The 70084-nt window shown below is 47.3% G+C and overlaps 6 protein-coding genes and 1 long non-coding RNA gene across 7 annotated transcripts; 2 read left to right on the forward strand and 5 right to left on the reverse strand.

Moving 5' to 3' along the window:
- Positions 1-8459: 8459 nt before the first annotated feature.
- On the reverse strand, positions 8460-15817 carry TRIM11 (tripartite motif containing 11). Its single transcript, XM_039880320.1, is given in 7 exon segments — positions 8460-9428; positions 9431-9676; positions 9985-10085; positions 10167-10189; positions 12505-12735; positions 12980-13075; positions 15181-15817. Coding segments are annotated over 7 exon segments (1404 nt in total). The 5' UTR covers positions 15589-15817; the 3' UTR covers positions 8460-9129.
- Positions 15818-15858: 41 nt separating this feature from the next.
- Positions 15859-20224, forward strand: LOC120616657 (uncharacterized). Its single transcript, XR_005656650.1, has 3 exons — positions 15859-16100; positions 16455-19076; positions 19694-20224. It is a non-coding gene; the product is annotated as an uncharacterized LOC120616657 (long non-coding RNA).
- On the reverse strand, positions 16815-21429 carry TRIM17 (tripartite motif containing 17). The gene is made up of 6 exons (XM_039880321.1): positions 21001-21429; positions 19707-19802; positions 19090-19320; positions 17829-17851; positions 17639-17739; positions 16815-17370 (listed from the first exon to the last, which is right to left on the reverse strand). Exons 1-6 carry the CDS (start codon positions 21427-21429, stop codon positions 16823-16825), a joined length of 1428 nt encoding a protein of 475 aa, XP_039736255.1. The 3' UTR covers positions 16815-16822.
- An 8324-nt stretch (positions 21430-29753) lies between these two features.
- Positions 29754-30339, reverse strand: H3-4 (H3.4 histone, cluster member). The gene has a single exon (XM_039880322.1). It carries the CDS (start codon positions 30237-30239, stop codon positions 29829-29831), a length of 411 nt encoding a protein of 136 aa, XP_039736256.1. The 5' UTR covers positions 30240-30339; the 3' UTR covers positions 29754-29828.
- An 11762-nt stretch (positions 30340-42101) lies between these two features.
- On the reverse strand, positions 42102-45338 carry H2AC25 (H2A clustered histone 25). The gene is given in 4 exon segments (XM_039880335.1): positions 42102-42220; positions 42223-42311; positions 42313-42544; positions 45245-45338. Coding segments are annotated over 4 exon segments (534 nt in total).
- Positions 45339-45498: 160 nt separating this feature from the next.
- H2BC26 (H2B clustered histone 26) lies at positions 45499-51576 on the reverse strand. Its single transcript, XM_039880336.1, is given in 4 exon segments — positions 45499-45518; positions 45629-45930; positions 45932-45972; positions 51454-51576. Coding segments are annotated over 4 exon segments (486 nt in total).
- A 12768-nt stretch (positions 51577-64344) lies between these two features.
- RNF187 (ring finger protein 187) lies at positions 64345-67647 on the forward strand. The gene is made up of 5 exons (XM_039880337.1): positions 64345-64461; positions 64523-65014; positions 66265-66357; positions 66520-66741; positions 67344-67647. Exons 1-5 carry the CDS (start codon positions 64345-64347, stop codon positions 67344-67346), a joined length of 927 nt encoding a protein of 308 aa, XP_039736271.1. The 3' UTR covers positions 67347-67647.
- Positions 67648-70084: the final 2437 nt, after the last annotated feature.

The following is a 70084-nucleotide window of genomic DNA, read 5'->3' on the forward strand; positions in this document are numbered from 1 at the left end:
CTGTGGATGTCCATTTGCCCCAGGACCATTTATTAATAGGCTCCTTCCTCCACTGAATTGCTTTTTTTTTAAAAAGAATTAATTATGTGAAGTGATAGCTGTATTAATTATCTTGATCTTGGTAATTATTCCAGAAAGTATATGTTTATCAAATCATTACATTGTACACTATAATATATACAATTATATTTGTCAATTATTCCTTGATAAAGTTGGAAAAAATAAATTAAAAACATCATTTGGGCATATTTGTGTGGTCTGTTTCCGAGTTCTTTGTTCTATTCCATTCATCTATGTGTCTATCCCTCCACTAGTACTGCACAGTCCTGATTTCTATAGCTATATGGTAAGTTGTGAATTTGGGTAGACTAATTCTGCTCACTCTATTCTCTTTCAAAAATTTTCTAGATATTCTAGTTTATTTGCTTTTCCATATAAATTTTAGAATGATTTTGTTTATAAGTGTAAACAAATTTTGCTGGGATTTTGATAGAAATTGCATTAAAACTGTATATCCATTCATGAACACAGTATGTGTCTCAATTTATTTAAATCTCTGAATTCTTTCATCAGTGTTATGTAGTCTGCGACATACAAGTTCTGTATGTTTTATTAGATTTACACCCAAGTGTTTTTCTTTTGGGGGGTAGCTTTGTATTTTTAACTTTAGTGTCCTTTTTTTTTTTTTTTTTTTTACTGCAAGCATATAGGTACATTAGATTTTTATGTTTATCTTGTATTTTTCAGCTTTGCTGAATTCACTTATTCTGGGAGTTTTCTCCAGAGAAAATTAAGTAATCCGCAAATAGGCAGAGTTGAATTTCTTCCTTTCTGATCCTATGCCTTTCCATTTCTTTTCCTGCCTTTTTCCCTGGGTAGACCTTTGAGCATTATATTGAGCAGGACTGGTGAGCATGGACATCCTTGCTTTGTTCCTGATCTTAGGAAAGCTTTCAGCCTTTCATCATTGAGCACAGTGTTAGCTATACGTGATGTTCGTGCTCTTTACTAAGTTGAGGAAGTTCCCCTTCGATTCTTATTTTCCAGAGAATTTTTATTATAAAAAGATGTTGAATTTTGTCAAATGCTATTTCTTCATTATTTATACAGTCCTGTGATTATTTTTCTTTAACTTATTCATTGATTTTTGAATACTGAAATACAGGAAGTCTTCCTTGTCTACAAAAGACCCCATTTGGTCACAATGTATAATTTTTTATATATCATTGGATTCTATTGGATAATAGTTTAAGGAATTTTTGAGTCTACATTCATGAGAGATATTTGTCTATAATTTTCTTTATTTGTACTGATTTTGTCTGCTTTTGGTATTAGGATAATACAGTCATCCGTTCTTAAACACGATTTTGCTTTCCAGTTTCAGTTACCTGCTGTCAACCCCAGCTTGAAAATATTAAATGGAAAGTTTGAGTAATAAACAGTTCAGTAAACAATTTGTAAGTTTTAAATTGCATGCTATTGTGAGTGGCATGTGAAATCTCACGTTGTCCCTCTCTGTCCCACCCTGGACATAAATTATCCCTTAATTATTCCTTTCTCCACATTATAGCTGCTTCATACCTACTAGTCACTTAGTAATTGTCTCAGTGATCAGATTGACTTTTGAGGCATTGTAGTGCTTGTGTTCAAGTCACCCTTAATAATGGCCTCAAAGCCCAAGAATAGTGATGTTGGCAATTGGATATGCCAGAGAAGCTGGAAAGTGCTTCCTTTAAGTGAAAAGTTCTTGACTTAGAGATTATATGCTGAGGTTGCTAAGATCTGTAACAAGAATAAACTTTCTACTCATGATATTGTGAAGGAAAAAGAAATTTGTGCTAGTTTTGCTGTCACACTTCAGACAGCCACAGTGCACGGTAAGTGCTTAGTTAGATGGAAAAGGCATTAAATTTGTGGGTGGAAGACATAATCAAAAAACATGTTCTGATTGACAGCATCATGTTCGCTAGAAAGCATTAAGCCTATATAAGGACTTCAGCAAGAGATCTCCGGAAATGAATGACCACATTCATATCTTTATCACAGTATATTGTTATAATTATTGTTTTATTGTTAGTGCTGTTGACCTCTTATTGTGCCTAATTTATAACTTAAACTTTATCATAGGTGTGCATGTATAGGTAAAAACAGTATATATGGGGTTCAGCACCATCTGTGGTTTCAAGCATCCACTAGGGGTCTTGAAACGTATCCCTTGCAGATAAGGTGGGGACAACTATATTAGCTTCATACAATGAATTAGGAAGTGCCCTCCCCACTCCCAGTTTATGGAAGAGATCATATAAAAGTCATATTAATTTATCTTCACATGTTTTGTAAATTCTCTATTGGATCCATCTGGGCCTAGAAATTGCTTTTACAAGAGCTTTTAAATTATGAATTAAATTTATTTAATTGTTATAGGGCTGTTCATATTATCAATTTCATTTTCATTGGTTTTGGTAGCTTTTTGTTTTGTTTTTTAGCAATTGGTCCGTTTTCCCAAGGTATCAAGTTTATAAGTATAAAATTGTATTTACTTATTAGCCTTTAACTGCCTTCTGGATTTGTAATGATATTCCCCATTTCATTCCTGACATTAGCAACTTGTGTTTTTTCTCTTTTTATTTTCATCAGTCTTGCTAGGGGTTTATCAATGTTACTGATATTTTTAAAGAACTAGGCTTTTGTTTCATTGATTTTTTTTTGCCTTTGCTTTCCTACTTTCAATTTCATTGTATTATTTCCTTACTTCTGCTTGCTCTGGGTTTATTCTGCTCTTCCCTTTTTATCGTCTTGATTGATACTTAAATTATTGATTTAAAATCTTTTCTCTTGTCTAATCTGAGTATTCACTGCAACAAAGTTCAATCTCAGCACTGCGTTAGCTGCACCCTGCACGTTTATATGTTGTATTTTTATTTTCATTTGGTTACATGTATATTTTATTTCCTTTGAGACTTTCTTTGACCTGTGCATTATTCAAAAGTATGTTGTTTAATTTCCAATTGTTTACAGATGTTTTTCTTCTCTTTCTGTTATTGATCCCTAGCTTGATATCATTATGGTCAGAGAACATACTATACAATTTCAATTTTTAAAAATTTATTGGGGTTTGATATAACGTGTCTTGGTAAATGATTCATGAACTGATGGTATTGTGTGGAGAGTTCTATTCATGTCATTTTCTCTTGTTGGTAGAATGTGCTGTTCAGATCACATAAGAACTCAAATAGCCACAGCAGTCCTGAGAAAGAACACCACAGCAGAATGCATCACACTTCCGGATGCCAAGCTATATTATAAAGCTATAGTAATCAAAACAGCATGGTACTGGCATGAAAACAGATACTTAGACAAATGGAACAGTATTAACAATCAACTAATATGTGACAAGGGAGCCAAGAATACTCAGTAGAGAAAAGACAGTCCTTTCAATAAATGACTCTGGGAAAATTGGATATTCGCATATAAAAGAATGAAACTAAACTCCTGTTTTATACTACTCATAAAAATTAACTCAAAATGGATTAAACTTAAATGTAAGACCTGAAACCATCAAACTAGAAAAAAACAGAGAAAAGGCTCCTTGACATGAGTTTGGTAATGTTTTTTTGGATATGACACCTAAAGCACAAAAAACAAAATTTAAAATGTCATATCCAGTTTTTGACGTGACACCTAAAGCACAAGAAACAAAATAAAAAATAAACAAATGAGACTACAACAAACTATAAAGCTTCTGTACAGCAAAAGAAATGATCAATAAAATGAAAAGTCAACCTATGAAATGGTAGAAAATATTTGTAAATCATATATCTGATGAGGGATTAATATCCAAAATATATAAATAACTCAAACAACTCAATAGCAACAGCAGCAATAATAATACGATTATTTACAATAGCTATGAAGTGGAAAAAAACTAAATGTCAATTGACATGTGAATGGATAAAAAAATGCAATATATACATACACACACAATACAATATTAAGCCTTTAAAAAGAAGGAAATTTTGTTATATGCTATAACATGGAAGAACCATGAGAGCATAATATTAAGTGAAACAATCTAGTCACAAAAAGGTAAATACTGCATGAATCCACTTCTATGAAGTATTTAAAATAGTAAGACTCAGAATTGGAAAATAGAATGGTGGTTGCTAGTGGTGGGAGGGGAAAAAGGAGAGTTGTTCGATGTGTATAGAACTTCGACTTTGGCAGATGAAAAAGTTCTAGGTGCTGTTGAAAAACAGTATGCATATAGTTAATACTACTGTGCTGTACACTTAAAAAGGTTAAGATGGTATGTTTTATGTTCTATCACTTACTCCTATTTTTAAAACAATTAATAGGCACTTCTATACAAAAAATAAAGAATTTAAAGAAAGTATGATGGCAATAATCTATCAAATAGAGAATATTAGGAAGAAGATAGAAATTATAAACAAGAAACAAATGAAAATTCTTGAGTTGAAAAGTACAAAAACTGAAGTGAATAAATATAAAGAGGGCTCAACAGCAGACTTGAGCTGGCAAAAGATAGAATTAGTGAATTTGGATGTATCAATACAGATGACCCAATATGAAGAAGAAAAAGAAAAAAGAATGAACTCTGAACAGAACTTCGAAGAACTGTGAGACACCAACAAACATACCAACATATGTGTAAATAGGAATTCCAGAAAGTGATAGAAAGAGGTTGAAAAAATAGTGGCCAAAATTTCTCCAGACTTGGTGAAAGACATTAACACATACATCCAATAAACTCAATGAACTCCAAAAAAACAAAAAAATTAATACAAAGAGATTCACAACTAGACAATCCAAAGAAAGTCAAAAACAAAGAAAAAATAATGAAAGTTGCAAGAGAAAAACAACATCACATACAAGGAAACCTCAAAAAAGACTAACAGTTGACTTCTCATCAAAAAAAATGGAGGGCAGAAGATATTGGGACATTTAAAGAGCTAAAAGAAACAAAAACTGGCTGACCAAGAATTCTATAACTAGCAAACCTACCATTCAATAATGAAGACGAAATAATGATATTCCCAGATATAAAGAAACTGAGAGAATTTTTTGCTAGCAAGCTTTACTAACAAGAAATACTAAAGGACATAGTTCAGACTGAAAGAAATGGAAACCAGATGAAAACTCAAAATTACATGAAGAAATAAAGAGCATAATAAAGATAATTACATAGGCAGATATAAAAAAAGTCTCAATAAAATTCTCTCAACTGATTTAAAAGACAACCATATAAAACAATAGTTACAAAATTGTATTGTGATTTTAACACATAAAGACTTAACATACATAACAATAGTAGCACAGAGAAGAGAAGGAAGGATGGAGCTATTTTGGAGAAAGGAATTGATGCCAGGCATTAATGTAAATCCACAGGAATTCTTCCTTTTCCTGAGAAATATAAGTAACAAATATTTTTTTCAATAGTCACCTCCATAAATTAAAATTTCATGGGTATAATCATTGATACAATAAACACTGAACTGAACAGCAGTAGAATACACATTCTTTTCAAGTACACATGGACCATTCTCCAGGACTGGCAATACGCCAGGCTAGAAAACAACTAACATCATACTAAGCATGTGTTCTGACCACAATAGAGTGGAACCAGAAGTCAACAATAGAAAGAAATTTGGGAAAGCCGCAAGTATTTGGAAATTGAACATCATACTTCTAAATAACCCATGTGTCAAAAAAGAAATCACAAAGACAACTTGAAAATGTTTTGAGCTAGATGTAAATGAAAACAGAATATCAAAAGTAATAGGATGAAGCTAGAGCAGTGTGTAAAGGAATTTTATAGCTGCAAAGGCCTGTATTAGAATAGAAGATTGAAATCAACAACCTAAGTTTCAACACTAAGAAAAATAGAAAAGGAAGAGCAACCTGAACCCTAAACAGGCAAAAAGAAGGAAATAAGTAAAGATGAAGGTGGAAATCACTGAAATAAAAATAAGGAAAAATAGAGAATGTTGAATGAAATTAAAAAGTTATTCTTCGAATGGATCAAAATAATTTTGACAAAATGTTAGTTTTACTGACCAAGAAAAAAACAGGTACAAATTAATCAAGATCAGAAATGAAAGAGAAGACATCAATATCATTAATAATTAAAAGGATATGAAATACTTTGAACAACTTTATGCCAGAAAATTAGACAATTTAGATGAAATAGGCAAATTCCAAGAGAGACAAAAATTACTTAAGAAATGGAAAATCTAAACAGACCCATAACAATTTTAAAGAAGTTGAAATAGTATTTTATAATTTTCCCATAAAGAAAAGCATAGAATCAGTGTCTTTGCTGGAGAATTCAGCAAGTCTTCACAAACATGTTCAGAACACAGTGGAGTAGGGAACAAAGACCCTAAACCGCAAATTGACAACCTAGGTATGGATATAAAAATTCTGAACAAAATCTGAGCCAACGGAATCCAGTTAACATCTTGAAAGGACCAGATGGGATTTATTACAGGAATGTCAGATTGGTTTAACATCTGAAAATCAGTAAGCAAGACACATTTGTGGAACAGGATCTTCCTGAGGTGATGGAAATGTTCTAAGCTTGGATTGCAGTGATGGCGGATTTAGTAAAAGTCATTGAATTGTCCATTTGAAACAGCTGTTATTTTACGGTGTGAAAATTATATCACAATAAAATTGTTACAAAAAATGAGTGACCAGGAGAGGAGGGGCTGGGCAGGGCGTATCCAGGGCAGGTTGGGGGCGAAGGGTTCAGGCAGGCTCTCAGGTGGGTCTTTGAGTGAGCATGAGAGCAAGGCAGGCCGCGGGAGGCAGGGAGGTGGGCTTGGGCGAGGAGGTGAGTGTGAGGGCTGGCCTCAGAGGGACGCTGGATGTGGGGGACAGGAGCCGGGAAGCATCAAGTGTCTAGGGTGAGCAGGATGCGTGGAGGGAATGCAGAAGGTGGGGCCGCGGGGAGGATGTGGGGATTGCGTGAGGTGTGAAGGCGGGGCGTGGAGGTCGTTGGGCCTGCACGTGGAGGGGCACAGGTTTCCAAAGAGCATGGGAAGTCTCAGGGGACCGCAGAGCCAGCAAGGGGTGTGTGGGGGCTGCGATCCCCAGGGATGCGCAGGAGGTAGCAGTGATGGAGGATGGTTGCATACAGTGCAGTCCTCCACAAAGACATCGGAGTTCCCGGGTCCTGCCTGGAGTGGGTGTGGAGAACCTCAGCATCCCCAGACAGCCAGCTGGGGCGTAGCCCTCTGGACCTTTGGACACTGGGCTCCCTGCCTACAGGTCTCATCCTAGGCGGCACAGTCTTGTCTGGAATGGAGACAGCCACAATTCCGACGTGCACCTGGAGTGATAGGGCGTTTACTGACATCACTGAATTGTCCGCTTACCAAGTGATGACATGAAAAGCGGAGAGTCAAGTTATTTAAAATCCAGCTCTGTTGGAGTGGCCCTGCCCTTTTCTCCTGCTCACTCAGTGCAGAATGAGTGTTACGTACCACACAGATGCACTGCCAGATTAGCCGAGGAAGACATGTGAAAGGGGGGAAAAACAAAGACCCTCTGTCTCTTACCGCATTTCTGTGTGTACATCACATGCCAGGGAAGGAGCAGGAGGGAAAGGAAAAGGGACATTGAAGACTGACGCGCACCCAGGGCTATTTCACATTTTCCTTATATCACAGGTACCAAGCTATGCAGATTAGACTAGCCACACACATGTCCTCCTTTGGTAGTGCCATCAAACCCAGAATGCTCATTTCCCTTTTCTACTAGCTTTCCTCTATCTCCCTAAGGCAGCTGTGCCGCCTGGGGACAGAGCTTCTGGGCATTTGAATAACCTGGCAGGCTCCTGGAGGGTGACTTTTGGAAACCTGTTTGCCTGACATCTTCACACCTGGCTCTACCTCCATCCAGCTATATTTTCCACAAGACACTCACCTGCCTGAGGGAGCTGCCTGATTACTGTGGGACTCGCTCACTGCTAGTGTAGGAGACAGCCACTACTGTGGGACACACTTGTGTACACTGAGACACCAGCCACCCAGGATCCTGCGTGTTCACTGTGGTCTCTTGTGCCCAGAAAAGTGGGGGATTGCGTGAGGTGTGAAGGCTTCCCCAGCCACAAAAATGCCCAGTCCTGGCTCGACTGAGAAAAACCTCTTGTGCAATTTGAAAGAATTGGTGTTGAAGATACTCAAAGTGGCACATGTCTAAAATAACAACAAAAAGTCTAACAATGGGAGAACAAGTAAATAAATAACCAGGTAAAGCACTTAGCTACTGTCAAACACCGTGGGATCTAGAAGTGTTAGGTTATCTGGGGGTGGGGTTGGGGGGAAGGATCTTGGCAGCTGCATGAGGTGAACACAAGCACAGGGCAGGTGCTATGTCCCCGACTCTGAGGCTGGTCTCCACCCATGGACTCCCCGCCACCCATTCAAGACAGTAGATCAAACAACAGTTAGTTTATTTATTGCAAGGATGGTCCTTACAACAGGTGAAGTCTCAGTGCGCAGAGATGCTGCACCACGCCTTCCTGTGAAGAAGCACCAAAAAACAAATCCTGGATTCTGCAAGTGGGGCCCTCTGTAGCCTCACCCCTCCCTCAGGCAGGGCCAGAGCATCATTCCCAAACCCTTGCTCACCTCTGGGTGGAAAGGAACATTCCTTAGAAGCCCTGAGGGGTCCATGCTGAAGGACCTGAGGACCTTGGCCCCTCACTGGTCACCTTTTGCTCCCAGGGCCCTTCCTGTGGCTTCCCCCACGTCCCCTCCTGAGGACTGCTGTACCCTAATGAGGCAACCACATCCAGCCGATCTTCTATGACCAGATCCCACATCCAGCCCATCTTCTATGACCAGAGACGTGGCTTCACGATCAGGCTCAGACTGCAGCCCCAGAAAGTTAAATAGGCCGTGATGCCTCAACCTAGACCAGCCAGGCTGACTGGGCTCCTAGAAGCGAGCTGCCTCTGAGGACTGTGAGTGATGCACTGACGACAGGGTCTCAACAACCAATGGCTGTGGAGGGTACCCCAAGTGAGGATATTGCTGGCCCAGCACTCACTTTCACATGGCTTCCTGAAGATCCAAAGGCAAGACAAGGGCGTGAGAGGACCACTCACTGGGGAGCTAACCCATTCCCAGGCCCGCCCTTGGGCCGGCAGATGGTCATGGGGGTCAGGCTGCTGGACAGTGGAGAGAAGAGGGCCCGTAGTGTCCCGGAGAAGGGTGTCTCAGGGAAGGCATAAAGAAGCGACCCATCGGTGGCACTGTAGAAGGACAGCTGCCCGGCCTCGTAGTCCAGAAAGATGCCCACACGCCGGGGTGGGTCACGCAGCGGGGCAAAGGCCGGCTCAGAGGAGTTGTAGAAGCCCCCCAGGAATACCAGGATCCAGAAGCCGTTGCCGGCGAAGAGCTGCCTTTCTCCTTGCGGTTGGCATTCTCTCTGCAGACACCCAGGGCCCAGCTGGCCCGCTCACCCACCTCCACTTCCCAGTAGTGGCGGCCGGAGGTCAGGGGCTCCCGGCCCAGCACGCAGGGCCCAGGGTCGAAGCGCTCAGGGCTATCTGGCAGAGCCTGCCGCAGGTCCCCCCGCCGTACACTTCGCCTGTCCTCTGACAGGACTAGCTCAGGGTTGGCAGTATCAGGATCCAGCGTTACATCCCCTGCAGACAGAGCAGCAGTTACCTCAAGTCCCTCCCGCCAGCCCGAGGGGCTTCTACTCCTGACCTGAGCGGCCTCACAGCTGCCTGCAAAGTGACCACTCCCTCTAATGCATCCTCCCCGAAAAGATCGCCTAACCATTTGCAGTTGTGACACAGAATGTTCTGAAAAATAGACCACACTGCTTTGTGATTCATTATCCTTTAAGGGATAGGAGGAATCCAAGTGCTTTCCATGGCCATTTTCCCAGTGCGGGTTTCATGCCAGGATCCCCAGGGCCTGGAGCCCTACCTAGAGCAGTGGCACCTACCTCGGAACCTCTGCAGGACCTCCACCAGACCTGGGACCCTGCACACTGTTCTCATCTCCATAGGCACCACCTTGGGTGGCTGCAGCTTCATGTCCTGGACCCTGGAGAGGCAGCCAGGTGTCACCCCCGAGCAAGCCCACCTACACCCGCCCGCCTTCCCTGGGGAGAGGCTGGGCTCCTACCTGCGCAGGGTGTCCCTGATGTCCTGTGGGAGAGACATGTGGCATCAGTGCCTGTCACCTGGTGCTGGGCAATCCCCACCTGAGGGTCCCCCCAAACCACACACATGCCTCCCCCCCCAACACACATATGCACACATGGTCAGAAACTGCCCCTGGGCCATCCTTAGCATGCTTACAAATGGGTATACTGAGAAGCTTGGGGTGCAGCCAGCCCTGCAGACCCAGCCTCATTCCCTCCATGTGCTTGGAGAGAACAGGTTATCTGGCTGCTGGCTCACTGGCCCACAGCCTTGAATGCCTATGGGTGCTGGGAACAGGCAGGGTGGGGTCCTAGCCTCCAGGGGATAAGGGCTGGCTCCATCCTAGCCGAGAGCCTGGCCAATATCCACCCAATGTTTCCTGCCTTCTGGCTCCCATCCCCAGCTTACCCCACCAGCTGCCCTCCCTCAAATCTTGACTCACAGCTGCCTTCCAGATCTGCTTATCTGTCTGGATGTTCTTTCCTCCCATAACAAAACATAAGAGCATTTTATTCAGTGTTACAGGCTGACCGTGGCCCCCAAATCCACATGTTGGACCCCAATGTCCAAGACCTCAGAAAGGGGCTCTATTTGGAGATGGACTTTTAAAGATTAGGTTAAAATGAGGTCACTAGGGTGGGCTGGTGTCCTTATAAGAGATCAGCACACAGAGAGCTAACCACGTGAGGACACAGGAGGAAGCGGCTATCCATACACTGAGAGGCCTTAGGAAAAACCAGCCCTGCCTACATCTGGATCTCGGATTCCGGCCTCCAGGACCGTGAGACAATAAACGTTGCTTAAGTCACCTGTCTGTGGCATCAGTTACACAGCCTGAGCTGACTGACATACTGTTACTTGAAACACTAGCTCCTAGCAGCAAGCAGTTCGTTTCTTTTGAGAACACTGCCTGGTACACTTTGTCAATCCAACGAACCCCACGGCAGTCATTCTAACCATGCTGAGCACCAGCGACCAGGGCAGACCCTGGGACGCAGACATGATGTGACATCACGTCCAATGAGGGCTTCCTTTGAGGTGGGAACTTTCGCACAATTGGTGATTCTGTCTGGGGGGCACAGGACCCACCAAGCCTCAAAAGAAGAGAGAGACTGGTGGGTTTCTGAAGCCCAAGAATTCATCAGGAGACATGGAGATGGTTCAGGCCTGGAGACGCATGTACAAAGGGCCTGGGCACGAGAAGCTTTGGGTGGGCTGGGTAGAAGCACTTAGAAACTAGATCCTGGGGAATGGGGTAGGGGGTGGGTGGTCTTGGTTGTTCCCTTGCCCAATCAGTAGAGGGACAGAACAAGACACCCTGCGCAAGGGTAGGGTGGGGTGCACCTGGACCCTGAGGGGAGGGAGTTGGCCTTTGTGGAGACCACCTGGCTACTCTGTGTAGTGGGGACTCAAGACATGTGTCCCTTTAGGAAAATGCTCTGTACCCAAAAAGGAGAGCTGGGGGGAAGCTCAGAGGGGCAGCTGGGACGCTGAACTGTAGGTTTCTAAGTTACCCAAATCCTTGCCTCCTGTGTCCTTGGGGCCTTGGGCACCCCCCACACTGGGTGTCAGAACCCCAGCATGGGTAGATCCCTTGTCCAACACTGGGGCCGAGGGTACTAACCCACCTGACCTCTCCACTCACACCAGTAAACATGGTGCTGCCCATGGCTGTTTCCCCGTCCTCCACACAGCAGATTCACCCCCATCCAGCACAGGTCAGGGAAGCTGGGAGAAGCCCTCCCTACAGCCTGGGGCAAGGATACATGAGAAAAGTGGGGGGCAACAGAGAACAGGTGGAGAATAGTGGGGGCAGGTGGGAAGAAGTGAGGAGCAGGGTGGGGGCAGAAAGACACAGGTGGAGAAGCAGGTGGCTACTTAGTGATGTGAAATACAGCCAAGCTGGCTGAGGCCACCCACTCACTAGGACGCCTGAGATGCCAAATTGCGTTTCACACAGACTTGTGGGTCCCATCTAACGTCCTGGGCCGACTCTTCTTCCTAGAACCTCCACCTCCCAGCTGGCCACCCAGCTCCACCTCACTGTTGCTGATGCCCACAGTCCCAGTTTTTCCCATTTCTCAGGCTTAGAATGCTCAATGGCTTAACAAAGCCCAAAAGACCAAGTTCAAACCCCAGGAGAGCAGCCAGGAGCCTCTTCCTGGTCCCCGAAGGTATGCCTAGCTCAAGCTCCACGGAGGTGCAGGAAAGTCCGAAGTCAGAAGACCTGCTCCTCCACCCAGGGCTTCCTCCACTTCCCACTCCCAGGCGGCCCCCATCCCCCTGGCGCCCCACATGCCCACCCCTGGTGCACCCACCTGCAGCAGCCCCAGTGCTGGCAGCTGGCAGCGCCCCTCCAGCTCAGCGACAAGCTCGGCCAGCTGGGCGCTTTGCTGCCCCAGCCGTGCTGCGCTCTCTCGCAGCGGGGGTAGCACCTCCAGCTCCTCCTCCTCCAGCCTCTGCAGCAGGCGCTGCTCCTCTTCTGCCAGCAGGCGGCGCAGCCGCTCAAACTCCGCGTGCACGTTCTGCCGCTGGCTTTCCACCATCTTCTGTGGGGGCGCAGGGGGGCAGTGAGCCAAACTCCCCACACCCAAACCCACTATGTGGGTGCCCCACCATCTCCCCTGACCTCTAGGACCACCAAATCCACCACCAGACTCCCTTACCCAAACGCACCACAGGGGTGCAGGGTCTGGAGTAGGGGTGCTGCCTTATGAGAAGCATGAGTGTGAAGGTGGAGCCTCAGTGCCCCCCTTCTCCCCATCCCCAGGACCTCAGTGCTGGGCCACCTGCCTGCCACAGGGCGCAGGTCTCCTCCGCCTGGGCTTGGAACAGCAGTGCGTCCTCCATTTGCTTCTGCAGGTGCTCCAGGGACTTCTCCAGCTTGCCCTGCAGGGAGGTGAGGCCAGCCAGTGACCCAACTCGGCCCTGTCCCCGCTCCCGCTGCCCGGCCATAGCCGAGCCTACACCTGGTGACAAGCACCAGTTGTGGGAAACCATGTCTGGAACACAACCGACAAAGCAAACTGAATATGCCAGGAAATGCCCTCCATCCCCATGGAGGCTGACCCCTGGCCCCTAGCCAGTTATTTCCTTTCTCCTGCCATCCGCCGCCCCCTTCATCTCCTGCTAACATTCACTTCTGTGCCTGTCCCGGGCTTGCCATTGGTTCCCCAGAAGCCTCCAGAGCTACCAGATGTGTACAACTACATCTGTCTTCAGGCAATGCCCAACTTTACTTCGACTGTTTACCATACCTTGCTGGGGCATCCCCAGCATTAAGACAAAGTGGGCACCAGTACAGTGAAGGGAATCAGAATATGCCACCTCAAGACAGGCCACTTTGGCATCAGGATTTTTTTGAGCTACAGATGATGGAGAAACGGCAGATGCGGGAAGAGATCTCTGCCCTCCTCCTTTTGGCCTAAAGGCAGGGTATGGATTTCCTGTGACAGAGGTGGCCTCCTTGTACCAGGCAGGGGGCACACTACTCACGGGAGATGAGGTGTCATCTTTGAAAGGAGTCTGCCTAGAGACTTTACTAATACAAAGCTGACCTTCCAGTTGTTCCTCCATACATTTCCAGTTTCATTTCCCAGTTATTGGTCCTAGAAGCCCAAACCCCCATTCCTCTGTCTAGTTACTTTTCCATAATTTACCATCCTTGGTTAAAACAGAATATAAGTCCCTGAGTCTAACCACTCCTTTGGGTTTTTTCATTTTTTTCCTGTGAAACTTAGTGCCATGTAAAATTAAAAAGACTAATAAAATTACATCTTTTTATGTTAATCTGTCTTTTTTCAGTTTAATTTGCAAGCCTGAGACACAGAACCAAACAGGATAGAGAAGAAGGTTTTCCTACCCCTACGATAGAAAGGGTTGAGTGCTGCCCCATGAGACTTTATCAGGTCAGTTGGAAGGGACCTCTGGAGGGCAGCTGGAGAACTGTCTGCTCTCATGATCACTTTCTGTACCCTAATTGGGGTGCTTGGTGACAAGAGTACAACCTGCCGGATTGACATGAGGAGTGGACCATCCTGCATGCATGTAATACCTCAAAGTGAGAAAACCACTGGAATCCATGTCAACATCAGCCCACTGATGTGGATGGGGGAACAGGTTTATCCTGGTGTGCCAGAAGCTTGTTCTATGATAGTGACCTACCAGCCAAGTATTGAACCTAATACTGACTAAACTTGGTACTTGGCAGATCACACACATGCACTGGCCATGAAACAAAATGCAAGCCAGTCAAAAAGTTTGAAAGGTGCTGTCTCTGTATCAACACCTGTGTTCCAAAAGCAAACTCTCAGTGGGCAGGAGGCCAGGTGGGCTAGGTGAGCTTTTGCCCTGAGGCTCCCCGCAGGGGCGGGGTGCTGGTGTGGCTTTGGGTTTTAAGGAAATGCATTTACAGAACAGGAAAACAAGGCTTTCAGCCTGGAATCCAAGCACGGCTGAGCCCTGACGTGTCAGATGGCAGCCGTAACCCACTCAGAAAGCCAGGCGGGTCCTAGCATCTGCCTCCCAGGGCAATAGCTGTCAGCCAAGGTTCCCAGCATGGGGCTCTGCAGCCGGTTCCTTTTGGCCTCCTTGAGACCCTTCTTATCAAGACCTTCGCACTTGCTGAGGCCCCACTACGGACCCTGGTCACAACTCGTCCCCCTCCCCCATCAGAAATGACAGTCTTCATCTGTCCACCTCTGAGTGAGAGCCTCATCTGAGGTTCTCCTCCCACTTTCTCTTGCTCTGGGCTCCAACCCGGCCACTGTTCTGTCACACCTGCCCAGTCCCCACCAGAGGGACCTCGGCCTCAGAGAGCACGCCCCCTCCCCCAAGTTCTCAGGTCAGTGCCGCACTGCTGAGTAGCGCCGCGGACGCGCGCAAGCGATTGTCTGGGACAGGGTTAGCCCCCCACCCCAAACCCCAGACCAGGCCGCGCTCCCCAGACCTGAGCCAGGCTGCGCTCGCGCCCGCTCCCCCGCCCTGCGGCGTACCTTGAGGTCCTCGGCCGCGTCCTGCAGCGGGCGCACACGGTGCGTCCAATGCTCCCCGGAGCGCTCGCAGGCCGCGCACAGCAGGCGCAGCTCATCAACGCAGAAAGAGGCCAGCGGCTCGCGGTGCGCGGCGCACACGCCCTGCGGGACAGGCGACGGCGGGTGCAGGCGCCGCGCCATCTCGGCCATCTTGGCGAGCGGGCGGTTGGGCCGCAGGTTCCGCTGCGGGGACAGCTCGCGGCACTCGGGACAGGCGTACGGGCCCTCAGGCTGACCCCAACAGCGACGGATGCACTCACGGCAGAAGTTGTGGCCGCAGTCGGTCATCACCGGGTCCGTGAAGTAGTCGAGGCAGATGGCACAGGTGGCCTCCTCCTGGAGGTTGGTGGACAGGTCAGGGGCGGCCATGGCACGGTGGAACGGAGGAAAACGGCGATCTCTGCCGTTTGGACGCTGGCCTGCAGCCGCCAGGAGTCTGGAGAGCGCGCGGGGGCCGAGGGCTCTGGGTATGCGAGGCTCAAGATTCCAGGGAGCGCGGTGGCTGCGGGGTCGCAAGGCTCAGACTACGCGAGGCGCAGGATTGCAGGGGGCGCGGTGGCTCCCGGACGCGGACAGGAAGAGGAGACGGCGGAAGCAGGAAGCATTCCCCTCCCGCCCCGCTAGAACAACCCGCTTTGGCCCGGGATTGGCTGCGGTGTGTCACGCGGCCCGCCGGCGGGACAGAATTGGAGACGGTTCCCGTGTCGACCTTGTGTCTTCACTGCGGCCGTGGCTCCAATTTATTCTGGATGCGCGGGGCTCGGCCTCTTCCTCCGGCCCGGAGAAGAATGGGGTGCAGGGCCCAGGCCGGCGGGACGCCCCGCACGGTCCCTGGGCTCCCCACGTAGTGCAGCTACCGTTAGGACTTAGGGATCCTCAAGGTAGCCTAAGCCCGTGCATCCCAGACCGGGCGTCCTCGGGCAAGCTCTGAATGAATAGGGCGCGGGGCTCCGTCAGGAACTCTGGTCTTTTGGGGGCAAAAGTACATTGACTGGAATTCTGGGGTGCTAATAGGTGTTACAGGGCTGTTGATGCGCCTGAAACTGCAGGGGTGAGGACCTTAAGGGTGGGGTAGGGAGGGAGTGAGAGAGCCCACCCCCACAATCATCTTTACTCTTCGAATTTCACCCCTACAGGTGCAACTTAATGGGGTGGAAAAGCATGCCGGGTGGGCAGCTCTGAGGCTTTTAGGGATTCAGCTTGAACGGTTGTTCTTTCTTGTTTTCCCTACGAAGGACCCAAAATGTGGAACTGACGATGACATCACAGCCCTGAGATCACAGCTTTACCTGTAATAACCAGAACCTGGCAAGACTCAACAAGTGGCAGGTGGAGGAGGACATGGCTAAAGAAAACTACAGCATGCTGGCCTGGTCCATAGGTGTGTACTTAGAGATGGATACAGGTTCTATGAAGCCTTTGTGAATATAGTCTCAACATTTAACTGCTTTAATCATGATTATACTTTGGCTCTGTGATCCTGCCTGGTACAGTGACAGCTGTCCCTGCTCCACCTGAGAGAAGCAGGCAGGTGGTGCTGAGCAAGACCGCCTCACCTTTTTGAGAAAGCAGGTGCCCATAATACCCCCCCACACCTGTGTACCTATCCTTTCACCCACAGTGTCACTGTGGAGATGACCATCTGGCCGGATTTGGGGGCCCCGAGGCAGAAGAAGGGCTGCAAGGGGCCTGGGAAGGTGGGCTGGGCGTAGGTATGCAGGTGGGACCCACTGTTCACATTATAGAAAGACACCTCGCCTGCCTCAAAGTCCAGGAAGACACCCACATGGCTGGGAGGCTCGGTCAGTGTGATGGGGGTCGGGGTGGACACAGGTGGCATGTACTTCTTTCCCTTGCACAGCTGCACCACCCAGAATCCATTTTCGGGGGACTTGGGGACCCTGTCCTTCCGGCTGACATTGTCCCTACACACACCCAGGGCCCACAGCGCATCACCGGTGAGGTTCATGCCCACCTCCCAGTAGTGTCGCCCCGAGGAGAAGGTTTGACAGCCCACTGCGCACGGGTAGGCCAGGAATCTGTCCTTGCTGCAGGGCACGCCGGCCGGCGGGGTGCTCAGGTAGCGCCTCTGGCGGCTCTCGTATAGCAGGAGGTAGGGGTACGCCGTGGTGGGGTCAGGCACCACGTCTTCTGCAGACAGGCCCAGCCAAGGGGGTAGGGGGCCTGAATCATCCCCATTCTTCCTCAACCCCCCTTCCCCAGGACTCCCCTTAGCTGAATCCAGCTGTGAGCCTAGGTCACTGACTGCATGGGCCGTACCCCTGCTTTCGATATTGGTGGTGCCAAAGAGATGGACTGGGGACCATTTGGGCATCTCCCAGGAGCAATTGGTCAGGGCAGTGTGTGAAGGTCAAGGCCCTCAGTGGTGGCTCTAGCTGAGAGAATGGGCCCCACTTACCTTGGAAACTCTTGAGCACTTCTATCTGTCCCGGGACTCTGCAGACTGTCTTCAACATGGTGGGCGTGGCCTCTGGGTACTGCACACTCACCCTGTTCTTCCTCAAGTGGACACAAGTGTCACTGTCCCCTCTGGCCCCATGTGGAGCCCTAGGCGCCCATCACTGCCTCCACCGCAGGCAGTCACATACCTGCCCAGGGTGTCCTTCATATCCTGTGAGAAAATGGAGGGAGAAGGACAAGGCCTTGATAGGAATCTGGGGCATCCCCAAGCACCCATGTGGACATTTCTGGCCTGCAGAGCAAGGAGGCTTTGTAATGCTTTCCCATGGCCCTGCTCCCAGTTTCCAGAGTCGAGCCCTATCTCTGGGCCACCCAGGCCTCCTGCTCTCCCCACTGCACATGAGTGAGGACATGTGAGCAAGGACACGGGAGCTGTCCTGCTTGAGATGGGAGGGAAGGCACAAGAGACCCAGGGAGGGTTGCTTCTACACTGCAGGCCTTGGGTCGGTCAGGAATGTTTAGTGGTTGATGAACAGGCTGCCTTTTACTAGAAGACAAAGTCGTCCCCAAAGTTAGTGTGAGTGCATAGTCTGTCATCTAAACCAGGGCACTTATTGGTACAAAACCAAAGATTTCAGGACAATAGGCGTAAAACTGGGGCTGACCCTGCATGTGGCATCAGCTTCAGTTGTATAAACATGCTCGGGGTGGAGGTGTGAGGGGGCAGAGAGAGGGCTCGCAGGGTGAAATGTATTTTTTGCTATGGGTTTTATCACCCCACACACTTGAGTCTGTCACCTATTTGTTGGCCTGCCCTGGCGTTGACATGCAGGCCGATCCTTGGCAGGCCTGCTGTGCTTTCTCCCAGCTTCCATCCACCTCAGATGATATCACATGACTTATTCCTGCCATGAAGTCACGGGGCCCATCCTAGCCCATGTGTCTCTACCCCACGTCTCTACATACATGACAGCTGCCCTTGGGCCACCCTGGGGCTAGGAGGGAATGCAGAACACAGGTGTCTAGGACTGGAGCCTGTTGGGCCCCCAAATCCACATTAGAGCCCAGCCCCCAGGACCTCTGATGGGGCTATATTTGGAGATGGGGCCTTTAAGAGGTGAAGATGGTGAATGAGGTCACTAGAATGGGCCCTAATCCAATGTGGCTGATGTTCTTAGGAGATCAGGACACAGAGGGTCAACCATGTGAGGACACAGGAAGGAGGTCATCCACACACCAAGGGGAGAGGCCTAAGGAGAACCAGCCCTGCCTGCACCTGGATCCCGGACTGGGAGACAATAAATGTCATCTGAGCCCCCAGGCTGTGGCATTTGTTAGGCAGCCTGAAGCTACAGAGACAGAACCTGTTGGCCTATATTTGTCCCTGCAGGCCAAGCACACCTGGGCCAGAGCTCTCTCCTGTCCTGCCTGGCCAGGTGAGTACCTCACCTGCAGCATGTGCAGTGGTTCGCGCATGCTCTGATCTTCTAGCTGCAGCAGCAGTGTCTCCAGGGAGCAGCTCTGCTGTTCCATCATGGCCGCGCTCTCCCGCAGCCGGGCGGCTGTGGCCTCCTCCTCCTGCCTCAGAGCCTGCAGCAGGCGCTGCTCCTCTTCCATCAGGAGGACACACATCTTCTCAAACTCCATCACAATGCGCCTTTTTTGCTCCTTCACCTTCTCCTGCGGGGTGGGGGCCGGGAGTGAGGCACCACTTATGACTGCCAACTAGGAGGGCCCCAGGTGACCCACAGAAAACCACAGTCAGCAAAGGGGAGCTGGGGGCCACGCAGAACACCTGTCACTAAGGGGTGACCCCTGAGCCCCAAATGGCAGCATCTAGGCCTCCGTGTGCCCATGTTCTCTCCGTCTCCAAAGTGGCCAGTCTGGACTGAGTGCATGTTCTCAGTCTCGATTCTGGCAGCAATTCTGTGCCTTTCTGGGGTTCTTGATCTCATCCATATGTGACAGTGAGTCCCACCTCAAGGGTCCCCAAGTTCCAGAGGCCCTGCCATGCCCTGGGGCCTAGCCGGGTCTTCCCATCTATTCCCTGCAGTCCCAGCACCTGCCTGCCACTCTGCCAAGGCCTGCTGCTCCCTGGTCTGCAGTTTCTGGGTCTTCGCCATCTCCTCTCGCAGGTGCCCCATGTCCTCCTCCAGCTTCAGCTGTGGACAACAGACTGCAGGATAGGAATCAGAGGCCCCTTGCACACCCATGTTGGGAGGTGCCCTCTGAAGCTGCATCCACCACAAAGACCATCTTAAGGGGGATGGAAATATGCCATCCCAAGATGTGCCCCTTGGGCAGGAAGATGATTCTGAGCTGGAGGCTAATGATAAGAGATGCAGAAGGATGCCTTCCAGGGCTCCTGTTATGTGACCACAAGCAGAAACTGCTGAGAAATGAGGGCTGCCACGAATCTGCCTCCCAGGAAGTTTTATGGCCATGAAGGTGGAAAGTGGGCACCAAGAGGGTACTGATGACCTTTATCTTCCATTACTTCCCCCAAATATTTATTTTCTATGATCTGAATGTTCATGTCTCCCCAAATTTACATTAAATCCTAAGCCCCAAGGTGATGGTAAAAGAGGTTGGGTCTCTGGAGGTGATGTGGTCATGGGGGTGGGGCCCTCTGGAATGGCGATAGTACCCTTATGAGACCCCAGAGCGCTCCCAGCCCCTTCTCACTGTCTCACTTCCTGAGTCTGCACCAGGAAGGAGCCCCCACCTGACCATGCTGGCACCCTGATCCCAGACTTCCAGCCTCCAGAACCGTGAGCATGAAATTCCTGCCTGGTCTCTTATAAGCCTCCTGGTCTTACATTCTGGGACAGCAGCTAGAAAAAACTGAAGCACTCCCGGGTGGCTGCCCTTGGAAGCTTATCACTTTACCTTTGTCACTTCTCTCCAAATGTACTGTTCTTTGTTCAAATGCCAGACAAGCCCTAGTTCTGACCAGTCATCACTCAGTGCAGTGGCGTCTCCCCTGTGATGTGCACCAATCACACGTGTTCACAGTTTGCCTTTCTCTCCCTGATCTGGCTTTGCTCAGTCTAATTGAGGGGCCAGAGAGCCTCAGGTGGGTGGAGGAAAAGGTTTGTTTTTTTCTTCCCTACAGAGGGGTCACCTGGCCTGCCCACACAGATGGCTGCATGAGGCCACTTGGTCAGCCCGAGTAACCATGGAGGGGATGCCCTGCTGTCTCTGCACCCTGTCTGCTTGGTTGTGGGAGCAAGCAAATACTTCCACTGTGGGGTCCCAGACATGGGCTGTTTGTTACCACACTCGTTCTCCTGCCTGACACAATGCTCGATGCATGTGCACTCAGGGCTCCTTGGTCCCTGCCACCCCAGCTGGGCCCACCTTGTGTTCCTGCACAGCCTCCTCCACAGGGACCACCCTGTGGGACCGGTGGTCCCGGGACTCCCTGCAGACCACGCAGATGGGGCTCTGGTCATCCTCGCAGAAGAGTTTGAGCAGCTCCTGGTGCACCTTGCACAGGTCCCTGCTCTGGAAGCTGGGGTGCTGCCGCGCCATCTCGGCCACCTTGGTCAGCAGGCGGTTGGGCCGCAGGTTCCTCTGGGGAGATAGCTCGCGGCACTCGGGGCAGGGGAAGGAGCCCTTGCGCTTCCTCCTGCCTTTCTTGCCTTTGGCCCTCTCCCAGGTCAGCCGGATGCACTCGCGGCAGAAGTTGTGGCCACAGGTGGTCATCACAGGGTCGGTGAAGTAGTCAAGGCAGATGGAGCATGTGGCCTCCTCCTGTAGCTTCCTGGCAAGTTCCATGGCATCCATGGTTCCTGAGGAAGGAACAGAGCATATTGCCATACCTGTCCAGAGCTCTGGGCACTCGAGGTATCCTCTTGCAGATGGAGCTGAACAAGGGGTCCTGTTAGGGCACCCCAACTTGTCCTCAGTAAGACACACAAGTGTCTCTCTGGATCTCTGGAAGCTGACACAGATGCTCTCCATGACCAAATCCCAGCTAGGCTTCCCTGAGCTGCCGCCCTGGCTCTGACTGGCTGCACCTAGTCTTATTCCAGTTAGAGAGCCCTCCCTTGAGATGTCTGATGTAGTCCCTCATCTCCCATCCCACCTAGGGTAAATGCATGGCCTTAAACCACCTGCCTGAGCAAGATTCCTGCTACACCACTTTTGGTAAGAAGATCCCTCCCCTGTCTCTTCCTAGTGATTTTCCATCCCGCTGTGTCAGCTGCATTCTGAGCCAAACCCATCTCCCTCCCTATTGCAAGAGCCTTGAATAAAGTCTTTTTTTTTTTTTCGGTCTAACGAGTGTCAGTCAGTTTCTCTTTAATGGAACACCTGTGCAACAAAGGGAAAGGGGACTTTAAGAGGAAAAATTGGGGTTGACAAAGGCTCTTCGCTTGACCAAACTCTGCTCAGGCTCTGGGAATTTTCCAAACCAGCGCTGGGCTTCTATGTTATCTCTGCATTGTCCAAGCTTAGTAAGAATCCCACTCTGTTGGTTTAGCCAGAAGTCCCCTACCCAAAGGTTTCCTGTTATTAATTTCATATCACCGATCACACCCTGCTCCTTAGCCAAATCCCCACTGGCCTACCCTGTATTTGGAGCTGAGCTTTCCTATGGGGTTCTATGCTGTTCCCTTTGGGCAACAGTCCTGAGTAAAATGCTTTTACTGCTCAGACTACCATCCAGCTCTGGTTTTCTTTGTTAAGGTGCAGCACAGAAAAGACACAGGAGTGTTCATACATACACACAGATGCACAAATGCATCATACAAAAGCACATGGACACAATGCACATATGCAACACACACACCACATGTACACATACATGAACATCTTACACCATGCTGATGCACAGCCTCTCGGTGCACCTCTCAGGGTGGTCACTGGGGCCAGTCAGAGACCATTTGAACATCATTTCTGAACCACAGCACTGTCTGGGCTCCCATCCTTGGCACCACCCCAGTGGTGGCTAATTCCTCAGACACTGCGGGTTCACTTTGTGGAAGGTGCCTCTCTCTGGGCAGACCCCTTGTGGGGTCATGGTCTGACTATCTTTGTGGAAGGTGCCTCTCTCTGGGCATGACCCCTTGGGGGGTCATGGTCTGACTATCTGCTGTTGGCCACCCCAGGCTGAGCTGCTGCCCACTCACCGGAAGCCGGCTGAGCCTGGACGGTCTGGTGGGCGCAGGTCTGGTTCAGGCTCAGGGGAAGCCAGCCAAGAGCTCTGGATCAGTGACGATAGCCACACTCGGTGCTGGGATGCCCCTGTGTAATGCAGGCTAAACCAGGTGACCTGTGTAGTTCCAATTTATAATCATCTTCAAAGCTGGGATCCCAGGGACACCCACAGGGTGACTACCGCCCGCCTCTGGAGGGGCTGGTAATCACCCAGGAGAGGGGCACACGCTGTCCGCGACAGGTGCCAGCAGCCACACGCGCAAACAGGGCCTCCAGAAAGCCTGCGTTTGTGCCACGGACGGAGACCATCGGGGGCGGTGGCCGCGGGGCTCGGGGCTTTGTGGCGTCAGCAGGGGCTGGGAGGCCACAAAGCGCCAGGGTGGCGGGGTTCGTTATCAGAGTGCGGGTGGGGGTGGGGCCGAGGAGGTTTTGTAGGGGGTGTCAACAGCGGGGCCTTTTGACCCGCAGAGAGCGGGCGCAGAATCGACCAGTGGCGAAAGGTGGTGGGAAGTGTCTTGGTTGGAGGGAGGCGGGAGCGGAGAGGATCGGGACTGGAGCCTTGTCCCGGGAGCCGACGAAGGTGAGTTGCGAGTTGTGAATTGCGAGTTGCGAGTTGCGGGGGCTGCAGGCGGCGGGCACGCGGCGTGGGGTATGGGGGAAGCTTTGGAATGGGTGGGAGGAACTTTGCAGCGGGGAGTCGGCGCCGGCCCCGGCGTTGGGAGGGAGGTGAGGGCGGAAGAGGCAGCAGGGACCCGCACTTGGTTGGAGAAGGTGACGTGTGTCATTGGTATAGGTGACAGGGATCGGGAGGCCCCAGCAGCTCTGGGTGAAAGGAGGAGGTGGCGTCCGGACCCCGGGTTAAGAGGCACGGGGCAGGGTGGGCCCCTGGGCGTCTTGCCAGCGCCCGGAAGTGGTTTCTCTGGTTCACTGCCCTCCAACCCTGACCTAACCCTGGCCGGTGGCTGCACGCACCCTGAGTCCTAGTCCCTGGGGAGGAGATAGATGTGGAAACTGAGGCTTGGGTCACTGCAGGAGTGCGCGAAACAGAAGGGCGTCATCTTCAGGGCGTGCGGGTGCAGACCGTGCCTGGGAGTGTTTCTTGGGTGGTGGCTCCTTACTGAACACGACTAGGACGGAGCTGGGCTGCGCAGCCCTGAGTGCCCTGGGCAGTGCATGGCGGGTGAGGGGGGCAGACGATTTGCTGAAAGAGGAAACATTGTAATTCCCCCGCCCCCAAGTCCCTGACCCCGCTCTGCATGTGAGAGGATTCTGCGCTGAGAGTTTCTTCCAATTTAAAAAATAGAATCACAGAATCTTTAAAACTTTAAAACAAAAATCAAGAAAACACACGAAATGATGGATCTCATATATAAATTGCCCAGATCGGCATTTCACTGTATTTATTTTATTTGTCCTGTTGTTTTGTCTTGGCTGAAGAATTAAAAAAAAAAAAAAATCCCAGACATCACTAGATTCATCTCTACCAGCTTCTGCAAAAGAGGAAAAATTTTCCCTCTGCCCTCTTAGGATCAGTGTTTGGGGCCTGTTAATTAAACAGACAAAAGCCCAATCAACAGGAGAAAACTTTAGCTTGTATTTATTTGGGGGTCAACAAAGGAAGTAGCTGGCTTGTTAAATAAAGACTTACATACAAAACTTAGTAGGGGAAAAGGGAGGGACATCTGTGGGAAACACAGATAGGTTTCTTTAGGAAAGACAAATGGCTTTTTAGAACAGAGGAGATAAGAAAGTGTGTGATGATGTTTGTCCACACAGCTGTGAGTGGTCTTTCCACATTTTTTGGGGCCATAAAACTGCCCTAGAGAGGGGGTTTATGGCAGCCTCATTCCCTAGTAGCTGCTGCTTTTACTCAGATAAGGGAAGCTCTGAGGAGGCTTTCTTCTGTATCTGTCAAATACCAGATATCTTCATCTCAATGTTTATGGCAATTCCTGGGTTCGAAGTAGGCCCCATACTCCCACTCATCTCTTAAAATGTGGGTGTTTCTTATGTAACCACAAGGCTTTGCCAGTCTTGCACAATCATTCCTTGTTTTATCTGACCTCTGGTTTATATTCAAATTTCATCTATTATCTCAAAAGCATTAAAGATAGTTTGTTTGAGTCAGGATCTGAATAAGGTAATTAGGTTTTTCAGGACTTAAATGTGTGGTCCCCCTTCGTTCCTTACATGTTTTTCCTTCTCCTCCTCCTCCATCATCATCATCTTACTTTCATGGGCTACAGACCTCAGGGTGGGCACTCTACACAAAGCAGCCTAACTTAGGGATCTGTCTCCTTGCTCTCATAGTATTTCTGATTCTGTCCCACCATCCCCGGATGTTCTTAACAAGGGATGTTCTCTCCAGGGCTGATCCTGGCAGCAGGGCTGCAAATTAGGAACCTCCCCACCCCCAGAGGAGGAGGGGCTTTAGACAGACCAATGCTGGGCAGCTCAGCATCTTTGTGCAGGAGCCTGGCTCCCCTGTTTTTAAAACTCCCGGAGCATCCAACTGGAAGAACAAATACAATGAAAAATAAGAGGCTTAGTTCTCTCTGTGGAAAATAAGAAACCAACACCCGCCCCCCCCGCCCCCATTCTTCTCTTTCAGAACTTCTTTCTTTGTCCTTTTTGAATGCATACAATATCTTTTTTTTTGGTGGCTAATTAAGCCTCTAGCCAGGCTCACGCCTCGGGAACCTGGGAGCTTCTCTGAAATTTCTTAGGGTCCTGGGAGGAGATGGGCCTAACTTGTCACCTGACATCAGATCAACCAGGTCATAACCTCAGGAGAAAAATTTCAACTTTACATGAAGACAGAGAAGTAATGGTTGTATCCACTGGGTCTTGCTGTCCCCTTAGCTGGTGCCTGTGAGTGGTGTCACGTTGGCTGAATGCTCATTCAGGAACAAAACTGTTTTCTTTCTTTTCCCTCTTTGTGGAGCAGTCTCCTGGGTTGGGGGCAGATTTCATTGTACGTTATATTTCTCCAACATTAACGAGCAGCCAAAGTTGAGAACTAAGGGACTAGACCGTGACCAGATTCAGGCCAACACTTCTGCCAAGAATGCTGCATGGCTACAGGCACAGGTGTGGTGCAGAACCAGAGTTTTAAGGAACCCGTGAGACTGTTAAGCCTATGACAGGGCTGGAGACCCTTGGGTCACTGGTGAGAATTTGAGGCAGGGAAAGTGTGGGCTGCATCCTTGCAGCAGTGCAGAGGCTGGAGGGAGCAGCTGTTGGTCTTCTGTGGGCTTCTGGAACCTGCTGGGCCTCAGGCCTCTCACTAAGAAGGACACATGCGATGGTCCAGGAAGCAGCACAGCTTCTGCACCCAGATGCCCCTAGTCCCTTTCCGGCGTGGAAATAAAAGGAGCCCAAGGACAAGAACGGCTTTTTGTTCAGAGCTTGCTGCAGGAAGGGAGTCAGCCACTGTCACTCATGAGAAAATACACCCAGAGGCCCCGTGGTGACAGGGAGGGCTCCAGGGGTGCCCTGATAGGGCTGTGGGCCCGTGGAGGTGGTGGCCAACTAGACAGGTTGCATCCACTCAGCTCTGTGAGAGGGTGAGATCTCTTCCTGCCTTCACAGTCTCTCAGCAGATTGCCTGAGGTGCACCCACATTCTGGTTTCCTGCTTACTAAATAATAGAAAAGTTTTTCTTTTTCTTCTCACTTTTGTTTTTAATTACATTGCCGCAACAGGTGCAGGCATGTGTGTGGTCAGGGTGGACACCTGACACTGCCGTTGTGCTTCCTCTGGTGGGACCACTCTAGGCACTGTTCCCTGGTGCTCCTGTGCTAAAGTTAGAATGTGTTTAAGTCTTTTACCTTCTGAAGTTGTGACTCATTAGTATAAACTAATCCAGTCACATTAAAGACTATTACGTTTCCTAGGATTCTTGGTTTCAAGTGACAGAAACCCCAATTTGACTGGTTTCAAACATATGGTACATTCATCAGAAGGTATCAGGGATCTTTGGGAACAATATGACAGTCCCCAGCACCAAGATCCTCCAACTTGTCATACATTATGGCAGCAATCAAAAACTAATATGAAGTCTATTTTAAAGTTAGCTGGAATAGTTTGGGTTAATAGAGAGGCTCTCAGAATTTACTTTAGAAATAAGCAGCCCCTTGCAGCTAGTGAACCTGCTGTGCCCCATCCACATGCAGCCCCAGCTACTTAAGTTCCACATCCTTCCTGGATCACCAGCCCACCCTCAGCCCACTCATGTGCTATGGCCTCCCTGTCATGGTGGCCTATCAGTGAGGCTTCTAAACCAGGAGCCTTGTTATTCCCTGCACAGTTCACTAGATTCTCCATGTCCCATTCTCCTTCTCAGTGAAGCACTTGTTTCTTTTATTTTTTTTATTTTTATTTTTGGTGTTGGTGGTGGTGGAGTACACTAACAATGCTTCAGGCACTGAGGATCCCTCCTGTCCCGCACCCCACCAATCTATTAGGGTACATATTCAGAGCCTCTCCCCCTCCCCTGCCATTAACCACTGTCTTTTCATCCCCTGGCTTTGCTTTCCAATCCTACCACATGTATTTTCCTATCTAATATGTAGTTTGATTCATTTGAGCAGCTCCAGTGATCATCCCAGGCCTTTGTTTTGAGAACTTCGGCTCTTAATTTGCTAAGGGTCTGGTACATTCCCCTCATAAACACTCTCCCTGGTGGACATGTGGCTCGAAGGTGTGGGTGCAAGGCCCACAAACAGAGATATTTCAGTTTCATTTTTCCACCTGATTAGAATTAGAAGATGCAGAAACAGGGGCTCATGTCTTAATTGTAATATTTTTGTAAAGACGTTCAAATTTTTCAGGTAATATGAAATCGATTTTTGTTATACTTGGAAGTTCTTAAGAAACATCTGATGCAGGACAGGGTGAATCCCTGAGTGGGGACTCAAGTCCTACACCAAGAGAGAGGGGAGGGTCCTTGACTCCATGCAGGAAAGAATTCAAGCGCACACCAGAGTTAGAGACAAAAAAGTTTATTAGAGAAAGAATAACATGCCACAGACAGAAACGTCTTCTCCTCTCAGAGAGAAAATGAGAGAGACCCTGAGTGAGGAATTCAGTTTAAATCTGCTTTCCTTTCTGGGGATGGGTCTGCAGCAGAAGGAGGTTGTTGTTGGCAATCTCAGCAAGAATCTTCCTGTAGGTCCCCATGGCTTGTCGCTGTGGCTTGGCTGGATGCTCATCAGCCAGGTTCCTGTTTCAGGCAGCATGTAGCAGGCTCGGGATACAACCCAGTTTAATATTTAGTTAATTTGAGTAGTTCTCATGCCTCTTCCATGTATCACATTCATGCAATTATGTTCTACTTCAGATGACAGCATTGATTTGTTCTGTGTTTAGATATTCACTGAGCCATCCCAGTCAGACCACACATGAGAGAACTCCTGGTGTTTCTGGTCATGGGACTCCTTTTCCCGAGTTGTCATCTCTTGTGTGCTGCCATGTTGGGTAGGTGCTGGAATGTTCCTTAGAGAGACTGTAGCCCACCCCAAGGATGCCAGTTGACAGACTCACTTCAACAGCCACCTGCTCTGTTCAGGCCTTCCGCTCCAGCTTTGGGTCTGAGTGGCTTTTTGTAGAAGATTCACCTGAGGACCAACATGGACACAGCTGTGTGTTAAAGAGGCTTCCTGGACTATTTATGTCATTCTGAGAGACTTCAGTTACCTTCTTCCTGGGTCCCCTGTTCTTTGCTTCTCTGTCCTCTGTTCCTCACCCTTAGGTCAACAAGAGGACCAACCAGTTCTCAGACACCATTTGCTCCCGTCACCCAATTTCCCAGCTCCCCCGCCATCTATTTGTGCACTGGCCCACCCATTAAATAGAAGTTAGCAAAGTTGGGTGGAACATGCAATGCCAGACCCTACTCTGGGTACAAAGAACAGAATGAGATAGATCTGCCAGTGGCTTGGTCTCCTACAGAAAGATAGAGTTTTATTGTGATTGCCCAGCCTACCCTGTTAAGAACATATAATCTGCATCCATTTCCCCAAATGTAGCTGGTTGCTCCATTTCCTTCCTCCTTGAGGCCATACAGTAAGATACACAGGTCAAGTACGTTTCTGACATTGAGCAAAACTTTGCCAAGGGCTTCATGAAACGCAGCACGGCACTACATCCACACTTGATTAAAAAGGAGACTAGTATTGATGGTTAGAGCTGACGTTAGAGCCATGGCTCCAAAGAACATGGCTGTCCCTGAACATTCTAGGCTTCTTGTGTGGCCCTTCAGATTTGTCACCAACTTACATTCTAAAATTTAAGACACTATTTTTAATCAACACTGTGCGTGTACTTTAATTGAAGCTTTTGAGTCTATTTAATAACAAGTTGGGCTGAAGGGAAGCCCAGCGCTTCAGACTGATAGCACTGGGCCACCAGCAGAACACATTTCTTTGTAACCACCACTATCCATAGGCCTTCACATGGCTGTAAGCACCTTTAAAGCGCAAATCCAGAAGGGATGGGTTTTTGTTATCACCACTACTGGGCAGAGATTCATTACATAAATGAAACCTTAATAAACACTGCTATGCATTAGAAGGGGGAAAAAAAAATCCTTACACTCATCCTCACATCCATACTCAGGTTCTCCAACTCAGCTCTGTTCCTGGGTTCGTTTAATCGCATGATTGTTGGGTTTCTCAGTTAAGTCTTATGCCTCATCCACCACTAACAGCCTTGATTTTCTGGGCTTGGGAAGCCTATTCACAGGTGTGTGAACACCACCGCTAAACCAACTCCCAGAGTAAAGAACCCTTTTCGAAAGCCAGGTTTGGGGGTTTCCAGTGGAACCTCCCCATCTCAAGAAAAAAAAGTTAACATACTCAACCTGCAGTACTTCTGGTGTTAAGGGAAGGGGTAGAGAGATACAAGCAGTGAGGAGGAATCCCAGGTCCCTACAGCACCTTTTGTGAACATGTGGTGGCTCTGAAAAGAGCCTTTGGGGGTGAGTAGTAGTAACTCTAGCAAGGCAACGTGTGCGTGCTCCGGGGTTAAGCACGCTCCCCACGGATGCGGCGTGCCAGCTGGACATCCTTGGGCATAATGGTGACGCGCTTGGCGTGGATAGCACACAGGTTGGTATCCTCGAAGAGTCCTACCAAGTAGGCCTCACATGCCTCCTGCAAAGCCATCACAGCCGAGCTCTGAAAGCGCAGATCGGTTTTGAAATCCTGCGCGATCTCGCGGACCAGACGCTGGAAGGGCAGTTTGCGGATCAGCAGCTCAGTAGATTTCTGATAGCGACGGATTTCACGTAAAGCTACCGTACCAGGCCGGTAACGATGTGGTTTCTTCACCCCACCAGTAGCTGGCGCGCTCTTGCGAGCTACTTTAGTAGCCAACTGCTTACGCGGAGCCTTGCCGCCGGTGGATTTGCGAGCCGTCTGCTTGGTGCGGGCCATGTCTCCTAACGCCTTCAAGAAGATCTTCACTGCTGAATCCCTTGCCGATCACCGACTACGCAAGATACTGTGAGCGCCCACTTTTATAGAGGTTGCTGTTTTCCTATTGGACGACCATAGGGTGGCGTGATGACAGGATGCATTCTGATTGGTCTGTGGGGAGTTCCGCTCAGCTGCCTGCCTCTCATATTCGCGTCTCTCGGGCATGGCCGCTGAGTCCTGCAGGAGTTGGAGGCTTCGCGGACCTGATTGAAATCTCTGGGAGTTATGAGGAAATTACATTTTGTCATGGTCATTCTTTTAATTTCAGTCTCCTAACATTTAAGGTGGAATTTCTGTTTCCTTATTTATAAGTGACGATTGTCTGTACTTATTTTTTTTGGTGCGTCATCTTCATTTGTTTTAACAGCAACATATTTTCAGAAGAAAAAAAGGCTTTCATTTTGGGGAAATTATTTATTAGTAGAATTTTATATGTTTTAAAATAGTTTCACAGTAATTTGCCTGTGGGCTGACATTTTTTTCAGTTCTTCAGGGCTTTAAAAATCTTTAATTCATTTAAAACATTTAACAGTTATGAGCATGTCTGAATGTTTGCAAGAGATAAGCTATAACATAGGCCAGTTAGAGAATTTTCTTTTAGGAGAGATACTTACAGAAAAAATTATAAACCTATTGTTAACCTAGATTAAAAATAGTTTGGTGACAGTCCCTAAGAGCTTAAGCATAAGAGAACATCCACACTGGAAAGCAAGAAATAAAATTATTTGCAGATGATGTAATCTTGTATATAGAAAGTTCTTATACTTTTAAAGAATTTTCTGGCCTTTTCCCTATTTCCTTTTAGAGCAGTAGTCCCCTACATTTTTGGCACCAGGGACCTGTGCTCCTATGAGACACTAATGCCTGATGATCTGAGGTAGAGTCGAGGCAGTGATGCTGGTGCAGGGGAGTAGTTGCAAACACAGATGAAGCTTTGCTCACCTGCTCACCCCTTACCTGCTACTGTGCAGCCCAGTTCCCAGGGGTTGGAGAACCCCTGTTCTGTAAGATCTTTACACCTTTTTCAAGTAATGAAGAAAGTCCAAATGGCATTACATTGTACTTACAGATGAATTTAAGTAAAAATGGATTTTTTCAAATATTTTAAAAGCAAGTCTGTTTTATTTAAATATTCTCTACCAATCTCTCAATATTTTATATTTTTACCTCAAAATAATATTTACTTCTTTTGGTATTATGTTTACTTTCTTACAATGAATGAGATTTTCACATATTTTCTACTGATTCCTACTTAGATACAGGAAAAATGTGCTTAGCTGAATTCCTGAGTGAACACTTTCATTTGTTTTGGTTATTTCTATAGGGCAATGGCTCCAAATGTTAGCATCCACTGGGCTACCTGGATGTCTTTGCAAAGCAGATGGCTAGGCCTCAACCAGTTTCATTCAATGGAAGACACTGTACTCTTAACAAGTTCTGAGCAATCTTGATGCTGTTGGCCCAGGCTAAGATTACAGAAAAACACTGCTCTAGGATTTCCAATGATGGTCATTGGTGCAAATTCAACACCAGAAGGGAGAGTGCAGTAAAAAAGGAAACTAATCAGTGCAAATAGCTTAGTAGTGCTACACCTCAATTGTGAAACTGCATGGCTGTGATGGGGCCTTGGAGAAAAAGATCCTTACTACCTAGGCACGTCTGGTCTGTCGGTCCACCTGATCCAGGCTCTCTTCTACTGTGCTCTCCAACAATCTCGTCAGCTCCATTAGCAAGTTCTATCTCTGTTTCATTCTCAGTATTTTAAATTCAGCTGTGATAACAGAACCCAATCACAATAAAAAAGAAAACTAAGTCCAGAATTCCATTCCCGTGGTCCCTGATTGGTCTGTCTTCATGCAAATGAAGATTCAAAATTCTCACATTTTGATTGGTCCAAAAGGCACTGTCCTGATTGGTCAGAATGGAGCCATTCTGATTGGTCAAGAAAGATGCTGACAGGAGACTATAGCTGCAGCTCTGATTGGACAGGGAAAGCCTCAATTCTATTGGTTGAAATGCTATTCCAAGAACTTCTTTATAAGGGCTGGCTCAGGTGCTAGAACACAATGCAGGCAGGTAGTTTAGTGCAGCTTACTCTCTGAGTCGTGCTTGTGTGAGCGGCCCCTGTGTAGAAATGGCTGGGAGGTTGTGTTTTTTTGTTTGTTTTTTTGTTTGTTTTTTGACCCTGGTTAACTACCAGAAGCCTTTCTCAGCAAGCAGCTTTTTTAGTCAGAGTCCACACCAGGTATTAAATACTCAAACAATTGTTTCTTTTATTACATTCTCTAACATTCCAGAATAAAAGTAACACAGGACTTTCTTGTTGCTCAAAGAATGACGTGTTTCACCACCATACACGATGCTGAGGGTTTGTGTGAGAACTACTTATTTTAACGGGTTAAAGAATCATGAATTTATTACATTTTACTAAAAGCTTACTATTTATTAAAGGAAGATAATTATCCAATATTAGTAAAAATAATTCCAGTAATGATTAGGAATTTATATATATACATTCCTGGGAATAACCCACCTTCATTCTTATGGCAAGAGTTTCTGGCAAGAGCTAGTTGAAGGGCTTCTGGGGGTATCTGCATTCTGATTGGCTGACATACACAGCTGTTTTATCCAATTGGAGAGCTGAGCTGTGGCTGCTTATTTAAATGGTCCATTGAATTGAATCAGATGTTGCATTCATCAAAGGCCTAATCTGAATGTAAGCCGTACAATTAAGACTGGCTTTGCCATCCACCTTTTCAAGGACCTGTACTGTCTCCAGTGAAGTACATTTCTGCACCTACAAGACTTAGTGTAGGTGTGGCTGATGTACAGGAGAAGGATGAAGCAGAGCCCAGTGACCTTGTGTCCAAAGCACCCAGATCTTCTCTACGTCCACTAGCTGCAAAGAGCTGCTTATTTCAAAAGTAAATTCCAAGAGCCTCCCTATTAATCCAAACTACCCAGCTAACTTTAAAATAGACTTCATATTAGCTTTTGATTGCTGCCATAATGTATTAGCTCCAATATAGCTACTTAAAACCCCTTTATTGAGTTCTGCAGACCCGAGACCAGGCATGTGACTCAGGTAGGTCCTCTGAGTCTCATGGGCTCCAGTCAAGGTGTCTTCACAGCTGCCTTACTCTCTGGGGATAATTGTGCCCCCAGGCATACTCAGGTTGTTGGTAGTTCCTTGTGACTGTAGGATGAGGACCATTTCTGGCCCACTGAGCAGCAGGCTATCTTTTCTCCTAGAACCTACTCACATTCCTTTTCAAGCTTTCCAGGCTGTCCCACCCAGCAAGAGCCATCAACTCAGCCTCCAACTGCTCCTATGATTAGATTGAGAAATGCAGGATAATCTATGTTAAGGTCGTTTAATAACATTTGCGAAGTCCCACTGGTATGTGACATAGCTTATCTAGAAGTCCTGGGATCTAAGGCATGGAGATCTTGGAGGAAGTTGCTGCAGTGTCCCTGTCACAGACTACTCTAGTCAGATTTTCCCTCGGGACCTATTTAGTTACCCATTAATCATATCCCTGAGGATATATAGTAAACACGAAGCTCAATTCCTTCCTCCACAGGTAGACTCATATGTTTCAGTCAGGTTCACACTCTCACCATGGACATTCACAGATGACTCAACAAAAGGGAATATAATAAAGCTGGAAGGTTTTTTTTTTTTTAAGAAAAATGATATGATGAAATGGGTGTGCCAGAGAACCCTAAGGCTGTCCTTTCAGGAAGAATTAGCCAAAGTCCTTACATCTAGGGCATGCACGGCCTCCGAGAAATCAGTGACATCAAGAGTGCAAAAACCCGGAGCCGCACACGCGATTCTGAGCCGGAGGAGAAGCGAAGGGGCGGGTCCGCGCGGGGAGCAGGATGGCAGTCGGCTTCCTCAGGGCAAGAGGGCGAATGCCCCACCAATTCGGTCAGGCCAAGAACTTTTGAACTGACCAACCCGGAAACGAGCCTGAGTGTAAATACGGCAGCAAGGGCGTTGGTGCTTTCTGTAGGAGGCCGGCGCACAGCGCGCTTGAGCCTCCGAGCCCACTGTTCGCTTCGGGACTGTCTCCTGTGCCCTGCACCCTATATCACTGCATCCCTTATTCTTCCATCCCTGCATGCTTGCCCCCTGTATCCCACCGCGATATCACCTCATCCCTCATCTTTTATTCCGCGGCCCTGAACGCCCGCATGCATGGACCTCTGCACTCCTGCCGCCCCGCTGCCGCCAGGGGTCGGCCGATCCTCCTGCTTGTGTGCTCCCTCCCGGTACCCCGGGCACTCAATCGCGCAGAACCCCAAGACCGAGAGTCCTGCGGTGATGGCGCCCCCGGAGGCGCCAGGCCCCCACGGTGGGTTTCTGAGGCCATCTGCCTCTGCGCCACTCCGCCCCACGCGTTCCGATCACACCCAAGGACCTCCACCGCATGCGTCACATACACGGAGAGCGAGCTGGAGCGGCGACTCGGACTCTAAATGACATCAAGCCCACGTCCCTATTTTTACGTTTCAGCAAAAACAGCCCTGCGCTCCCTCCCCGGATGGCCTCTGAAGAGGCCAGGCCTTCAAAGTCCCTTTGCAACAACCGTCGCATCCCGGAACCCGATGGATGGTGGCCCTCGTACTTGTGTTCTCAGTTTTCTTTTCTTGATAATTTCCAACCAAAGCTGGAATCCGCTCGCTGACCATTGTGGAAAAGGAACGGGTAGGGTTGTGACTTAGTGCCAGGGCACTGGGTGGCACACGCCCTCCGCCCTCTGGCTGTGTTGCTGTTGGAGCTCAGTTTTCTTCCTTCCATGCCCACTGGCTTTCCAATCACTACCGTGTGTGTGTGTGTGTGTGTGTGTGTGTGTGTGTGCGTGCGTGCGCGCGCGCGCCTGTGATGTGTTGAGGGGAGGGGGTGGGTGGCGGCGGTGGTGGTTTACATTTCATTTTTCAGTATTCACTTAGCACCCACTAGTGCCTGAACAGCTCTGAGCAGTTCGGGACGGGGATTCACAGGGAGGAAAAGCTTGCATGTAGTGAGGAAGGTGACATGTAAAGGTGAGAGAGTGTAGAGGTTTTTACACACCGAGTAGAAAGAAAGCACCAAGGTCTGAGGTATGTTGCCCAGGACGTGGTGGCAGATTTGAGCGGAAACTCAAGAGACCCTCAGGGAGGGGAGCCTGCCATGTCTGCTCTAGAGATTGTGGGAAGCAAGATTTGGAGGTAGGAGAGGGTAGGCGGCACTGGCATGTGAAAGGAGACAGTAATCATAGGTGAGGGGAAGGGGGCTCCTGCTGCCATGGAAAGATTGAGGCTTTTACCTGAGTGCTTCAGGGTCCTGAATGCTTAATGTCTCTGATGTACTTAGTGATTCTGAATATTTAGTGCCTCTGGTATATCTAGTGAGTGTGAGTTTAGTGCCCAGATGACTCGCAGTTACTTGAGCTGTCTTGGTCCTCTCATTTCTTCCGTCTTTAAGACCCACAGGCTCTACTTCTCTATATTAACACCTGCTAGGAAACTCATCCATCCACAGCCACCCCGCCGTCCCCGCCCCCGCCACCACACACACACCTTTTTCTTGTCTTTAGCAGAATTGAATGAATATTCTAAAACAATAAAGTGCCCATTCCAAGAGGTGGCAGGCTGAGTTCTGGAGAGAGGGATGATGGGGTGAGTGGGGGACAGAGAGGTGACAGGCGTGGCCTGTTTAAGAACTATAATTGCGTGTGCTTTTTGCTGTGGTGTTTTTTGAGAGTTCCTTAAATCAGGGCTCCCCAACTCCTGGGCCATAGACTGGTACTGATTTGTGGCCTGTTAAGAAACAAGGTCGCACAGCAGATGAGCAGCAGGCTAGAGAGCGAAGAATCAGCTGCTCCCCAGTGCTAGCATCACCGCCTCAGCTCCACCTCAGATCATCAGACATTAGATTCTCATAGGAGTACTGGTCCCTGGTTCCAAAAAGGTTGGGGACTACTGCCTCAAATGTTCAAGATTCTAGTCCTTTTTCAGATCGATGGTTTGCAAATATTTCCTTCCTCTCTGTGGTTTGTTTTCTCATCCTTGTCATGAGGCAACAGTTTTAATTTTGATGATGCCCAATTATCGATGTTTCCTTTTATGGATCTTGTTTTTGGTGTCAAGTCCAAGCACTCTGCCTAGCCCTGAATCTGTAGATTTTCTTCTATAATTTTTCTTTGTAGTTTTACGTTTTCCAGTTAAGTACCTGATTCACTTTAATTTTTGCATAAGATGTGAGGTTTTAGGTAGAGGTTCTTTCCCTCCTGTGGACGTTCAGTTGCTCCAGCACCCTCAGTCGTGCATATCCGTGTGGCTCTGTGTTTTTGGGTTATTTTCTTCCATCCATCTGTGTCTGTCCCGAGATACCAAACTGTCTCGATTTCTGTAGGTAGCCTTAACATTGGGTAGGATGATTCTTCTACATTCTTCTTTTTCAAGAGTTATTCCAGGGCCTGCAACTTTTCATATTAATTTTAGAATACGCTTATCTGTGCCTGCAAGAAGCCTTGCTGGGACCGTGATAGGAATCGTGTTAGAACTATAGACCAGTGTGGGGAGAACTGAGTCTTCTGATCCATAAAATACGTTTCTCCGTTTATTTAGATCTTTGATTTCTTTCATCATCATTTTGCGATTTTTCAGCAGACAAGTCCTGTATGTGTTTTGTTAGATTTATATACCTAAGTGTTTTATTTTCTTTGGGGGTGATATTACATGGTATTGTATTTTTAATTTCGGTTTTCACATGTTCATTGTTTATATGTAGAAATGCACTTGATTTTTGTATTGATCTTGTATCTGAGACCTTCCGAATTCATTTATTAGTCCTAGGAGTTACTCTATAGATTCCTTGGGATTTTCTATGTAGACAACCATATCATCTGTAAATAGAGACAATTTTACTTTTTCTGTTCCCATCTGTATACCTCTTCTTCCTCCCCACTCCCTATTATTATTATTATTATTTTGCCTATTGCAACTAGCTAGAACTTCCAGCACTACATTGCATGAGTGGTGGGGTGGACATGCTTCTTTTGTTCCCAATCTCATTCTGTATTTCAGCATTGTGTTGTTAGTGGGAGGATTTTGCAGAAGTTCTTTATCAGGCTGAGGGACTTCTTTTTCTATTCCTAGTTTCCTGAGTGTTTTTAATCATGAATGGCTGTTGGAGTTTCTCAAATGCTTTTTCTGCATCAAGTGAGATATTTTTTTCCTGTTTTTATTTTCTGCCTATTGATATGGTAGATTTTCTGTAGATTTTATTCTCAAGCAGGGGAACTGAGTTTTTGAGCATCTCACTTATATGGTAGTGTGGGTAGTAGATTACTAGCCCAGATAAGAAGTGATGGTGTATGAGTTTCCTGGCTGCTGTAACAAATTCGCATAAGCTGGGGGTCTGAAACAACAGGAGTATGCTCTCTGGGTCTGGAGCCAGAAGTCTGAGATCAGGGTGTACCAGAAGTCCCCCTCCAGAGATCATGCTTCCTCTGGGGTTCCAGGAGAGGGTCTTTCCTGCCTCTTGCAGATCCTGGTGTCCCAGTTATCCCCAGGCTTGTAGCTGCATCCCCTTGGTCTCTGCTTTCTATCACATGGCCTTCTCTCTGTGTCTCTGCGTCTTCTCTTCTGTCTCTTATCAGGACACCAGTCATTGGATTATTGTAGCTGAATACAGGCTGATCTCAAGATCCTTAACTGAATTATACCTGCAAAGGTATAATTTTTTCCAAAGGAGGTTAAAATCACACATGCCAGGCATTAAGACAGGGACATATCTTTTGGGGGGCACACCCTTCATCCCACTGTAGATGGAATCCAGGACTAGGGTTGTAGAAGTTGACACGTAGAGAAGGACCTGTATCTGATTATCCCTGGCTGGCTGTTGGTCTGGTCTCCCTGTGGGCAAGGATAGAGAGGGAGAGGTCAAAGGCAGCTTTTATTTGTTTACTTAATTGAGTTGCAGACAGATGGCGGGACCACTTACCCAACCGGGAAAGACAGGGGGAGTGCCGGCAAGTGGCTGTGCCGGATGCAGCCAACACCATCAGTAGGTACATCCAAGCAGGAGCTGGAGCCCAGCCTCCTGGGAAGATGGCTGTGTGGGCAGGGTTTGGGCCTTACTGCAGCCCTGGCTCAGATGGGCATGCAGAAAGAGGATGCCTCCAGTTGAGCCACAGAACCTGTGGTGGACGGTAGCATGCCCTTGTGCTCCTTGCATTCAGAAGTGGCCGTTACTCCACAGGCCAGGTCCAGTGACCTCCAGCACAGGGCATGTGTGACAGCGTGCAAACTGTGCCTCGGGGTTCCTGGACACCTTTTATTCTCTGGGGATGTGTGAAGAATCCCAAATTAGCCACAGTGACTGAGAAGAATCCAAGCACCCAGCTAACCCAACACCTCAACTGACTTACTGCTGACCCATTGCTAACCCCCTGCTGGCCCCAAACACCCAGGAGCCAGCCTTCAGTATGTGCATTGACCACCAGCTTTCCTGGCACCCAGGCTCTATCGCTGACCCTCAGAAGTACCAGCCAAACATTTTGAGATGATCTGTCATCCAAGACAGAACTTCAAGGACATGGCCCAAAGAGGCCTACACATGGGGCTGAGAATGAACTGAGGACAGGGGTGTGGGTGATAGAAGCAGGCCTAAGGGCAGCACGGGCAGTAGGAGCTGGTGGTGAGGGAGTAGAGAAGCAGAAGTGCCAGGACCTGGTTGCCTCGAGACCTGTGTAGTGTTGTGACCGAAATAACCAGGCCCAACTTGAGTGCTCTAATCCAAGAGACAGTTTATTAGCCAGCGGCTGTCCTTGCAAAGGAGCAGCCCCGAGACGCAGGGGCACAAAGGTTTTAAGCCCTCGATTCCATCCCCCACATCCTTAATCTTTACACAAAAGACTATATCTCCTCCATTCATTAACTGATAACTAAGAGGTGGGTAAGCAAGCAGGGGTACAGAAGCAGAATGTGTCATTGTTAAAATATTTTGTACCTATAGACAGTGATCCGGCCAGTAAATCCCTTTAGTTAATAAATTTTTAGCAGATAACTAACTAGAAGTGAGACATGGTGGTTAGCACGTACCATGTCTTATCCTTAACCTATTGTTTCTAAAGGTGAGGTCACTACAGTAGGATGCAGTGGAACCTAGCTGACCTGCTGGGAGGAAGGGCAGTGGGCAGAGGAGAATATGCAGTTTTAAAGTTTTTGCTGGTGGTGGCAGAGAGAAGCAAAGCCTTGGTGAGGCTTGGTGAGCAACACACAGATAGGTTCTGATGACCACAGTGACTGATACATCAGTGAAGAAAAACTAGATTTAACACAAGTGTTAGAGACAGACCCATACCCAAGAGAGGGGCAAGGTGGGCCTCAGGATGTGGGCTGAGCTGAGACTTGCAGACGCTGGGGTCACTTTACCTGCAGTGGGCCTGGATGTTTCTGAGGCTGGCTAGGCTGCATTCTTCCTCTGGCACCTTCCAATTCTTTTTCATCTTTCTCAGTACAGTGATTGCTCCTGAGATAATCCCAGTGAAGGGATCGTGTGATGCGCTGCAGCAGACCAGGGAAAGGCCACCCAGAGGGACTCTATGCCCCTCTTCCCACGTGGTCTCCAAGGGGTGCTGGGCAGGCAGGCCAGTCCGTCTTTCCCCCTCACCACCTACTGGATAAAGTGATGGAGACACCTAATCTCCTCTTCTTTCTAGTGCATAATGATCTATTAGTTTTTTTCTTTTTTTAAATCGAGGTGAAATTCACATAACATAAAACTAACCATCTAAAGTAAACAATTCAGTGGCATTTAGTGTATTCGCAGTGCTGTGAATCCATCACCTAATTCCCAAACATTTTGTTACCCCAGGAGGAAAGTCACGCCCCATTCCTCCCTCTATCCCCAGTTCCTGGCAATCACTAATCTACTTTCCATCTCTATGGATTTGTTTATTCTAAACGATCCTTAGAAATGGGATCACACACCCTGGCCTTTTGCATCTAGCTTCTTTTCACGGAGCAGTTTTTGAGATTCATCCATGTTGCAGCATGAATCAGAACACCACTATTGTTTATGGCTGAATAGACCACATTTTGTTTATCCGTTAGGGACACTTGGGATGTTAAAAATAATGCTGTGAACATGGGTGTATGGGCATCTGTTGGAGCTCTTGTATACAATACCTGGGGATAGACTTGCTGAGCCCCACAGTGCTTGTCTTGTGGAAGCAGGCAGCTTGGACATATGATTGGATTTTAGACTAGAGTTGTCTAATAACTTTCTGCAAGGATGGTGATGTCCAGTGTGTGGTAGCCTCTGGCCAAGTGTGGCTAGGGTGACCGAAAAATTAGGTAGCCCTTGTGGCTTGTGGCTGCATATGGGACAGCTCAGTCACAGAAGAGAGGGGAAGTGGTGTCTGAGTACATCTTCTACCTCCCAGCTTCCCTCCCGACACCGTACTTGAGAAATTAAATCAACAACCTGAAGCTCCATCTTAATGTTTGGAATGCCTAAGCCCCTGCCCCAGAAAAGGCTTCCTTCAGTACCTCCATAGAATGTGAGGGATACGATGACCTATATTGGTATCAACATGTGAACGAAAATTTACACGAAAACTGAAGGCCATCACTGGGAACATGCTGGCTGCTCAAGAAGGCACTGGAGTCTAGAATGGTCCTTGGCAGTTTGTTTCCTGAAATTGGGCCGCTGGGCCCACTTTCTTCCTTCCCACACTGCAGAGAGTCCGGTGTTTCCATCCATACAAACACCAATTGCCTATCGGTCTTTGGCAGGAATAGTTTTGTGGTGCTGGGCTATGTTCTAAAGAGTAGCAGATGGCTGGCTAGCTCCAGATGGTTCTAGAGAGCCCTGGTTTAGTAGACTTAATTTTAGTAAAACAATTATATTTCTGAATATTGTCTTACTGCTTATACTTATAATATTAATGACAATAACAATGATAATGACAAGAAAAACAAGTGCCAAAGTCTTTTTTTGTGCCAGGCATTGTTTTAGGGATTATCTGGGAGCAACTCATTTAGCCCCTCCATAAAGTAGGTGCCATTTACATTCCCGTTTCTCAGCTGATTTTGCAGGGGCATCTCTGCAGAATGTGAAGTTAACAGTCATCTTCTGAAGCAGCCACAGAAATACATCATCTGGTCCTAATAATAGTCACTTTACATTTACTAAGTTCACAAAACTAGTTTCCCTTATCAAACTCTGTACAAATTATTTTATTCCGATATTAACAATTTAAGAGGCTCTTTGACCATTCCAAATTGATAAATTCCTTTAATCAATTATGGTTTCCTTAAAAAGTTTATACCCCCTTTAAAAATCTCTCAATACCGAAAACACCTATAGCGAAACGAACCTCAAGATTTTAGAATTTCCAACCCAATAAATCTGATCGTAGTTCCGATGGACTCTACCTATGATCTCTACAAACTACCACCTCAACTCACATTTTAAATGGAAACCGTAGTTTATCATAACTTGAAACGGCAAATTCTAAAGATTACGAGTATTTAACACCAGATTAAAAGTCTATACTCAATGTCTAAATGTGACCAACTGACACTTTGGGGAATTATAAATTACCACTGGTATCTTCGAGATGGGTGGCATTGAAATCCCGCGAGCTGGAGGGAGACTCTCGGCAAAGGGCGGTGTCACTTCCGGCTAGCACTCCCTGCAGCAAAGCCCGGAGCCTGCGGCGGCCTAGGCGCTGCCCGACCTTCTCCCGTAACGCACAAGAACACGCTAATGCAGCTATTTTCTCGATACTGTGAGTGGCTCTTAAAAGAGCCTTGGTGTCACGGAGTCCCCTCGGCGCAAGGCCGTTCCCCGCCCACTTCGCAGCTTCCCTTGCCCTTGGCTTTGTGGTGGCTCTCAGTCTTCCCGGGCAGCAGCACGGCCTGGATGTTGGGCAGGACCCGCCCTGAACTATGGTCACTCGACCCAGCAACTTGTTGAGCTCTTCGCAATTGCGTATGGCCAGCTGCAGGTGGTGAAGAATGATGCGTTTTCTTATTGTCCCGGGCCGCATTACCTGCCAGTTCCAATATCTCGGCTGTCAAGTATTCCAATACTGCTGCCAAGTACACAGGGGCGCCAGCGCCCACGCGCTCCGAGTAGTTGCCCTTGTGGAGCAAGCGGTGAACGCGACCCACAGGAAACTGAAGGCCTGCGCAAGACGGAGCGCGACTTAGCTTTGGCGCGCGCGCAGCATCCTTCTGCTTGCCGCAACCTGACAGCTCTCAAATACGACGTGAAAAATACAAGAACCAGAACCTAAAACAACGAGCCTGCCAGGCCGCCAGTCCTTTATATAGGAACCGGAGGTAGATGAGCTAGCGCCGTCCGATTGGATGGTGACGATAGCCAATCAGAAAAGGAGTCGCCATCCCTTAATTTGCATGTGACTTTCCCAGTGATGACGTTGCAAAGAGTTTGAGCCTACCAGAAACTGAGAACTCCTATCCTTGATTTGAATACAGGACACATAAATAGGGTTGCTCCAAGTCATAGTTAACTGTTGTAGACAAATATATTCTCGTCGTTGGTTCTTCGATAACGTGTTTTTGCAAATCATGTCTCCAAAAGAAGTGAGTAGAGGCAGGCTGGGCGGGTGGGGCTCCGTGTGTGGGGCCGGGGCCGGGGCCGGGGCCGGGGCCGGGGCCGGGTGGGGAGGGGAGTCACCCTGTGTACTTTGTCACAGCGGCTGGAAGCCCCCCCCTCCCCGCCCCGCCAATTCCTTTTTCCTGAAAGAGTCCACTCCAAAAGCATTTTTAAAACCTTACACATTTTAAAATTGGCATTTGATATATTTTTGTAGTTAGTTGAAGTAGTTGCAAGGGTGGAAATCCCACCATATGACATTTTAAAAAACAAAATGGACACACACATTGGCCCTTTTGGAATATGAATTTGGTACCATAATTTATAAATTATACGATCAAATTATTTGGTAACAGCAAGATATTTTATATGACCTTGAACTCGTTTGCATTCTACTTCTGCTTTAGAATTTCATTCTAATGTAAGATATATATTTTTTGACTGTTTTATTATCTACCACCTTTCTCTACCAAAAAAGTATGTAAATTGATATTTAAAAATACGTGTAGATGACCAAAACTTAGTGTTTAAAAAATCATCTGGACAGTACCCAATTTTTAAAACAAATTTGGATAATTATGAAACAAAAAATTTTAATAAAATCTGTCTCTTAGTGAGATGGATGTTGTCCCTCCCTCCTTCTCTGCCTCAATTAGTTCATGCACCCATGGGCACATATAATATTGCTGTGGTTACAATGAAAGCAGTATATAGCAGCATTTCTTTTCCTTTGTATTATTTTACAGACATATGCTCTGAAACAGGTATCTACAAAAATAAAGACCTAAGAATGGAAATTTCGTCAGGTGTTTTACTCAATTCTTTGCTTTCTTAGTAAAAATCCAACAATTAAGCAGTGATGTCATCAAAAGTCAACACTTTTAATTTTCAGAGATATCAAATTCATATTCAAAACTACATGGATCCGGTTTCAAGTTCTCAACCTTCTACCAGATCGACAGTCAGTATCTTAATCTCCACTTGTAGTCACATGAAGCTAGTCTCACAGATCCACGTAATTCTCTATTTTAATGAGCTTAAAATCTAGGTTTAACAAAATGAAACTTGTCTCCAACAGTAGGCAACAACACTGCTTAGTACCAAAAATTAGATCAAGAAGCAAAATGAACATTATATTAATTCCCAAATACAATTCTATAAAAATAAATTTTGCTGTGGATAATGTAAAACATCGGTAAGTTTCGCAGTCCTTTTGCCTCCTCTGACATACAGAGTTAGCTTGAAGTAAAAAAGGCTGCCTCTACTTGCCAAACAGTTGAGTGGAGACTGCATAGGCACAGAATGGGCCGGATTTGGCCCTCTCCTCCCACATGAATCTTGAGAGGCAAAGTGATAGTCCTATTGAGATTTTATAATCAAGGAAATAGAAATTTTATACAGAACACATGTCTATATTATTACTACAAAGAAACCTTAAGTGTTATGTTTAATTGAAGGTTAAAGTTCACCAAATATTAAGAATGTGTAGATGCTAAGAGAATCTTAAGACTCAAGGGCAGCATTCTCTGGGTCTGAAATAACCGAAGTAAATTCTTCCTAAAGATCTGGAATAGGCATTTCACTGGTATCCATTCTGACATGCATTTAAAAGACTCTCCTCCCCCATCTCAGAACTTTCCAGTCAAATTTGCTAATAGCGGAGTAAACCAAAGATTTTGCAGAAAGGAAAACTTACTTTAAGAAGAAACTACAAATGCAAGACATAGATTTGTTATGTAATAAGTTAAATGTTGACCAGTGCATGGTGGTCACTGAGATGATATGACACACACCCCCTCCCCCCAGGGAGCACGAGTCAGACAGTCATTGTCCACCTAAGGGATCAGAGCCACCAATTCAGGAGGCGTTTCCCTGTTGGCAGACTGGGATCCGGAGGGTAGATTAAGAGGTTGAGTGTTCTTCCTGGTTTAGGAGTCATCAGTACTGGTGTTTTTTAGTAATGACTGCCTAGGCCCCAGTCAGGCATGCATGATTTAATTATTAAATGTCACACAGGGAATATAATACTAGTCTTGCCTATGACTGTTTTTTTTTTTTTAAAGCTATGTTTATTACAGAACTTCTTTTACCGGTTACTAGGTTTACGTTAAAAAGTATACACATTTTGGGCATAAAAATCCAATTTTAAAGATTGTAGCTGAGAATGAGCCTAGTATGTGCGCCCGCTGTTTTGCTTTCAGACAGGAACGCCTAGTGCTCATAAGGTGCCTAAACTCGAATGCTGCTCAAATGTTTTTGACAAACTTTTGGTGGCTAGTCACGAGGATGGCCTTAAGCACCACCGCCAGGGCTGTGTAACAATCCCTAGGGCTCTCACCGAATGTCACATCCAGAGTACCCCAGCCTGACTCACGAGGAGACATGAGGAGAGGTTGGCATGAGGCATTCATGGAGGAATTGGCGCTTGCCATGAGCGGACCGGACAGCGGACTAGTCCACGCACACAACGGGTAGGGCTGCACTCTCCCGGACTGCTGGCTGGAGCCGAGGCTAATTGATGGGTCTTTCAGGGAAAATGTGCCTCAAAGAAGGGATCTTTGCTGTTCTAGGACTTGCGCACCCCCACATGGCTCACTGCAGCTCCACCACGACTTTGACGAAACAGCACATTACAAGCAGATCAAGCGGCACGCTCCATTTCCAGCTGGGAGAGGTGGCTCTGAAAAGAGCCTTTGGATTTCAAGGCGCCACAGTGTCCCACTTGGAGCTGGTATACTGGTGACAGCTTTGGTGCCCTCGGATACGGGATACTTGGCCAGCTTCCCCGGCAACAGCAGGCACATGACCGTTTGCACCTCCGAAGACGTGATGGCGGAACGCGTGTTGTACTGCGCCAGGCGGGAGGCCTCGCTGGTAAAGCGCTCGAACTTGTCTTTCACTTACGAGTTTATGATGCCTGTATTCGGGTGCACTTGCTTCAGCACTTTGCACACGTAGGTGGAGTAGCTCTCCTTGTGGCTGCATTTGTGCTTCTTCTCCACTTTCCGTGCCTTAAGTGTTGCCCTTCTTGGAGCCTTTCTTCGGTACCAGAGCCGAGCGAGAAGGCTACAGTACGGGAAAACAGCCACCAGCAAAAAGTGGAACAAGGCGGAAATGGGACCCACGGAAAGGAATATGGTGCAAATAGTGCTATTTATCATCTCCCTATTCAAATGAAGGCTCCAAATCTTTACACTCTGATTGGACAGCTGGCCGAGCGCTTTCCGGGACCTGAGGAATTTATGTAAATAGCAGATGCCGCTCCTTCTTTCCTGTTGGACTGTAGTACAACCAGTACAAAGGTATGTCTGCTGCTCACAAGCAGTAAGGTTCAAAACTTTTGTTGTCACCCGTGGGAGTGTCTTTGTTTATTCACCGTGGCTGGCTATAGCAAAAAAATAAAATAACTGGAAAGGAAGTAAACCGTTTTAACCCGCGTCAGCACCTTATTTGGATAGACGACGGCAAATGGGGGTAGGGAGACAGCAGTGAGGGGGAGCATTTCTTTCAGAGGCTTAAGGTTCAAGGAAGGGGAAATTGATGCTTATTCAGCGAGGGACTGCGAATGGCTGCTTCCAATTTCCTTAACCATTTCTTTCCCATCATCTTCCCAAACCCTGCAAAGGCCAAAGAGATAAATTCCTTTCAGAATTCAAGAGTAAAGACAAACGATGTTTTGAGAAACTGAGGACATAGTATTGAAGATATATTAAGGTGCTGACATTGGAATTGTAGCATCAGGGCAGACTTACTGGAGAGAGGACTTGTCTGGGTTTCAGAGAAAACACTAGTCCTTACGAACCCCTTTGAAATGACAGCCATATGCTAAGTGCTCGATATGTGAGCTCTCATCCAGTCTCCTAATCCCCCCAAGGGTTAGATACTATTAACGTTCTCTAATTACCTATAAGAACACGGGCTTATGGAACTGATAAAATATAAAGGAGACATACTAAAAATTTTAAGTTTATTTGGGTAAAAATTGATTTGAATTGGGCAGCATCCAGTCTAGCAAATAGAAAAGAGTTCTGAGATGCTGTATAAAATGAAAGCCTATAGGCAAAAGGGAGCAGGAACAGGGAAGTCATACTAGGCAAAGCGGGTTAGGTATTACAAGTTGCTTTCCTTTAAGGGATGGCAGGGGTTTCTCATGCAGATACCTCACTAGTGCTGATCAGGCAATTTCTAATTGGTTTAAGATTCCACTTCTGAGGGAGCTGAAATTGAAAACAGGCTAAGTTTCAGATTGGTGATATGAGGCTTAGTATAAGTGGCTCCAATTTGGGCCTGTTTTATTGTTTTTAACAGAAGTCACCAGTCCCTTGTTAAATTAATTCCTATATATACAAGGTTAGGTTCCCTTATTATGTTAACTTCCAAGATAGAAATATCAGGTGTAATGAATTCACATTTTTCACTTATTTTATTGTCACCTAGGAGGCTTGTTAGAAATGCAGAAGAATCTTGGGCCCTATCCCAAATGTATTGAGTCAGAATCTGCATTTAAATACATTCATATACACTTTACAGTTTGGGAAGCTCTGGTCTGCAGGTCATTTACCTGGCTACCATCCATGGCATTACCCAGACTGGCCAGGGGATGTAGTGGTGTCCCCGGTAGACAAAATGGTTCACCTAGTTCAGAGCAGTTAGCACTTTGCTTTCAAGATACCAACATAAGCAGTACCTTCTACATGCAAGTCCATCCTCTGAGGTCCATTGGGCATCTTGAGATTGTAGGTCCCCTGAGCTGCTTTGGACATCCTCAGCATTAACCATTTTATCTATTTACTTTAAAAATATAGAGTTGATTTAACAAACATTTCTATACAGCTCATTATGAGCTAGGTAACCTCTTAATAAATACTTGATTCAACTTAGTGCTAATAACAGCCCTTTCAAGTATGCACTATTATTAACTCCATTTTACAGATAGGAAGCAAAGGGCTGAAGAAAATATGGCTCATGTGAGACAGCTGATGAGGTGGTGAGCTGGCCATGGAAGTAAGGCCGGCTGGTGCCAAGCTCCCTGCGAACCACCACCTAGATTTTTTTTTTACCTTTTGGGTGTTAAATTTCATTTCGAAAAGGAAATAGCACTTAAGATGTGGTGTGTAGAAGAAAAATATTAACAAAATTAAAATGGATTGCTCTGTGTTTAAGTTTTTTTGGGAAAAAAGTCAGAAATCTTAAAATTTCTACCAGAATAGAAACATTGAAAGTACTATAGATGAAATTAATGCTCAATTCCACAATTGCAAATTCAGTTTATTTTTTATTCTTTGAATTCAAGGCATCTTAAGAAAATAGACAATAGCTTGCTTCTGGATCATTTATTCAAATTTATTTTTATACCAGAGACTCGTTAATCACTGTATAAAAATTATTAATGTCACTCCATCTCCCCATCCCCAGCACCCCTGGGAGAGGGCTGAAGCCTGATGTCGCATAGGAGGTTCACTCAAAGCAAAAACCTCTTTCCTTTCACTTGTGGATCTGATTGGCACAAATTCTCTGGCTGCAAGCTGCCTTCTATTCTTAAACTCAGTTCTGAATAGGTCTTTCTGTCTCAGTGGATGCTCATTGGCGATTAGATGTTGAAGGAGTTAACACCTTTATAATGTTGAGGAGGAAAGACTTTCCCTCATTCCTGGGTTGGATGCCTGAGTCTATGACGTCAACAAACAAAAGTCAGATTAACAGGACAAAAGTTATAAACATTTATTCAATTTTAACATTATGGCAAACGGAATCACAGGGTGAAAAAGGTGAATACCCCCCAAAGTGATGAGATTTGAGAGTTTACAGTATGTCTTAATAGGGGAAGGGGAGTGGGGACATAAGCCTCTTAGGGAAGAGTAAATGATTTTAGGAAAAATGATTGGGCCTTTAGGAGACTAGGTGGGAGGAATGACAGTTTGTGACAAAATCTGGATATGGCATGGACTTTAGTCTCCTCCTAGGTAAGAGTCAAGCTTCCCTGGTTGATAAAACTCCTGGGAGGGGATTGCTGGCAGTTGAGTCCATTTTGGAGGATCTGTCTTAGGCAAATAAGGTAGATTCAGAGAAAGCCTTTCCCAGCATTTGTAGTTTTTCTAGTGGCTTCAACTCAAAATAATCGATATACCAATGCGGCATATTTTCAGGTAGCGTGTTCTGAACTCCTTCACTAGCAAAGGTGTTTGTCACAGAGATCTGAGCTTGAGGTTTAGGGAGGGGGTGGTTGGGGGATGTCGCATGACAGCAATATGATTTGCAGGGCCCGGAGCAAAATGAGAATGTGGGCACCTTGTCCAAAGACTATAAAGAATTCTAAGAGGGCCATGGCAGAGCACGGGGTGCTTCTCAGGGTGGCCCTGCTGTAGTCCCATGAGCTGGCCCTGGATGCCCCTGGGCCTGTGCCTCATGAAGGAGGAAGGCATCCTAGGCGTTATGCATCCATGGTCCCCCTCCCCCTCTGTGGGATTGCAGGTGAGCATTTCTAGGAAGCACTTGGGTAAGAAGTTGTCCTTCTGCGTATGTGCTAAGATTTGGGAGTCGATCTGCCCCATATGGAGGCTATTTAGTGCCAGAAAATCAGGAGTAGAATCTCATGGGCTAAATATTTGTGTACCCCCAAAATTCATATGTGGAAACCTTAACCCCCAAGGTGATAGTACAAGGATGGGGATTTTGGGAGGTGATTAGGTCATGAGAGTGGAGCCACCATGATGAGGTTGGTGTCTCATCAATGAGGCAGGAAAGAGCTCAATGCTGATTCTCCTTCTCCTTTCTTCCCCTGTGAAGACACAGTAAGAAGATGACCAGCTGCAATCTGGAAGGGGGTCCGAACTCATCCATGCTAGTACCCTGATCTCAGACTTTCAGTCTCCAGAGTTGTGAGAAATAAATGTTATTTTAGCCGCTCAGTCTGTGGTGCTTTGTTCTAGCAGCCCAAGTGGACTAAGGCAGCCACTGGAGTCAAGAGCAATGTGATGTTTCGACAGATGGAACAATATAGGGCAAGCTTGAGGTTTCCAGAAAAAAAAAAAAAGAGACAGAGAGGGAAAGAAAAGGTGAGTGAAGGAAGGAAAGAAGAAAGAGGGTGGGTTGGGGACAAAGGCAGAGAAAAGGCAGAAAAAGAAGAGAAAAGAATCCATGGCCTGCAGCTTAGCCACCTGGGACAGACAGCTGTGCTTGTAATGGCCTAGAACAGGGCCACGGATGGTATCGGTCCGTGGCCGACCAACACCTGGGCCACAGATGGTATCGGTCCCTGGCCTGTTAGGAACTGAGCCATACAGCAGGAGGTGAGTGGTGGGTGAGAGAGCGAAGCTTCATCTGTATTTGCAGCCTTTCCCTGGTGTTAGCATTACTGCCTCAGCTCTACGTCAGATCATCAGGCATTAGATTCTCATAGGAGCGTGAACCCTATTGTGAACTGCACATGTGAGAGATCTAGATTGTGTGCTCCTTATGAGAATCTAATGCCTGATGATCTGAGGTGGAACTTAAGCGGTGATGCTAGTGCTGGGGAGTGGCTGCAAAGATCAACGTTAGTGGAGAGGTTTGACTGCACAGAGACCATAATAAATCAATTGCTTGCAGACTCATATCAAAACCTTATCAGTGAGTGTGGCAAAAAATAAGCCGGATCTGGTGGCAGGCCTTATGGTGGCAAGTGAGTTGATGTACTTCAATTGTACAGCTACATCTGGTGGCATCTGATTCTGCATTATGATAAGTTGTATAATTATTTCATTATATATTACAATGTAATAATAATAGAAATAAAGTGCACAATAAATGTAATGCACTTAAATTGTCCCAAAACCAATCCCCCGCCGCCTCCTGGTTCATGGAAAAATTGTCTTCCACGAAACAAACCCCTAGTGCCAAGAAAAAGTTGGAGACTGCTGGCCTAGAAGAGCAATTAACTTAAAAAGGAGTTTGGATAATAAAAACAAACAAAAATAAACCCCAAAACATACCCCCATCCTCATCAGTTCTAGACTGCAGTGCCTGGTGCTGGTAGCAACTGAATGAGCATGAAGAGTGCATTTCACCTACCTGGGTTCTCAGCAGCATGGTGATGCCATCCTTTTCTACTAAGTTAGGGATGATGTGCACTCACCTCCCTCCTCATTCAGTAGAGTCCCTGTAAATTCTCTCAAAGAAGCATTTCCTATAAATGAATCATTGCAACGGCAAACAACCAATACATTGCTTCCCCTCGCCCCCCCTTACCCAAAGGAGTGCTGATTCTCTCCTTATTGGAATAGCTAATGTAACACTTGCTACACGTAGAGTCTGCTGGGAGGGAGGGCTGCCCGGAGGTGGTGCCCTGCAGACTTACACAGCACACCGCCAGGGCTACTGTGGATGCGTTTTAATCATTGGCATTGAGAGCCCTTGGAAGGTGGTGGTAAGATCACAGGGTGTGCTGGGGAGCTCCGGAGAGGAGATGAGCCTCACCAAACGTCTACAGTTTTGGAAAAAATTGCAGGGCAGCCTTTGTTCTCTGGACAGCTTCCGGCGTGCTCTGGCGGACATAGGCCGTCCTCTCACTGCACATGGGATGCCCGTATAGCGGTGGCTGAGGATCTTTCTCTCCAAGGCCCTGCCCAGGAGCGGGTACCCGGGCCCCTGGGCCCCTGCGTAGGACCTGGAATGAAACGTGCTGGCCTGCATCTCGCCCAAGGTGACAGGGGGTGTTCCTTCCCAAACGCCCCTGGTGGCCAAAGCGGTTCCTGTGCCCATTTCCAGTTTATTTCAGCAAACAGAAAAGATAAAGTCTGCAATCAAATCTCAGTGGCAGGTGTGAATGAAGGACAGGTGACCACAACTGCGAAGGTGGGAGAGGGCCAGGAAACCAAATCTGAGAGGCAGCAGCCGGCACTGTGATGGACGCACAGCCAGCCTGCAGACCGTGTGAATGCGTTTGGGTCTAAGCGCCAGGCAGACAAGCAGAGAGGGTGGACACACCGGGGAAAACAGCCTACCCCTGGGTCCCTGAAACACAAAGGGCCCCCGAATCCTGTGTGTTTCAGGGACCCAGGAGTGGGCTGTCTTCTCCTGACATCCTCCCCTACCCCCATAGACTGGGGCAAATTCTCCCCAGTCTATGGGGGTGGGGGAGGATGTCAGGGGAAGAGGGGAGGGGAGATGGGGGTGGGGCGGGGAACTCTGCACTGAGAGAGAAGAGGGTTCTTGGCAGAACTAAGAAAGGATTCAAACACATGCCAATATTAAAATCAAAAGGAAAGTTTATTCGAGAAGGGGAAAAGCAAAGACAAGAGAAAGCAAAGACAAAAATCCTAGACAGGAGAAAAAAGCCCAGAGTGTTGGGGAATCCAGTTTATATATCATTTTTTAGTTCCTGTGAGTTACAGATTAAAGACTTTGTTTACCCATTTTCCTTTCATATGGACATACAGTAAGAAAGGATAAGAGTCTGTAGCATGAAAAGGTAAGAATATGTAGCATGAAAGGCCTGCTGGCAATCCCCAGTCTTCTAACCATAAGTTCTCCATACTTTTAGCCACAGGAGATGAATGATTTTGTCTTGTGTAGGGCACCACCTGAAGACTGTTTTCCCTTCATGGTGTGGGGAAATGGGTTGTTAGCAATCCCAGCAGAAATCTTCCTTTGTTTTTCAGGCTTCCTTGTGGCTTGGCTATGGGGCTGATCAGCAGATTGCAGTCTCTGAATGTATCTTCATTTAACATTTTAGACCTCTTGCCTTCTCCCTACATTAACCTCCCTTCCCGCATGTGCACTGTACATTTCTTATTATAATTTCATATCTAACACAGGAATGGAAGTATCTTAAGGGGTGTTGAAAGTGAATCTAGTAGCTTCCAGCAGTGTTGGAGGAGATACAAAAACACATAGATCTGAAAACACAAGATTAAGGATATTTTATGATGAGAATTTTCTACATGATATATTTGTATATTTACAGGAGACATGGTCTGGATCTGAGAAGAGAGAGCTGTAGGGCTGGGGGAGGGGTGTAGGGAGGCTGCCCTGGAGGATGGGGGGCAGCTGGCCTCATCCCAACACACCCAGGGAACATCCTAGGCCCGCCTGCAGCTTTTTCAAAAATCTCCCCTTGGCCCCTCCACTGCAGCTGCATTCCTGCATCACACACGTGTCAGGAGATCAGCAGGACACCCAAAGACAGGGGCGAAAACGTTAGGGCACAAATGTGCATGAAATACAACCAGTTCTGAACTCAGACACCAGATGGAGGGGCACAGCAAAGGTGAATAGAGGAGGCTTTAGAAAGCTCCATAAGGCGCCTCGGGTCGGCTTGATCCTGGGGGTGGGCCTAGAAGTGTGATGGCAGGGAAGGTGCACCCCGTGTGTCACGGTACCATGGCACTCCTGTGCTCTGTACTTCTTTACCCAGCATCCCTGAAATCCTGATCCCCACATGCCTGCAGCCTGCCACCCTTGCTCTGCTGCCATCCCTAAGCTCTGCGTCTCACCCGCCCACCCACACTGTGCACTGCCCTCCCTGTACCTGCAGCGCCCACTGACAGGGCTTCAGTGCCAGGTCAGCCTGAAGGGCTCTGCAGTCACCCTCCTGTGCACCTTCCCTGCCAGCTGATGTGCTGCTGTTAGGTAGTTAGGCAGTCATGAGGACAAAAGCGAAGGCCCAGCTCTGTAACCATAGAGACCTCCCTTGAAGATCTTCCTTAAGGACCTCCCAGAAACACTTCCTCCTTTATGGTTATGAATTATCCCAAATCCTAAATTACAAAGGCCATAAAAGCTGCTGGCTTAAACCAGCCATACACGCATGTGCAAAAAGTACTACCCTAACCTGCCCATAACCTCAGCTTCATCATACCATAATTAGAATATCATGCTTATGCTGGGAAGTTAATGAATCTAATTACAACAGACTGAATTCTAGGTAAGCGCATGCACAGTCGGCAGTGTTATATAGCAGCCAACTGTCAGTCAAGGTGACCTCACATGAGGATCATCTAGTACTGCTCTTGTACCCTCCCATCACTGCCCAAATATAAACACATCTTTCCAATTCTGAGATGTTATAGCTCTCTGAAAACTGGCTCTCTCCCGTCATTTATCTTTTCATCTCCTAAATTTCACAGGGCTGCAGCCTTTCTTAGCATGGGCCATCTCCTTCAAAAAATGTACTTTCAATAAATCTTACTTTTTCTAAGTCTCGCTGACCTGTAATTCTTTACTGCATCAGCGGGGAAGAACTGAGGACCCCCTCCACGCCACTGGGGTGATGCTGGATTTCATATTGCCCCGGCAGTAACAGTACTATAGCACAACATTGAAATATATTTATATTATGCTGTTCATAATAATGGTTATGTTACTACTCATACCTTGAGGCTCAAAGGTCACTGTCATCATTGGTCTGTGTGAGGCTCCTCTCTTGTGCAATTATATACTTGTGTATATATATGTATCTCTGTATCCCCAAATATCTTTCCTGTGATGCCCATTTTCCTGGTTCTGCCCTCCACTTGGCAACTATTCTGTTTTGTTTACTACATTGCTTTTGGGTGAATGATTGCAAAATGTGTCTTGTTCAGCGTGCATGCTGTGCACTTAATTTACATTAAGTCCTATGCTACACATCATGCTTACTTTCTTCACTCTTCACCATTCTTGAGCTCCATCCTCACTTTGGGTATGGACTGCATTAGTTCTTGTTGCATCATATTCAGTGGAGGCCCCATATTTTCTCTTTTACTTCCTGCTGGTGGACTGTGAGATTGCTCTGGACTTGAATCTCTGGTTCTGCCCATATTTTGCACTGAACAATTTCTGTTGTAAGAATTGGGTCGTTTGTGAAAGTGACAGTTAACAGTAAATATGTTTAGGTATTAGAGCCTAGAGTCTAGAGATACAGGTATAGGCTTTTAAGTCCAATTGCTTTGGTTGTCACATAGCCTATAAGTCAAAGATTAAGAAAGTATGTTAGTCACTTATAATCAAAGGTTATAAAGTGTGTTAGTGATGACTGAAGGCCTGCCTGTCAAGTAAATTCTAGCAGAAATGTTTAAAAGTACACTTTGCTTGAGATAATAGAAAAATGTAGCTAGTTAAGCACAAAACAATGACAGCTTGAACAATAACTGGTCACTAGATGCTTAGTTTCTGCTTTATGTTTTAAAGATAGTGTCACTGATGTGCAGTAATGAGATGTCTTGCAGAACTTAGCGTCAACATGATTAGATCACCTGACCATAGTGACCAAGGCACCAAACAAGAAGACATCAGGAACTAAATTTGTCAGACTAAGGAAAACCACTGAAGCTTATACAAGAACTAATCAATCAGATTTGCCCTTGGCCCCTAATCTCTAACCTTCAATCTCTGCCTTTAAAAACCCTTGATTAAAAACCATGGGGGAGTTTGGATTTTGAGCACTGGCTAGATATTCTCTTGGCACCCTACCAATAAACTGTTTTAATTTTTATAGTGAAAAGCTTGTCTTTCAGTGTTTGGCTCTGTTGTGTGTTGAGTGTACTCCCTTGTTCAGTAATGTTTGTAAAAATTCCTATTAAACAATCAGGGGTCAAGATGTTTTGTAATGCTTAGTTTGACCAAATTTTGCCAGACTGGCTCCAGAGCCCTTGCCTATGATTTTTGTTATTTATAATAAAGAATAGATAAAACTCTTGAATTTCATAAGTGATGAGAGCCATTAAGGGTCTTTCATTATGAGAATAAGGTGATTTTGGAAAGCCTCTAAGGATGGGGACTGGTCACCAGGAGAACCAATCATGTGATTTGAGGGTTGGAACTTTCAGTCCCACACTCCTATCTCAGGGGAGGGGAAAGGAAATGGAGATTGAATCAACCAGCAATGACCAGTGGCTTAATCAATCATGCCTTCTTAATGAAGCCTCTATAAACTCCCCAAATGTTGGAGAGATTCTGGGTTGGTGATCACATGGAGCTTTGGGAATAGGGGTGTGCCTAGAGAGGGCATGGGAGCTCCTCGCCCCTTTCCCATGCCTTGCCCTATGTACCTGTTCTATCTGGATGTTCATCTGTATCCTTTATCATATTCTTTTATAATAAATTGGTAAGCAGTGAGTAAACTGGTTTCCTGAATTCTGCGAGTCTCTCTGGCAAATTAAGCAAACCTGAGAAGGGGGTCGTGGGAACCTCTGGTCAGAAGCACCAGTGAGGACCTCAACTTGCAATTGATGTCTGAAGTTGGGGGAGAAGGCAGTCTTGTGGGACTGAGCCCTTCACCTGTGGGGTCAGATGTTATCTCCAGGTAGACAGTGCCAGAATTGAGATAAATTGTAGGATACCCTGCTGGTGTTGCAGAATTGCTTGGTGTGTGAAAAACCCCACATATCTGGTGTCAGAAATATGTGAGTGTGCTAGTTGTGTGAGCATAGAGGAGACACACAAGAGAGAGAGTGGATTTTTCTAAGCATCATCCCAGTCCATCCTCCCTCTGGCAGCCTTGCCTGTCTCAGCTTTGCCTGTCTCAGCATTAGATGGCTTCTATTTTCTGTTGGTCTAATTAAGGTGCAAAATGGTATCACATTGCTACTTAAATCTACGTTTCTCTGATGACCAGTGACCTTGAGCATGCATAGCCACATAAGCTCATTACCTTTTGGGTTCCTGAGTCTGTAGTTGAAGTTGATCAAGACTAAGTAGAATTTTAAGCAAACATAATCAATCATGAGGGTCTATGGAAAGAGCTAGGGTTTATGAGAGTTTTCACACTCAAGAACCTGATACGCAAGAACCTTACAGTTTATGAACTTTATTACAAACTGTGTTTATAATCTCTAAGTTTCCAACTTCCCCTTCTCTTTTCTCATCGTTCCCTTCTGTGAATACCCCTCAATTTTGGCACACAGGCCAGTGTGTGCATGTGGCTTGTTATATCTGTATGCACTGGGTTGCAACACTTTCTTTTTCCAGAATAAATCCTTTTTGGTGACAAAAAACCTAGTCAATATTATTTTTCAATACAGTCATAGCCTTTGCTTATATTTCCACTATTTCTGTCTTGTTGATTTGTGAGAGTTTCTGGCATTTCCTAGATGTTAATCCCTTCTGGGTTTTTAGATAATTCATATATTGCCTTCAATATTGTGTTCATTTTGTCAACTTTGCTCAAAATATCCTTCAGTGAATATGAGACAGCGTAGGGACTTGGGCCCAGGTAAAGGAATGCCACCATTCCATCACTCCCTATGCAAAAATGAAGAAATAGCTGATTTTATCTCCTTTCTAACCAATTACCTGCATACAGATATTGAAACTACTATTCCATGTGTGAAGTTTATCAAGGTTTGACCACTACAGGATATTCCTGGGGTGGTGATATTGAGTGTGGAAATAGGTAAATCAGCATTGACACCGAGTCCAAAACTTGTCACACACATTGAAAAATCAAGAACAAAGCAGAGATATTGAAGAGCAGAATAACAATAATCTCAAGCTTTTGGAACTACAACCAACCTACAACAGAAAGCACACAGGAAACATTTACAAAAGTAATCCATCCATTCAGTCCCAAGGGAAGACTTACTGAATTCCAACCATCACCTCCCACATCTGCAGTAGTAGTTATAAATTATTAACCAAATTTAGCTACAGATTCTATATATTTGGAAACTAAGTAATATACAGCTAGATAATATTTAGGCTAAAAAGAAATTATATGGGGAATTAAAAATATTTAGTCCTAATTAGAAAAAATACTACCTACAAAACATATGTGATTGAGCTTTACTGTACTTAAGAGTGAATATATCTTTAAATACACGTATCAGGATTGAGTACAGGTTTAAAAATGATTTTTCAAGTGTATTATTCTGAAAACCTAGAAAATTCTGGAAACTTATTTCCACTGATAATACTGTAATTGCAATTTATATTTGCTATCCAACTTCTTCTTTCTATACTTCCAATTTTTTGGTTTACTCATCAATATATCTATCCTGATTTTTTTCCCCCTTCAGTCCTAAAGTGAGACAATAATTTTTCATGAAGCAGAAAAGTACAACTGGAAATATGGAAGAAGTCTTTATTTAAGGTAACCTCGCAGTTGGTAGGGGTATCACCCTGAGTGTGTGACTTTCAGCTTTCTCTATGTAAGACATAGGCTGGATTGAAACATCCTGAAACACATCTCAGCTGTAACACTCATGATCCCACTTTTAACTTTATCTGCACATGGGACATGTAGAGGAAAACCACTCCGATTCTGATACTAATTATCATGTTCTTTTTTTCCCCCCACCAGCAAGCAATTAACTCAATTCTGACTCTATCTACCTAGAGACAGTGTCAGACCCCGCAGGTGAAGGACTCAGTCTCACAAGACCATTCCTACTTCAGACACCAATGACAAGTCCAGGTTGTTCTCCGTGTTTCTGTTCAATTGGCTATAGATTTGGGGTTGTTACGACCACCTCCTCAGGTTCGATTAATTTGCCAGAGTGGCTCACAGATCTCAGAGAAACATTAACTTACTAGATCTCCACTTAATTATAAAAGAATACAACTCAGGAAGAACCAGATGAAAAGAGATGCATAGGGCAAGGTATGGGGAAGGGGCGAGGGGTTTCCATGCCCTCTCCCGATGTGTCATTCTCCTCAAATCTTTACGTGTCCACTAACCAGGAAGCTCTCCAAACCCCATCCTTTTAGGTGTTTTCGGGGGTTTCATTACTAAGGCAGGGTTGATTAAATCATTGGCCTTTGATGATTGATTCAATCTCAAGCCCGACTCCCCTACGCTAGTTGCGGGGTAGCACTGAAAGTTCTAACCCTCTAATCATAAGGCTGGCTCCCCTGGTGACCAGCCTCCTTCCTTAGAGGCTTTCTAAAGTCACTTCATTTATGTAACAAAAGACATCTTTACGGAACCTCATTACAGGAAATTCCAAGGGTTTAAGAGCTATATTTGGGAAGAAGACCGAACAGATATTTCTTATTATAAATTACAATATCATAACCACAATGATTTCAAGTGTATCTCTTAGTAATGATACTGAACCCTAATATGTGAGTCTGTCTGCCTCCATGCAGTAGTTGAAAGAAATGCACAAGGAGGAGTTTGCAGTGTAGAAAGGAAAATAGTTAAATATTGACTTGGCCAATATGGAGCCCGGGAGCTTCTGCTCTAAATAATGTAGGGAGGAGGCAAGAGAACTAAAATGTTAAATCAAGTCACAATCAGAGACGGCAATGTGCTGATCAGCCCTGCAGCAAGACTATGAGGACACTTGTAGAACAAAGGAAGATTTCTGCTGGGATTGCTAACAAAACATTTACTCATGCTATGAAGGGAAAACAGGAAAACAGAGTGTTTTTCATACCCTATACAAAATAAACACAATCATCCATTTCGTATGGCTAAAAGCAGGGCGAATCTATGGATCGAAGGTTTGGAATGCCAGCAGGCTTTTCATGCTATGTTTTCTTATCTTTTGAAGCTAAATGTTCATGCCTTTCACACCGTGTGCCCATACCATCAAAGCAAAAGAGGTAAACGAAGTCTTTAAACTGTAATTCTTAGAAACTAAGAGTGATATATAAACTGAATTCCCCGAATACTCGGGTTTTTGTCTCTGCTTATTGTCTTTACTTGTTGTTCTTGCTTTTTGTCTTTGCTTTTTCTTTCTTGGTCTTTTCCTCCATCCTTCTCTAATAAACTTTCTTTTCAACTCTAGCTCTGGTGTGCACTGGAATTCTTTCCTGTGCTCAGTCAAGAGCCCTTTTCTCTCAGTGCAGGGCCACTAGGAGGAATTCACATGTTCTGCATCAGTTAGAACTTACATAGCATCTCAACAAAGGAAATATATGTAGGGAAATGACAAGAGAAAGAAAAAGAGTTTTAGTCTTTCAAGGGTGGCAAGCTATGGGGAGGTAAATATTTGGGAAGCCAATGGAACATAAAAGCCATTAGCGCAGGTCCATCTGAGCATCAATTATCCCACTTCTTCTCAGCCAGAAAACTTCCCTGGGAGAGGAGCGTAATAGCAATTCTCATTTATCAGAAGTTTCTGCTTTTAGTCAGATGAGGGAAGCTCTGGGAAAACCTCTTTCCACATCTGTTGATTGTCATTTGCCTCCAGCTCAAAATAATCTTCCTACCAAAGTTACAGATTTTGGGGGTGGTATGTACTCATAGTCCTCGAAATCCTCTACTTCTGTTCTAGTGCTCTATATTTTTATTGCTTTAAAAAAAAATGACTTTTTTTTTACCTTCATAGAAAATAGATTTTTTCATGGTTGCAAATTTAATCTCCAAATATTTTATATTAATCCACTTACAATAGAATCTTGAGAAAAAGGAAGATGGTTCACAACCTGGAAAAATTGGGAGTTCTCTATTTTTGAGGTGAGGTATTCACTTATTTAGTTCTTGGGTGTCAGTGTGTTCCTTAGTCAATGGGGTCCATCTTCCTATCCATGTCTAAGTGAATGAGATGCATACAGGTTTTGTGCAAAGCAAGTAAGGTTTATTTTAGAGAGTTGCAAGTCCCTGAGACATAGGGAAGCTATTGAGGAGGAATTTTCCACTCAAATGGCTAACCTCGTAATCAGCTCTTTGTTCTGTTTCTGTAGACATGCTTGCCGCATAGGCCAAAGGGCAGGTTGAACTCGAGATCAACTGAAGTCTCACCCTCCCCTTTGCTTGTTCTGTTTAGATAACAGATGTATTGCCTTTGCTTGTTAAGCCCTATAAAAGTAAGGTTACCCCTGAGCTTGAGGCCCAGATCTTCAGAGCGCTAGCTCTTCTGGGACTGCCGATGTAATAAAGCTGAGGTCTCCAACTCTCTGAGTGATGCTTGGTTTCTCACTGGTCTGATTTTTCTGCAACACTATTGCTCTCAAAAACCTTGCTCCCTGGGTGTCCAGCAGCAAGATTATACAGGGAAAATCATTAGTCATGGAAACTAAGGGAGTTTGGGTTGTAGGTACTACAGATGCAGGACAGGGCAAATTTCCCCAAGCTAGTGGGGGGAGACCAAGCCCTGCATTGAGAGAAGAGGGTCCTTTGGCGGAGAGTGAAGAAAGAATTCAACACACATGTCAAAGTTAGTCAAAAAGAAAGTTTATTCGAAAAGAGGTAACACTCTACAGAGTATGGTCTCCTCTCAGAGGCAGAGAGTGAGAGGGACAGAGAGAGACAGATGGAAGGCACTGAGAGGGACCCTGAGTGTTCAGGGCATTCAGCTTCTATGTCATTTTTTAGGTCCCATTTCTTTTGATATGGACATACAGTGAGGAAGGGGAAGAATATGTAGCGTGAAAAGGTAAAAATATAGAGTGAAAGGCCTGCTGGCAATTCCTAGCTTTTAAGCCATAGATTCCCCATAGTTTTAGCCATAGAGAATGACTCTTGTTTCCTGTTTCCCCTTCACAGATGTGGTGAATGGGTTGTTAGTAATTCAGCAGAAATCTTCCTTTGTTCTGAAGGTGTCCTCCTGGCCTGGCTGCAGGGCTGATCAGCATGTTGCAGTCTCTGAATGTGCTTGATTAACATTTTTTATTCTCTTGCCTCCTCCCTACATTACTACTGATTGGATGGGGCTGGGGTGATCGATCATCATGTCTTGTTCTGGAATCACCTGTGGCATCATCCTATCTGGTCCTGTGGTCAGGGGGGCTATTCTGCCTTGATGAGTCTGGGGCTGAAACACACCTAAAGCCAAGATATTATCCTTTTAGTTTAACCAAAAATTATTGTCATCCTGATCATAGACCTGAAGATTTACTCTTCAAAGATTTGACACTAGCTGGAACCTTATATCCCAAGGCTTAATGGTTAAAAGAGTAGGCATCCAAAGGTGGAAAGATAAGGGTAGAAAAAAGAGCAAGTGAGTCACAATGCTATTATTTAGACAAAATCAGCTTGAATCAAAGGAAAAGTTATAAGCAAAATCTGGGTGTGGTAACAATTGCAACAGGAATTCAAACACCAATGTTACCATTTGGGGACAATTTGAACCTTGGTGTTGCCCCAGTTACTTGATGTGTGTGTGTGTGTGTGTGTGTGTGTGTGTGTGTGTGTGTGTGTGTAATGATGCAGAAGTGCAATTAGTATTTTTCCTTGGTTCTTCCCTGCTGATGCAGCAATAAATCATAGGTCAGGAAGATTTAGAAAAAGATTTATTAAAGGTATATTTTAGAAGGAGATGGGCCAAGCTAAGGAAGGCTGCAGCCCTTTGTAATTTGGGATAAAAGATAGAAGATATAAAAAAGATAGAAGATATAAAAAAGATAAAAGAAATAAAAGATAGAGTATGTCCCAAGGGAGGGCGGGTTTTCAGGGAAGAGAGCCCTAACAACCCAGAAATGAGAAGGTCTGTATTATATTTGGGCCATGATGAGTGGTTACAAAGGCATTCCTAAGTGATTGGCACGTGAAGTCATTTTGATTGACACTTGGTGCTATATAACATTTTGCCTAGTGGGCATGTGCTTACCCAGAATTCAGTCTGCTATAATTAGATTTATGTACTTCCGGGTATAAATATGGTATTATAATGATGGTATAACGAGGCTGGGATTGTGGTCAGGTTAGCGTAGTACCTCCTGTGTAAGCATCTGTGGCTGGATTAAGCCAGCTATAGGTTATGGCCTCCTGTCCTTTGCTTCCTGTGATGCGGGAGGGATTCTCTAACTACCAATGGAGTGTCCTTTGTCTCTCATGTCTATCTCCCTAACACCGAGACACCCAGAGACCAGCGAGTGTCCTATTGTTTTGTGGGTGTTTATGAAATGTAATACTGAGCAACAATCTCAACCTTCACCTACTCCAATTTGGCCTCTGACCTTCAAGTAGGTTAATTTTCTGGGTGGTTGAAGAGGCAGATGAGGGAGCAAGTACACTTTTCTTGCTCTCTCTCCACCCAACCCTTGTTCTCAAGTAGCACCTCGCTAAATCTTGCACCTGGAGGGTGCAGAGGAGGGCTTGGAAGGGAGAGGGGAGGGTGGAGGGAGAAATTCTAGGTGACTCTTTCAAATTTGTCTTGGGAGGTGTGATGTGATTTATAATAAATATATATTTGGTCTTCAGTCTGCTGTTTCTGGCACAGATCCTAAAACCCTCAGAATTTCCTTTGATGAGAGCCATAAAGGTGTCTTGTTATTCATAACATAAACCCCTGAGTTTGTGTTAATGATTTTGAAAAACCCCGGAGGATGGAGGCTAGTTGCCAGGGGAACCAACCAGGTGATTAGAGGGTTGAAACTTTTAGTCCCACCCACCTAACTCAGAGGAGAGGAAAGGAGCTGCAGACCGAATCAATCACTAATGGGTAATGGTTTAATCAATTGTGCCTGTGAAATGAAGTCTCCATAAATACCCCAAACCTTGGAGAGTTTCAGGGTTAGTGAATGCAGGGAGAGTGATGCACCAGGATAGGGCATGGAAGACCCTTGCCTCTTCCCACTTACTTGCCCTGTGCATCTCTTCTGTATGGTTGTTCCTGAGTTATATCCTTTATAATAAGCTGATGATTTGGTAAGAAAACTGGTTTCCTAAGTTCTGTGAGACCCTCTAGGAAATGCATGAAATCCAAAGAGGGGGTCGTGGGAAACTCCACTCCACAGCTTGTTGCTTGGAAGCACAGGTGACACCTGGATTTCACATTATCATCTGAAGGGGAAAAAGAGGGGCAGTCTTACAGGACTGAACGTTTCACTTGTGGGATCTAATATCATCTCCAGGTAGGTAATGTCAGAACTGAGTTAAATTGTAGGACACCCAGCTGGTGTCAGTTGCTTGGTGTGGGGGAAAATTTCATACGTCCTATTTGGGAGCAGAATCAGAGACCGCTACACAGCAATGTTTGCCATTCCCTCCTTTCTAGCCTCTCATGCACAGATTTTCAAATTATGGCTACTATGATGTGCTGATCTGCTTCCCTCTTATTGGAATTTTCACATTTTTATTTTCTTCCATATAGTAATGACAAACGTTTCTCCAAACCAATTACCTTGGAAGACTTTATACTTATGTGGAATTAGAGAATTCATTAAAAAAATTAAATTACATAGTGGTTAAGTACAGTGCTTTTATTTTTTTAAACTGCGTGCTTGGTTGTGTTCAAAATGACTGTTCTTCCCCAAACCTTGTTTCGTTTTTGCTAAATAAATGATAAACATCCTGGGGCCTGTGATTCTGGGTCTTCGATGACACCTTCACTGTGAATCAATGGATTCCTCCGCGCAGTGGGAAGTGGAAGACAGTCCATCTCCGAGGCTTGCGCGGGGCGGGGCATGCAGAATTGCTGCTTGGGGGAGGGACACGCACGACGTCGTCCAGTCCCGCCCCCAACCCCGCGAGCGTTGCGTCGCAGCGTCGATAGGGTGCTTGCAGCCCAGGTCCTAGCAGCTTACAAAAGACACTTTTAAAATTGGCTCCAAGTAGTAATAAAATGTAGTTTCCCTCTCGCTCGTGAATTATTTATGGAGCAAGTGACAATCCCTGGAAATTTCCGGGTGCGACGACGTGGGCGGCCCACCTGCTGGAAAGTGGAGCTCTGTCGCCAGGACTCGCGACTGGAGTATACCCCTGACAGGACCGTGCGTGCAGCGCCCCGCCGTCTTTGCTTCGCAAAACCCTTTCGCCATCCTTCTCTCCGAGCTGCGCGCTGTCCGCGGTGTCCATCCCGGTTTCCATCCCGGCTCGCGCCGTCCAGCCTCTCCGCTGCCACTCGTGCCCTCTCCGAGGGCCCCGGCCGCCGCCCTGGCGCTCCCCGCGGGCCCCGCCGAGGCCGCCTGCGCCCTGTGCCAGCGCGCGCCCCGCGAGCCGGTGCTGGCCGACTGCGGCCACCGCTTTTGCCGGGCGTGCGTGGTGCGCTTCTGGGCGGAGGAAGACGGGCCCTTCCCGTGTCCCGAGTGCGCCGACGACTGCTGGCAGCGCGCCGTGGAGCCCTGCCGCCCGCCGCTCAGCCGCCGCCTGCTGGCGCTCGAGGAGGCGGCCGCGGCGCCCGCGCGCGATGGCCCAGCTTCGGAGGCTGCGCTGCAGCTGTTGTGCCGCGCGGACGGAGGGCCGCTGTGTGCCGCCTGCCGCATGGCCGCGGGGCCCGAACCGCCGGAGTGGGAGCCCCGCTGGAGAAAGGCGCTGCGCGGCAAGGTGTGCGCGGGCGGCGCCTCTGTATGCTGCTTTCCTCTTCCCGACCCGAGTCCCAGTCTCCTTTCGGTGCCCTGAGCCTCCAAATCCCGCTGCCTGTCTTCCCCATCCTCTTCCAGACAGCACCCTATACCTTTCCTCACCCTTCCGACAACACCCGGTTCCCATACCCCTCCCGCCCCGGACTGTGCCCCAATCCCTCATCCCCGGAAGGCGTCTGTGGCCCTCCCCTCATCCCAGCTTTCCTTCTTTGGGCTGTCTGTCCTCTCCCACACGCGGTCTGCGTCCTGCTGCCGGCCCCGCCCCCATGCCTTGTCCCCTGGCGCCTCACTGCCCCTCCTCTGGGCATGACGTCACCTTGCGGCAGCCTCCACCCTCCCCGGCGAAGCCCCCAGCAAGAGTTTTTCTATGAGGCTTTCTCTGGCAGCAAGCTTAGTGAGGTCGCTCAGACCCTCTCTGGTACCTCTAGCCTGTTTACATGAGTCTGGCAGATGAGGCTGTTAGCTCCTCTGTAGTCCAGGGTGCAGTGCTTAAACCTTTCTATCTTCTTACTTTCTCATTTCTTCTTAGCCCTCTGGGGCTCCCTCCACCTACTCAGTTCCAGTAACGTACCTGCACTGTATGTGGCATCTGACCCTGGGAGGAAACCCACCACCAACTGAAGAGCCGAGGACTCGCCCTTGTTTTTATTTATAGCAGAATAGACAGCCAGCCAGACTGGAGCTGGGCACTTCTTTGCTATGGGCTCTTCCTGTGTGGTGGAGGATCCTCCCACCTACCCGGTCAGTGCACAACCAGTGCTGGGCAGGCCTTGGTTGTGGCTGTGTTCACCCCAAAGGGGCCACGGGCGGGTTTATCTGGGATTCCCAGAGAGACCCTGCTAGTGCCGTTCCTCCTGAAAAGTTGAGGTGTCTGTGCTTCTGGCAGATACCAACCTCCATTTCTGTGCTGGTGACGGTAACTCCAGTGACAACAGGGAACTCTCATGTTCAGTTATAAGGTTGAATTCTTAGCAAGAGTTTTTCTATGAGGCTTTCTCTGGCAGCAAGCTTAGTGAGGTCGCTCAGACCGTCTCTGGTACCTGTAGCCTGTTTACATGAGTCTGGCAGGCCAGGACCTCTGGGTGAGGCCTTCTGGACAATCATACTGTTAGTGGACTCTGTGGGGTACAGTGTTCCCTGGACTGGATTGGGGGGGCATGTCCCAGACCTTCAGGTGTGGCTGCCCACCTGGTAACCACTGTCTATCACCAGGAGAACAAGGGGTCCGTGGAGATCATGAGGAAAGATCTGAATGATGCACGGGACCTGCATGGCCAGGCCGAGTCTGCCGCTGCTGTGTGGAAGGTAAGTGGGGTCGGCCTGGGGTCCACATGACTGAGGGGCTGGAGAGCTTTGGGATGAAGCTGAGACCTTTGCAGCAAACCTACTCTAGGTGGTCAGTGTGGGCCTGGGGTCCTGGGTGTGGCTCGAGGACACAGGTGTCCTTCCCTGCTGCCTGTTCTGCAGGGACACGTGATGGATCGCAGGAAGAAGGCCCTGACTGACTACAAGAAGCTGCGGACCTTCTTTGTAGAGGAGGAGGAGCGCTTCTTGCAGGAGGCAGAGAAGGAGGAGGGGTCCCCTGAGGATGAGGATGCGGACCCTGCGGAGAGGTTCAGGTCTCTGCTGCAGGCCTTGTCGGACCTTGAGCGGAGGCACCGCAACCTGGGCCTCAACATGCTGCTTCAGGTGGGCCCCCACCCCGCCCTGCAGGGCAGGTGCAGGAGTAGCTACTAGGAGAGGGCCTAAGGCCAGGCCCGGCCTCCTTTTGGGGCTAAAATTCATAAGACTCCCCAGCTTCCACGTTGAAGGTGATGTTTTGTAAGTGGGGGTTGCACCCCAATACTGAAGTACTGGCCCCTGTCCTGGCATTCTGCAGGCAGGAGCTGGCCATGGGGTCCAGGAACACAGGGACCCCATGTGGGTGGTGGCCATCAGGTCCTTGTTGTGCATGTCCTCTTCAAACCCTCTGTCCGAGGCTTTGCCTAACCTTGAGGCTGTGGGTTCTTTGCACTCCCTCTAATCCTGAGCCAGAGCCCTGATTCTTCTCTGCTCTGTGCTGAGAGGTGTCATTTTGCTTCAGGAATGCTGGTCAGTCAGCTCTTGGTGAGTAGCATTTTAGGTGATGATTCTAGGGGTGGTGAATCTTCAGCCTTGGGGGATGTCTGGTTGTTAGGACTGGAGTGTTGGCTGCCTGGGTTCCAGGACAGCACTCCCTCCCTCCCTCTTCCTCTCCCTCCCTTCTTCCCTTCTCCTTTTTTCTCCCCTCCCCTTTCTCTCTTTCCCTGCAGTGACCCCTGGCAGAGGAAGCTGGCTCCACCCTGGCCCAGCCCCCAGCAGCTCCTTCATCTGCCTCCTTCAGGACCAGGGGGGGTCTCCATCTAGGTGTCGATGTGGGCTGCATACTGTAGGTGCCACCTTGGGTTGTCCCCTCTGCAGTGTCTTATCTTCTCTTTCCTCGGGTGTTCCTGTTTCCCAGGTGTACATGCTTCACCATGGAGTCCTAAAGTGGGGGGAGGCGGGATCAGTAATGAGATTGTGTCTTATCATGTTTCTTCATAAAGTTATCACTGACACTGAGTCTTGTCAAATCTACCTGGAGTCTCCATGACTGCTCTTAGTGGCTGGGTTGTCCAGACCTGGTGCCCACCCTGTTTAAATGCCCGTGATGGGCTAATTGCACCGAGGCCCTCAGACCCCCGCCTGAGCATTAGGCATAGGAGTTAAGGTTAAATTTAGAGTGAGTGTCAAGGGAAAGGGGGGCCCAGGGTGCTTGGATGGGGAGGGTGGGCAGGCAGCTCAACTTGTCATTTCTGCTGGAGGCCTAGACAAGTGTGTCCCCCACAAATCACCCACAGCTCAAGGTCTATGAGCAGAAACGGCCCCCCGGGTCCTTGTGGGCCTGGGCAGTAAGCACCCCATGCACCTCACCTTGAGGCTCTGTCCCCCTTCACTTCCCCATGTGTCCTGCCATGCTCACTTCTTCCTCCTCAGTCCCTCGCTGATCCGGGCATTTCTCCTGGGGTGGAGGAGCAGGGCATTGTGCTGTTAGTCTTGTCATGCTCCTGGCTTTCTTTGCTTCATAGTTTCTCTACTACATGAAGTTAGCAAAACCTGTGACGTAGTGCCAGTGTCATCTTATAGATGAGTCCAAGCAACAAAATGTCACACAGTGACAAGATAAGAGATCCCAGTGTGTGGGCACAGATAGAAGTTCAATACTGCTGGAGCTGTAAGTAGCCCTAAACGAATGGCTTTGTGGTCAACGGGCCATTTCTGGATGGAACCTGTCAGACTTGGGTGCTTCTGGCCTTGTATTTCTGTGAATTTGGGGCTGGAGCTCTTGGAGCCTGGGACTGGGAGTTTGCTTGAGTCCGTCTGTCTCACCTAATGCCCCATGATGTGGGGCTTCTGCAGGTAGGAAGGGGCTCTGATGCCCCCTCCCCTCCCCGTTTCACACCTCCATCAAGTGACATCAGGGAGCTGACCAGTTCCTTTCAGCTTGTGCCCCAGCTGCCTGCCTCCGAATGTGGAGACACCTGCCAGGGGTCTGCCTATCCTTCCTCTCTTAGTCAGATACTTGGTTGCAGCCCTGAAAGGTACCCCGTGGTGCTGGTGCTGTGGTGGGATGGGAAGTGGGATGGGAAGTCTTGATGCTGGCATAGACTTGCTTTCTTTTTGATGGTGTTGGGGCATCTATCCCACTCATACAGCCTGTGGAAAGGGTGACAGGCAGAGGGGAAGCGGCCTGGTTATGTATCAGAATGAGGGACAGGGTTATCCCTTTGGCTGGTGAACCTAATAATCCTGACTCCTCAGATAAGGGGTAGCACTAGGGACATCCTCTGGCCCCATCCCCATTGTGATAGGCCTCAGAAGGGAGCTACCTGGCTTTTGTCCAGTAGTCCGGGAACGCCTCTAGCACAGATGGCCTTGGGCTCCACAAGGCCTGGTAGTACCCTCACAGCCCTGAGTGTTAGTGGAGTGTGCTTTGTGACGGCCGATTACTCATTGGTGCATGCGGTCAGTGTCGAGATATAGTTTTTCTACTTGTTATCAGAGGTCAGTGAAAGGGTCACGGTAGCTGATACCTCTGGCCCACTTTAAATTTCAGATTCTTAGTCCAAGGAGAACAGAGACAAATGCCAAAGGTCGTTTCATACTCCTGGTAAGATGTTATTTCACACATTCTCGGGGTTGCTCACACCCTTGTCAATGGACACTTGTGTGTGGAGACACTGGTGAGCTGCTCTGGCTCTGGTGGGCGGTGGACTCAAACCTGGGTGATAGGGAGTGTGAGGACCCCGTGGGGCGTGGCCTGGTGCTACCCTCGGGGAGAGGGTCAAACTGTGGGAATCAGTCCAGTGGGAGTATAGGCCCAGTCCCCAAGCCTGGCCCTGTTTCCGACACCACATGCAAGTTCCAGGGTTTCCCAGAGCCCCCTGGAGCTTGGTAATTCGCTACACATACTCCCAGAGCTCCGAGGGCCTGCCTTTTGCTTACGGTGACAGTGATGAGTTAATTTCAGCCAAAGGAAGAGGTGCACCAGGCAAAATCCAGAAAGAGTAGGAAAGCAGGAGCTGCTTTTGTCTCCTCCCTGTGGAGTCAGGATAGTGTGCTTTCCCAGTGTCGGCGAGTGACCATGCTTGTGGAACCTGGCCCGCCTGAAGGAGAGCTCCCCCAGCCTTCGTGTCCAGAGCTTCTATTGGGTCCATTGTAGCGGCATGACGACTCCCCATGTGGCTGACCCAGCCTCTGGCCCCACAGGAGACCCAGGTGCATGACTCAGCCCCTACACCACATTGCATGGTCAGGCCCCCCAGTGTGGCCCATGCTCCAGGCACTCTCCTACCAGGCAGAGCACCGACTACACTGTGTGCCTGGTTACCCTGCAAATAACGGCTGTTCCATTTCTGGGTAGTGAGCACAGGATGGTTACCAAATCTTGTTTGCAGTGTCAAGAGATTGTCAGTGACCTGGTCCCCACTAGTGAGAAAGTAGAAAGGTGACTGTGGGGGCTGTCAGCACCGGG

Source organism: Pteropus medius, unplaced genomic scaffold (genome assembly GCF_902729225.1).
Source record: "Pteropus medius unplaced genomic scaffold, Ma_sr-lr_union100, whole genome shotgun sequence".
In the NCBI taxonomy this organism is placed as follows: Eukaryota; Metazoa; Chordata; class Mammalia; order Chiroptera; family Pteropodidae; genus Pteropus; species Pteropus medius.

Coding starts and splice junctions, on each gene's coding strand:
- TRIM17 (XM_039880321.1), bottom strand. CDS start 21,429: ATGGATGCCATGGAACTTGCCAGGAAGCTACAGGAGGAGGCCACATGC. Junction 19,321..19,706: donor AGGCCTTGGCAGAGTGGCAG/GCAGGTGCTGGG, acceptor CCCACCCCGCAG/GAGAAGGTGAAGGAGCAAAA. Junction 17,371..17,638: donor AGTGCTCAAGAGTTTCCAAG/GTAAGTGGGGCC, acceptor GCCTGTCTGCAG/AAGACGTGGTGCCTGACCCC.
- H3-4 (XM_039880322.1), bottom strand. CDS start 30,239: ATGGCCCGCACCAAGCAGACGGCTCGCAAATCCACCGGCGGCAAGGCT.
- RNF187 (XM_039880337.1), top strand. CDS start 64,345: ATGGAGCAAGTGACAATCCCTGGAAATTTCCGGGTGCGACGACGTGGG. Junction 64,462..64,522: donor AGTATACCCCTGACAGGACC/GTGCGTGCAGCG, acceptor CTTCTCTCCGAG/CTGCGCGCTGTCCGCGGTGT. Junction 65,015..66,264: donor GAAAGGCGCTGCGCGGCAAG/GTGTGCGCGGGC, acceptor GTCTATCACCAG/GAGAACAAGGGGTCCGTGGA.